We start from the raw sequence: 60,948 nt of genomic DNA, 5'->3' as shown, positions 1-60,948 counted from the left end.
TATAGCACAGGCACACAGCTGTTTACGGGAGGCAGTGCACTTATCAATAACACCATAAAACCTGAAATACCCCTGAATGCACAGTGACCTCCCTCATACATTTCTGGAAAGATGCATCTGAAGTGAAATTAAATCACTTTTATGAGGGGATCAAAGGGATTACTCCCAAGGGTCTTCTATTCTCGGATACAGTAAATGCAAAAGTTGGATCACTTTTCAGTGCTCATATACTTTTTGTCCCCCCTCCCCCGTTTCTCGTGCAGGTTTTTAGTCGCCAATACTCCTCCTTCCTGATTCGCCAGCCTAAATAAACACTGAGAAATTATATATTAAAGGCTCGTACATTTAAGAGAAAATTTGTATTTTAATTAATTTGTTTAGCTTTATATTTGTAATCGCCTAGAAAATAAGCGTGTATTTTATGTCATTGTGTTTTTCTATATTACAAAGTAGCATTTAGTGGCCGTGTAATGTGTAAGAAAGTTGTGTGATACAGGTGCAGGAGGGCAGACCAGCTGACTGAGGAGCAGGAGGAGGGGCAGGCAGGCTGGCCGAGGTCCTGCTGCACGCCGACACTGAGCACACTTGAACGGAGGGAAGCTGCGACGCGCGCCGCTGCTGCTGGTTCTGAGCCCCCGGCAGCCATCAGACATTCACCTGTCTAGGAGTTTAGCTAGCAAGCTAAATAGTTGAAAGTCTGAAAAAAAAAAGTCTCTACAGTAATAAGTTAAAGATAGGAGCTGTAACTAGTTGTTGCAGTTGCAGGTTAAAAATGTCTATCTTACCGTTCACCCCTCCAGTTGTGAAGAGGCTTCTTGGCTGGAAGAAAGGAGAGCAGAACGGACAGGAGGAAAAATGGTGTGAAAAGGCTGTCAAAAGTCTGGTGAAGAAGTTAAAACGGACGGGACAGCTGGACGAGCTGGAGAAGGCCATCACAACACAGAATGTCAATACGAAATGCCTAACTATACCCAGGTAAAGACAAAGACAGAGCTCTGACTGACTGCCTCTGAGTAAGTGAGCTAGCAAGCTAATGCTGGTGACAGCTAGCGTTAGCCCAAGCAGCTAGGTAGTTAGCTTGAGTTGATATTAGCAGATGTTTGTATTTAAAGCAGCTTTATTTTATATAGAGCAAAGTCAAACTGGCGAATTGCCACATCAAAGACAACATAAAGCGTTTGATGTTATGGCATGGGTTTTGATTGGACCTGCCGCCAGAACAAAAACAATCGTGCATTGTATTTAGAGCTAACATTAGCTCTATCATCTTATCATCTTAACCCGTTTTAAATAAATACAGTTTTGTTCTGCAGATAGGGAGCACACAATTGGCACCCATTGGTCTTAAATATATATTTAATTGCCTGGTAGCGTTAAAGGAATACGATGGTGTGTTTCAACCCATATATTAGAGTCTGTTATGTTATTTTCCAGCATTAGATTGCGCAACGATATGATCTGTAGTAAGACCAGCTGTGCAGCATGTAATTGTGAGGCAATGCTGTAGTAGTGAGTGTTTGTCACATCTCCGAGCTAGCTTCACCTGCTGACATGGTAACTAGTGCTGCATAAATATGTCCACAGTTCACACATGTGATAAACAGGAGAGGGAGTGGTTTGGCTAAGCTGGAGCCTGACTCATAGAGGATGTTTAGACTGTGTGTGTCTGTGCTCTGGGAAAGTTATAATAAGAGTCCAGTTTGGGATTCCCCATATGGGATACCCATCTGTATTAGACCTGCACAATTTGTCAGACATGAGGTGGACTCACTGGGTGTGACACATCACATTGAAGCCACACAGTTGTATTGTCGGTGCTTTGAATGAGTGCGCAGAAATAGACTGATTAGGCACAACATTAAAATCCTTAGTGAAATACGTAACTTTGATCATTTTGTCAGACCGCAGTGTTTTGGTGGTTGCTGGGATTCATGCGGACAGCACTTTGACATGTAACACCATCTTAAATGATTAAATGAGTACCTACCTCACACATCTGGTGGCGGTGGAATCCCTAAGCAGGGACACACTCCACAACATAAAAAAGCAGTTCACAAATGTCTCAACCTGGCATCCACACTCCCTGGATTCTTTCCAATCTAATCAAGCATCAGCGGGCAAGAACAGGCCTGATCAAGGAAGACATTATTCCAGCCTAAAGGGTCTCCTGTCAGTGTCCTGGTGCCAGACAGTCCTGGACATCCCCAGAGGTTTCCCAAAACTGTTTTGTCTGTTTGCTGGGTCCTACCCAATGTTGGGAAGGTGTTTTTAAGTGTTTAGGGAGCTTAGTGCATGTGTGCAGTTAAATATGTTTACTCATAAGCAAATATGTTTACTTATTGTATACAGTCTTCAATCAGAGGACACATAAGTAGCCCCTTTCCTTATAACCTTTAAGTCCTTATCCACTAATTTCTGATGCACACCCAATCATTTTGTTCTATAAGCAGGCCTGAAACATGACAGAAACCACTCAGTTCAGAAAGGGTTACTCCTTGTCAGCTCTCCAAGGGTAAGGAGTTAACACAATGAATGTTGTTACCATGACCTTGAGACCTGTGACAGTGACAGGAAAAATTTGGACCTTTAGCCCCTACTTATTTTATGATGGCATTGTGCTGGCATACTTTGGGTCACCTTATCCCTTTAAAGAGAAAAGTTACTACAACTCAATACAAAGTTAGTTTAAATGGTCACTTTATCTTATGATAAAACATTTAGAAATGGCAGTACTCAATTCCAGAATGAGTGTTTCCCTGTTGGCATGAGTGATCAGTAAATGGTTTGATGAATGCCAAGAAGCTATGTCCTTCAAATCAATTCAGGTCTCCAGTGCCACAATCAAAACACCAAAACAAGATGTGTCCCCTCCCTCCAGTAGAGGCCCAGAGACTTAAAGGGTGTCCCCACAGGAAGAGACTAGCAGCGATTTAGTGGGGGTCTCTGTGGAATGTCAGTAAAATTCAGACAAATTTAGGAGTGAAAGTTGATCTAAACGTTAGCAGTGCAAAGTGGTTGGTCAGAGTTGAACCTTTCTCAAGTTAGAGGCGAGCCCATTGGAGCAGCTACAGTAAGAACAAAGGATAATGCTGACTGACAAATTGGGGAGTTGGTAAATACATAAGCGTGTTGCCTAACTGGAACATGGAATGTCTCTATTTACCAACCATAAGCTATGGAGTGATGAACACTGAGTGAAAAACTGCTATATTATGCCAGGTTGTTGCTACAGGTATAGCAATGACAGTAGAGACATTGGTATAACACGAAGCCTGCTATTTAAAAAGATTCTTTGTTTCTTTAGCTTTTGTTCCCACATAAAACAAATAGGGCTGTTCCACGCCTTTTTTTCCTCTTAATAATTAGTATAGAAGGAGCTTCAGTGACCTTCTTTTGAGTGTTAAAAAGCCTCCAGAAATTTTTTCCAAGCCCTAAAAGGCAGCTTGTAGGCCTGATTGCTAACAAAACTGGGAGTCTCCCATCACAGTAAGTGTGGAAGTCAAAGCATGGGTGGTAACCTACATTAAAACCTTTTTCTCAGTTGTTGGGAATGTGCTCTGGGCTCTAGGGAGGGCGTGGGCCACTGTTTGGATTGTGGTTCAAGTTGTCAGTGGGTTCATAGACAGTAGACTTTACAGAATAACAGCTGTGTTGCTATCTGTTGGGGATAGAGTGACTCAGTGATTCTGTATTGCAGCCAACCTGCATTGTGCTGTACTTTCATCACCTCCTCTAATGTGGCGTGGAGAGAAAGGGGTTGTGAGCATTTAGAGTGGTCAAGTGCTTGCCTGAGGTGCTTGCACCTAGAATGAACTTAACCAGCAGGAAATTATTATGTACCAAAATGTCAAAACTGTGAAACTAAGGGCACCACAATTTTCTGGCATCCATGACTGATTTTACACCACCCACAGTAAGTAGAGTAAAAAGTATGAGCTTACTGCAAAGGTTTGCCTTTTGGTTTGCCTTTTATTGGTGCATCATTATATAAAACTGCATAAATGCAATGAAGGGACTTCATTTTAGCATTTTGGCTAAAATGAACAGATGTAAATAAAAACTGAGCAGCTGGTGATACTGAAATCCTAGGTCCATATAGTGTGTGTCTTAACTAGTAGGCCACCAGATGTCCTTTAACAAAGACAAACGTTAACATTTTTTTAATGCGCTTCTGCAGATGCAGGCACTTTGCGCTGCACTTGCATTTATTTATGTAGTATAATCAGCTGGTTGTGGTTGCTTCTGGAGTTGGAGTGTTTGACAAAAAGTGGTTTGTCTTCCACTCAGGGGTTTTGATTTGGTAAGAGGTGTGATTTGGTTGGTAGTGTGATGCTCTTACTTCCTGGCTGGTGGATGTACTGTTGTTGTATATTCAGCTGAACAGGAAGGTTGCCTCAACTGGCTGTGTGACAGTGGTCATCATGTCAGAGTGGCAAACCAGGGAGACAGAAACTAGCCCAGGCCAGCCTCTCAGCTGAGGCATGCAAATGCTGACCTAGGCTGACCCAGCAAATAATGCTGGAGGTCATCATAAGGAGGACTGGAGTTCTTCCTATTTTTAAATACCTGATTGTATTAGGTAACAATACTGGCAACTGGACCTTGTTTTCACTCATCTTAAAATGAGATTTTGTCACTCATTGCTTTATTTGCAATCTTTAACAATGGGGCCCTTTTTTCATTTTAGCCTTTCCACAGTTCTTCCAATCATTCCACCATTTGTCATTTTAGCTACTGGCAAAACCAGAAGTGCCGTCCTCTGTTCTGGTTGCACATTTTCCTTGAAGATTTTGCCCCCATTGTGAGACAAAATTGCATAGTGAAAACATGGCTTATAGAGAACAAATTTAAATGCAGATATTATCATTATACTAAACCATTAAAATTCTGTAGTCTGTTTTGTATGGCTGAAATATAAAACCACCCTTTTAGGTATTGCATTGCTAACTGGGCCTCACTGGGTCCTTGTGTGTCAGTCTCACTCAGCGTCTCTACATGAAGCTACAAAAATGACAAGAATCTACAGTCCTCATTAAAATAGAGGACATTTTTGAGACTCTTGTATAGCTGTTACAAAACAGTCTTGCAGAATGTGTCCTGCAGATGGTATTGCTTTCAAGGAGCTCTGGTCTTAACATGGAGTCGGTCTGGAATTACATGAACAGACTGAAGACATTGTGGCAGTTTTTCGAAGATGCCTGTCTCTCACCAGGTGGCTTTAAAGAAAAAAAAAAAAGAAAAAGAAAAAAAACCTTGTCAGGATTGGAGCTGTTATTTATTAGTGTTATGTCTTAGTTCAGCTAGGGTGGAGAGAATCTGGATAGAACCAGACATTGTTGGTTTTGGGAAGGATATTTATTGTTCAAAATAAGATGTATGAACCACATTGCGTTGTGATTCAAGAGGGACAGTAGGTCATGTGAGTGTTGAAAATGAAAAAGAAAATACCACCTTTTTCCATAATTTGAATAACAAAAGAACAAGTAATGTGTGCACAATGTGAGCAGAGTGTCTGTTATTACATCTCTAAAACAGTGTTATTAGTGTCTGTTATCCCAGGTAGTAAAGAGTACCTTAAAGACACATACGTCTTCTAAGTGTCTTGCAACATCAACAACTAAATCAATGTTCAAGAAACCCAGAAAGTTGGTGGGTTACATTAAATCACAGTGCAAAGGAACATACATGCTGGACTTAAAAAGGGCAACGCCTAAGTAGATTCACTGATCAACTTTGTGTGCTGGATTGGGAATCACTCCAATCAGCAGTGAGTGCAGACAGGAAGCAGAGTGATTGGCACTTAGGTCATTAGGCCATTCACAGTTGAGGGAGGGACAGCACAGCAGAATCTACGTTGGATCAAAAAACTCATAAATTAAGCATTAAAAAAAAAGTTTTTCCTGTTCATTTTAAGAAGTTAATGCATAAATAATTTATTTGTGTACCTAAAAGTTGGCCAAAGAATGAAAACCACTCATCATGTTGCACAGCTCCACAATAAACTGAAATGTTGTTAAGTCATCAAAAAGTTACCCCACACTGAGATTCCAATACAATCCTTCCTTTACATTTTTTTAAATTTCAGTTACACGAAGGGTATACATAGGTTTACACTACAAAGGTACCTTAAGTACTTAAATATTAATATTAGTTTTAAAGAAAACTGCTTCATGGTTGGCCTTTTCCACTTCAAATGTAAAAATAGACATTTACATTCTGATATTATCAACCCAGGTGTCAGTAGAATTAGTGCCGTGTTTTGTTCTTGGACATATTTTGTGAGCTGTATTGAAGATGAAAAATATTTTAGAGTAACAATTGAGGGTAAAGCAGCACAGAGTGACTAAATTTAATCTGAATGTTTTATATTTCGACCGTGATGTCTTTCAGGTCTTTGGATGGACGTCTGCAGGTTTCCCACAGAAAAGGTCTTCCTCATGTGATCTACTGCCGCTTGTGGCGCTGGCCAGATCTGCAGTCCCACCATGAACTCAGAGCTGCCGACCACTGTGAATTTGCCTTTCACACCAAGAAGGATGAAGTATGTGTCAACCCCTATCACTACCAGAGGGTGGAGACACCAAGTGAGTGTTCTTAATTGCTACGTGTTTCACATGATTGTAGTTAAATTAAAGCTTTCTCCAAACTGGGTACAGAACTGATCTGATCCACTGTCTCCAGTTTTGCCTCCCGTTCTAGTGCCACGACATACAGACATCCCTGCCGAGTTCCCACCACTGGATGACTACAGCCCATCCATCCCTGAAAACACCAATTTTCCCGCTGGCATTGAGCCCCAGAACAACTATATTCCTGGTGAGGGAAAAAAAACCAAAAAACGCATCCCAGTCATTCTTGACTCGGTCTCTAAATTATTTTTCTCAGGGATGATTTAGTTTGTGGCTCATGCCCCAAAAATGTTGTTCCTGAGTGCAGTTTTTATATTATATTAAAATATGTTGCATCATAGAAGCAGTTTAAACACGCAAAAGAACAACGGTGTGTGCTTAACCCATGTGTTACAGAAACTCCCCCACCAGGGTACCTGAGTGAGGATGGTGAGACAAATGATCACCAGCTTAACCACAGCATGGACACAAGTGAGTCACCTGACTGTACACACACCTGAAGCTTATACTACTCTAATTACAGCTTATAATGGTCATGAACCCACCTTCTATTACCACTGTTTCAGGTTCACCCAGCCTGTCACCCAATCCTGTATCCCCTGCAAACAATAATCCTGGTAAGTGACATCAGTCAGTCAAGTTTACTCAGCTTTAGCTCCTGGACATATTTTAAGTTATGTGCACCAATAGAAATATCAGCCATTCGTTTAAAATCCAGTGTTTAATCTGGATTTGAAGTTTTTGCTTGTTAGGAAAAAGCTTATTACACCCTCGAAGATATATGTATGTATAACAAAGCTGAGCAGTAAAAGAACTGCCAAATAGTGACTGGGGAAAAAAATTGATAATAACATATTTATAAAGAAACTTTATAAATGGTTCTCCAGTTATGACCAAAGTCAAACCTGTAGGTAATGATATCATTAAAAGTACAAGTGCTGTAATAGAATATTTGCACGTAATTCATGTGCTAGAGCCTGTCATCACTAAAGTGTGTGTCAAGTGTGTCATGCAAGAGAGCCTATAAAACAAATTGAATGGTCAAAGCTATCATAATGATTTTGAGGTGTGTTGCTTGATTCAAATTTGAGTAGCACAAGGGATTTAACTGTTTTTTTCCTCCATATGTTTGTCCGTATTTGGAATAGTAGAGATGAGAAGTTGGCAAAAGAGCCATTTAGTTTTCAAACCCTTAAAATGGTCAAAGTTCCTTAACTAGCATGGATGACAATAATTTAATTCGTCTTGCTTTTTTCACTTGAATTCACATGAAAACTGAATTTTTTCAAACACTAAGTGGTCTTTATTTATTTCTACAAGGTAACTACCCTTTTCTGATTTTCTTCTTTTGGTTAGTGTAATTGGTGATATTTCAATAATTTTAGTCTGATCCCAACCTCTAAATGTAAAATGAACACTTATTGTATTTATTTCAAGAGGGCAATCACTCCACATGAAAAAAAAAAGAAAAGAAAAGAGGACATGGATGTATAATGACTTTATATAGTCTGAAATGGCCGGTTATAGTTCGCTATTGTATGAAAACTTGCCACAACTCTACTGTACACATGCTTGTGCTCAGTCTTTAATACCTAAATAAACGCTGAAAGACACTGGCTGGTAGTCACTATCATCATGTACACCTGAACTGCAGATTATTAATTTATAATGGTAAAGGAGCATTTGCATCAGCGGTATGTAGTTATGCTCTATTGGCTGCTCTGTTAATGGATGTAAATGGACACTGGGGTTGGGATCCTGGTGGCTCAGTTGGCTAACACACACAACAATTTGTTTGGTTTTTTTTGGTCACAAGTGACCATATTTAGATAGCAACACAAAACAACAGGATGCTTCAATAAACTGTGCAATACAATTCCAGTCACCATAACTGAAGCACAAACTTCGTGGACAGTCTGTACTACCGTGCAAGCCACTTTATCTGTCAGACAGTTCCATTGTCATCTTTCAAAAACTGCACACACCACAAATACAGTCAAAATGTAGATTTCAGTAACTTAAATTAGAAGAGGTGAAGCCTAGCAGTCAGCTAGTGGCTGTAATTGCTTTTATTGCCCTAGCTCTCACTCAAAGTGGCTAAACACCTAACTTTAAAGTCTCCAAAAAAATTCACTATATAAGATATATTAAGAAAAAAACATGTATACAGAATTTCGTCATTAGTACAGTTGTTAAGAAGGTGCAAATTAGCTGTTAAGTGAAACATTTTCACATGGGAGTCCATCTCTCTTGTTGCAGCCATTGAAGCAACTGTATTTTATGACACTTCTGCATTGGATCAATGCATCACTTGCATTACTATCCTTGATTTTTGTTGTTGTTTTGTTTATTTATTTGTGGAGAACATTATGTTATTTATTTATTTTGGGGGGTTAGTGTGTTTGAATGTCTGTTTATGAGACTGATGAGCAATGTACGCACACACTTGAGTGAGTGGATCGTGTCTGGCTTAGCTTCAGGGCAGTAAGTATGGTATGAATGGAGTCTTTGTGTTTGGTCTGTGCTTATGTGTGGAAAAACCAGCTACACGCAGCTTTAAGATAATGCAGTAAATGTCTGCTTGGCGGGTTATTCTATGTGGAGACAAACTAGGAGGTCCTTGTTTTGTTTTGCTTTTTAAGAAAGGTATTTCATGGCTGGCTGAGGTTATGAAGGTCATGGGAAAGAGCTTTTGGAGAGGAACCAAAGGAAACCTTGTCAGGACTTGGTCATGATGCTGCACCTTCAGCATCAATTTGATGACAAAGCTGTTCAACAATTTAATTCTTTCATCATGGAACTAGATTAAACCTGTAAATGTCTCTTTGTCTTACCAGACTTTCAACCTGTGACATATTGTGAATCTGCCTTCTGGTGCTCCATCTCCTATTATGAGTTGAACCAGCGTGTTGGAGAGACCTTCCACGCTTCCCAGCCCTCCCTTACAGTAGATGGATTCACAGACCCCTCCAACTCCGAACGCTTCTGTCTGGGCTTGCTGTCAAACGTCAACCGCAACTCAGGAGTAGAGCTCACACGCAGACACATAGGTATTAACTGTATTTCGAAGGGACGGCATAAATTTCTTCTGATTATATGTGAAGGTTGTTTTATGCTGAGTTAGCTTCTTTTTTTCTCTCCTCTTTTTCCAGGTCGGGGTGTGAGGTTATACTACATTGGGGGTGAGGTGTTTGCAGAATGTCTCAGTGATAGCGCCATCTTTGTCCAAAGTCCTAACTGCAACCAGCGCTATGGGTGGCATCCTGCCACTGTGTGCAAAATACCTCCAGGTCAGCACAACGTGCATACAAACACAAACTCATTAAAGGCAATATGACCAGAGTATGACTGTGTATAACTGTGTTCTTCTGCCCCTGACATTTCTTTTATTCTCTGTGCTAGTAAACCTGATAATAAAAATTTGTTGCTAGGCTGCAACCTGAAGATCTTTAACAACCAGGAGTTTGCTGCACTGCTCTCTCAGTCAGTCAACCAGGGATTTGAGGCAGTCTACCAACTCACCAGGATGTGTACTATTCGGATGAGTTTTGTTAAGGGTTGGGGAGCTGAGTACAGGTAAATATTTTACTATTTTTCTTATATTACTTACAAAGTATAAGAGATTGTTACATCTGCTTATTATTTGACTGACAGTAAAGTAATACGTGAGAAGGACCGATGTCATGTTGTAGTGGTGTAAATGTGTAATATGGTGTTCGGAAATGGTAGAGGTTGTGTAGTGATTAAAATAAATGTCATTTTCTGGTTAGGTCATTTACAGGTAGTTAATAAATGTCAGTGTACTAAATATTTTGGCTGGTAGATGGCCTGCTTAGAGGTCAGAAGACAAGTTAACATTTAACTGACCCAGCTAGTGAGTGGCTCGTATTACTCATGTTTTTCAAGTCTCTGCAGTGCATTTTTTTTCCTAAACGTGATGTGGAAACTTAAATTGTACACTGCATATACAATCAAATTGAGGCACAGTGAGTCAACATTTTGTTTATTAGGCAGTAAAATGCTGGAAGAAAAGAATTTGTAAGTTTCCTTCTGTTTGGGAAACATGCAGACAATTGAATCCATTGTAGAACTTATTACACAAATGAATGCACAATATTCCAAAGAGGTTGTTAAACATATCTTCAATCATAATTGGAGAAGTGAGGAATAAGAGAAGAAAAAACATGACTTTGGGTTGTTGACTGAGGCCGACTTTTAACAGGAAAAGAAGGTGATGGGGGATGGTGTAACTGTGACTCTGTAAGAGAGGAGGAAGAATGCAGCAGGCATGCAGTAGTGAGGGGGGTATGAAGTGGGGTGTGGACATATTTCTGACTGCCTCTGGAAGGGGGATTCCCACTGGACTATGAATGGTGCTTGTTGTATTTCTGGCACCAAACACCTTGGAGAAAAACATCCTTGGAGATACTTGAATGGCTTCAGAAATAGCCCAGCGCTGGCATCACTGTTCGGGAAATTCTTCCAAAAATATGGACTGTATAAGCTATAAGACAGCGACTGTTATAATATAGTATAGAAGAAAATCTTCAGCAATGATAGAAATGTGTGCTTTCCTTCTTTGTGTTCTGCAGACGTCAGACAGTGACCAGCACCCCCTGCTGGATAGAGCTACATCTTAACGGTCCCCTTCAGTGGTTGGACAAGGTCCTCACACAGATGGGCTCCCCCAGCATCCACTGCTCTAGTGTGTCCTAGGAGCAGCCCTCCTTCCCATCCACACCCAAAACCCCCATAGGAATCAATCCACAGAAACAGCATTTCCCCTGCTGTATTTGACATTTCTCATCACATGTACAGCACTGTCTTTAGTGTCTCAATTTCATGATCATTGTAGGACATTTTTATGGTTTTTATTATTTTCAGAAGACAGAAATGCATCTTCATGATTATTCTTTTACATATTATGTCCATCCTTCCGGTTAATTAACTTTACATTTCACAAAGGAGACTGAAATGTTTGTTTTCCAAGTTGGAAGATATGCAGTTTCAACTTGGCCATCGACATGTTTTAAAACATTTTTGATTCTATGAATTAATCAATATTATGAATAAGCCTTTAGTGTCCCAGCAATCACTGAATTGGGAAGCTTATTTATTAAACAAACCATAAATTAACATGAGAAATGTTATTTATAGTGACAGAATATATTTCATTAATATTTTAAGTAGAAGGTACTATCCTTTATTGATTTATGATCAATAAAGAAACCAATTATCTGATCAGTGAATTGGTATTTTGTCTAGTTAAAAAAACAGCATCAGTGTTTCTGATATAGAGCCCTTGTATTAAAAGTATTTTGCTCAATGAAAGAGACATTTTCTAAGTTATTTTTGCATATTGTCCTGCATGAGAATCTATTTTTCTTATTGCCTAAATATGATTGTACATAAATATTTATAGCTTGTGTAATCTGCTAGTCATCCATTGCTTGAAAGGGTGGGTCAAAGTGAACTCTGGCATGGGTGGATTCACAGTAAGACTACTTGGATGAACTTTTCAGGTGAGTTGGTTCTGAAGTGTGGCACAGGAATACTGTACCAACCATTAGTGTTATTTGATAACGGGCTCGATGAGTCATTATAGTAGACTGACTGAATCTGGACACCATGTGACTTGAAATATGAAGTGTACAGTGACCAAGGTTGTGTTCATCTGTTGTTGGCAGTGTGGAGTGAAAAAAAACAATGCAGGTCCTCTTATGTATTATCAATTGTTAACCAATGGTACACTATGCTCCTTATGGGTAAATGATGCATTTCAAGTTTATTGTGTCACTTTAACGGTTGTGGTAATTTGCTTGTCCACTAAATACTGTATATTACATGTACATTACAATATAAGCCATGTGTAATATGCTCACTGTCCTTGGTCGTTGTCTAAGACATCACCATGTTAATCCTGCACTCACTCACAGTACATAAGACTGAGTCACCAAGTAATCTATTTAAAGGAGTTACATGGTGCTGAACGGAAACACTGTACTACACAGTGCATTAGGTATGTGGTAGGTCTGTATCAGTACTTCAGTTCCTTGATATTCTTTTAGTGGTTTTATGATCCAAGTCTTATGTTTTTGTTTTGTTTTTTAATGTAGACTAATATTTGTTCTCAAATGTCTAGAATTATCTGTGAAATTTTAATAAATTGCAAAACAGTAAAAAGAGGGCTGCTTCTCTGTAAAAGGAATTATATATGAAATATAAATGTAAAAAGAACAGTGTTGCTGGTGCATTCATTGTACCACTAAATTGACCCTTTCTGTGTTAGGGTGGCGACCTGTCTGGGGTACACTCCGCCTCTCATACGTCACCCTGCACCAATGAGTAAAGTTGCTTGTTGAAACATTATACACCGTGACAAAAATTTTAAATTGCTATACATAAAGCTGATAACTGTCCTGTAATAAATGATATCATCAGAAAACCTTTAGAGGTGACGCGATACTTTTGCTAAACGGCATAGTTTGTGATGGTATGAATGTATGTATGGTATAGCGTATTTTTAAATGTGCTTCTCTACTCATTAAGGCTTGATAAAATATTAGAAACACCCCCAAATTACTTATTTACTGCAGAGTTAATCGCAAAGCACAATACACATATATCCTTTTATTTAAGCTGAATAGAGATTGTGAACCCATGTGAGTGTTCACAACAAATAAAACATACTCACTAAATATTAAAATCACAAGATTTTGTGTTAATTTATTCCAGTGTGCATTATATGTGTTTTTAGGATAAGGCACATCATTTACCTTTAAAATATACGTATCAATGTACCTAATAACAAATACACAAACCACATACATTTCATGTTTTTCCCCACCATCAACACCATCGCGTGCTGAGGTTCACTTAGGGCTAAAGCATAGTGAGGAACCCAGGGGAGTAGATTGAGGATCAGGGCCACTCATTTGCTTTTCTTGCAATCAGGAAATCCCATCTGTTTTTTCAATACATCATTTCATATTAAGAATCCACAGTTTCTAAATATACCAATGCCTACAGTGCCATCTGTAAGCATCTCCACTTTCCAAGTGCAAGCAGGATGTCACGGGATGCTGAATCTTGTGGAAGCCCCAAGAAAAACAGGAGGATCAGGTGAAAGGAGTCCAAGTTACAGCCAGCTACTTTTAGCTTTCCTCTCCTGATGATAACCCATCTATCTCATCTTCATCACCACCGATGGCCATCCAAAATGCTTTTGCCACCTAGAAAGCAGATTGTGTGTCAACAGTTCATGTATTGAGCTAATTGAGGGTTAAATTAAAACACTCTAAAGAAAAAAAAAGTTACCTTTTCTGCGTGAACTTTTCTCTGCTCGTGGGGTAACGAAGAAGCTTTGTCTGTAGGTTTAAAATAAGAGAAGACCAAAATCATCAGTCAGCCACAATGACATCAGGTGCACTGGCATCCAAATATTTGAGCACTCCTGATGAAATGTTGATTTGTTGTTTTTTTTTGGTTTGTTTGTTTGTTTCTGAAACCTTGAAAGCAAGACTAGAGTTTTTGTGCAATGTAAGTATTCCAAAATCTTTGTGCTCTCAGAAATCCTGAAGGTAACTAGCTTGTCTGTGCTTTGGCTTGTTCATAGTTATTGTTCTGGAAACTCGGGAAATGCACATTTCAAGACTTGATACATATTCTGACTCCTAAAATATTATTCCTGCAATAATCAGTCATTGGGTCCTCTACTAAGTAAGAGCCTTTTCTTTTGAAGATTAAAAAATTGTGGGCCCACAATTCAGGATATGGCTTTAAGAAGGCCTTTACTCAGCTGGAAGTGGAATTAATGGAACTGATTTACTGTAATTAACAAGAAAGGAGGGATATCAAAGTGATGTCTGGAAAACAAAAAACAAAAAAGTTTTTAAGGAGATCTACTCATTAGATTGCTAGAATCAAAACCCTATGATGAAAACAAAGGAACTTCAGGAAAATTGAGCAGACTGTGCTTTAATCTACTTGTACAACCATGACCTTCGTGGAAGAGATAATTAAAAGCATCAGAAGTTTTCAAATGATCATCTAAATAAACCTAATGATCTCTTTAACTGTTAAGCATATGGGTGGATGGCTTGTGTTACAGCCATTGGCACAAGATAGAGGGAAGAATAGATTTAATTATACACCACAAATTCTGCACTGCAGTGTCTGCAAAAAAAAGTCCAAGATAAAAAAAGATGATGTGTTTAACAACATTTTAACAATCCGAAAAACACCTCAACCCAACAATGGCTACTGACAGACAAACACTGAAGATTTGTCAGTGGTTCTTGAAATTTTCTGAGCTAAACATCTTCAACAGTTGATGGAGTTAAAAGAAGCTGTGCAGGACGGAAGAAAGATCTGACAAAACTGAAAGAAGTTTGCAAAGAAAGGGTGAAAATCCAGCAAACAAGAATGGTAAGATGTGTTGCTTACAAAGTACTGACCATGGGGGCTTAAACTTTTTATCATAATCACTTTCTTTTTATTAGTTAGGGTAATCATCTGAAATGCATCAAACTCTTTTGAAAATATAATGGAAAAAAAAAGCTAAATACATTAAAGATGCTCACTTAGCTATTCAAAGTGAGACAAATGTCTCTACTCTATAGAAAATATTTAACCTCCACAGGGACAACATACCTTTAAATAAAAAAAAGAAAGAAAGAAAAAACAAGATTTGCATATCTTTTTTTAAAATTCCCCCATTTACCTTTCATCTCCTTTAATTTGGTAAAAAGGCGTTCAAAGTTATCAACATCTACATCTCCAGTTGTGAGGTTAGCGAGCTCCTGAATGTCCAAATCAGTCATTGCATCTGAGGGAGATCAAAAAAATGTGCTGTATGTTTATACACATAACTAACAGTGGCAGCAGTAGTATTTTGAGAAATCTGAGAAAAATTGATTCACAACTTAGTAAAAAATATTCTATCACAAGGCATTCGCTTACCAACTACTGCCTCTTCCTGTGTGTCTGTGTTTGTAGTACTTTCTGTATGGTTAGGCTCCTCATTGTTAACGGTGCCCTCTACTGGTAAGCTGGAAGACTACCAAAGAAACAAAACAGCTTGGATCAGCATGCCTCCACAAAAACAACTTTAAAAACAACATAAATTGAAATTGTATTGATTCAAGCAAGCCAGCAAGAAAACGCATTAAAAACACTATTAAAACCTAAATAAATCGATCAATATCAAAAAAGGAAAATGCACTGACTGGTGGATCTTGGCAGGTGCGTGGGTTGTTATGTCTGGAAGCCACCAAACTGCTCATCAGACCAAAGCCCTGATTGTGCCCTGTTACGAGATGTAAACTGTCACATGCCATACATGCATACACAGAGTATGTAGTAGTTAAATAAAAGGTTATGTCATCTTACCATCCTTCATTTCCACACTGGACCACACATTTGCATTGAGAGCCTGAACAATTCTCTTTACTCCTGTGGATTCTGGAAAGTCGTCTGATAGGGGAAACAGAATAGTGTGAATGCGGGTGAAAAAATTATCAAAACACAAAGAATTGAGATATAAATCTGGGTGGTGTCACTGCTCATTTCTTCCATTTGAGAAACTCACCATCCTCATCTGGGAGCTCCTGAGGATTGAGTTCTACAAGCTCAAACGCATGAGCCAAACACCACTGCTGCGCTTCATGTCTGGTGACTCCTACAACATAAATTAGAAGTTGTATCCCCCACAACTTGTATGTAAGACAGTGTTTTCTGCAAGCCACATGCAGAGCAGAAAAAACTGACCATTTTCACAGACTCTGTCACAGACCAGGATGAGCACCTCTGGCGCAAGATCTTCCACTACCGGTATCCAAGGTTGTAGCTTTTGCAGCCCATCTTTCTGCAAACATAATGGATGATATAAAGGCATGAAGAAACGTGCTGTTTAGACTTATAAATATAACTTCTTATGTCACATACCGCTTTGCTGTCAAAATAAGCGATGAAAGCTTGCATGGACTGGGCAATCTCTGACGACATGTGAAACGTGCTTGAGACAACACACAGATTTACATCTGCCGTATAATACTTGTTGTTGATGGTCCAAGGGTACCAGACCACTGTTTCCTCTCGCTTTGTCGGCTCGGGTAAAGTCTTCGTACTGAGGATTTCTGAGACAAAAACAAATCTGTTGATCTACATGAACAAAGACGTCAAGCTAAGCTTCTCACGGTGAAAGCTCAAGCTACAGGAATTGCATTACCCTTAATTAGCATTACCATATCGGTTGTATATCAGCTTGGCGAAAGTAAAGAACATAAAATGGCTTAAACGCATAAAACGCTATTAACCCGACAAAAATACATAAAAGGGCTTCCAGATGCTATCGCTTAGTTAGCTCTGTTTAACGTTAGCTTCCTTACTATTATGTTATTTTCACCTTAACTTACGTTTGATTAGTTCTTCTTCTTTAAACTCGCTGTCACAGCTAGTGACAAGCACACACGGGGTGGCCATTTCTGTATTTTCTTCTGAAGCTGACATTTTAATTATAAATGAAAGAGAAAGCTTCTTCAGCTATTAGCTTAGCGTTACGATGGAAAACTTGGGAGACCTTTCAACTCTGACCAGCCTCTTCCGGTGCACGTTAAACAGTCTGGTGACGTTTAATTGTAAAAATGTTTTTCTATCCATCTATTGTAATTGAAACTAAGTAATAATAATGATGATGATAATAATAATAATAATAATTATTATTATTATTATTATTATTATTATTATTTAAAAAGCAAAAACAAAAAATTGCAGTCTGCGTTTATGAAACTTTTATGTGAAGTGAGGGACACAGAATTTTAACCCTGTTTTGTCCCTTTCAGACAAAGCAACCACTCCTCCAAACAAATCTAACATCAGCTGATATGTTTTAGAAGGTGATTAAAGTAAAGGCCATGGTTATGTGGCAATGGGATGGTAGTATTGGGATAAACAATTATGTACTTAGACGTGACCCTTATATGCCTGACTGTCAAACTCCGGAAAGAAATGAGCTGCATGGTGTCTCGTCGTCAAGGTTACGTGTACCGAATCAGAAACTTTCACTGGTGACAAGCCAATTGTTTCGCTAACAGTGGGTAACTAGTACAGTTCGCCATTATGCTGTATATATTTCAGTTACAAACCCATAAATAATGATGAAAAAAAATGTCCGACGTGGTTAAGAAGGAAGACAAGTCGGGAGCTGTTTCGGTTCGGGTAAAGTTTCCTTGACTTATCTTGCCTTTAGCTAAATCATCAAACTCGTGTGTGCTGTTTTTAGGTCATTTTCTGGAGTATTTACATTTTATGACTGTATTGCAGGTTGAAGACGATTTAAGACAACTCAAACCTAGTCTTGAGAAAGTGATTGTCAGTGAGGGGAGGACAACACTGAACATTCAGGCCCTGAACATCAGGGTGAGAAATCTTCACGCACAGTAGCATTTATATTAAATAAAGAGACTTAAGTCAAACATAGTACACGTAAAAACCGACAGTTAATAAGTTCTTGACTGTCTGTAGAAACATGCAGAGGATTGTTTGAAAACAGTGAATAAGCAGCAGCTGATTCTTCCACCCATTGGCGATTTACAACAAAAGACTCTTTCTAAATGGTAAGTAGTATTTTTAGTGGGAATATTTTGCTCAACCATTACCTTTTTGCAAATTTGATTAAATATGTTTAGAATTGTTATGAATTCTAGTTAATTGGGATTGTGAGTCTGAAAGAAAGTCTTTACACAGGACTCCTTGTCTGGAGAAAATCTCAGATGTGAAGAAACAGAGAGAAACCCTTCCAGGAGCTCCAGCAGGGGAACAGGTAGATTATTATGCGTATTCAGAAACTTTAAAGGGTAATAAATGACCTTTTTTCAATTAAAGAGGGTGTGTACAAGCTAAAACACGTGCAGTACGATAGGCAAGGTAAAAGTGGGCAAGAATTGATACCTTTTTTGTTTAGCAAAAATCCTAACTATTTACACGCTCATTGGAAAAATTATTAGGTACACCTGTTTGCATTAACAGCATGTAATGCAAATATCAATAGGCCAATCACATGGCAGTAACTTGGTGCATTCAGGAATGTACAAAAATCACCTGCTGAAGTTCAAACTGGGCGTCAGAATGGGCAAGATGATTTTAGTAACTCTGGACGTAGCATTGTTGGTGCCAGGCGGTCTGTTCTGAGTATTTCACAAATTGCTAGTTTACTGGGATTTTCCTGCACAACCATCTCTATAAGGTATACAGAGGATTGTCTGAAGGAGAGAAAATATACAGTGAGCGACAGTTCTCTGGATCAGAGAATAGCCAGACTCCTTTGAGTTGATCCATCCCTTTATGGCTACAGTGTAACCATCTTCAGATGGCTGCTTCCAGCAGGATTATGCACCATGTCACAAAGATCGTTTATTTCAAAGTGGTTTCTTGAACATGACAATGAGTTCACCGTACTCGAATGGCCTCAACAGTCACACGATCTTAAACAGAGCACCTCTGGGATGCAACAGATCTGTATCAGTAGCATGATACTGTCATGTCAATATGTACCAAAGTCTCTCAGGAATGTTTACAGCCCCTCGATGAAACTTGTGCCATTAAGAATTAAGGCAGCTATGATTCAAAAGGGGGTTCAACCTGGTACTGATGAGGTATACCCAATGAATAGACTAATGAGAGTGCATCTTCTATTACAATTTCTGAATTTTTTCCTTTCTCTGTTTCAGGACAAGTTAGCATTGAACATGTGTTTGCCAAACAAAAGATCCATTAGGCATCAGAAATCTGTGAAATCACTTACTGATACTCACAGGAAGAGAGCAAATGAGGTAAGTAATATTCCATAAATGTAGAATAACCTAATGTTTGCTGTACTTTGCTATCACGCATGATTTCTGTAGAAACTACACCTTACAGAAAGTCATAGTTTCTTTCAAATGAAGTATAAACGTGGTATTACATTTACTGATCATATACATTATGTTATAACATAAACAACTCTTAATGCAGTTATTCTTATTGTGATGTATTATTTACCACAGGTGGGTCTAAAATAAACCCTGTGAACTTGCCACTTTAGTCAGCTTTTCTCTGGAGCCTTTGACTCTCTTTATGATGTCGACAGTTGTTTTTTTCTCCAAAAATTATGTGCTACAGTTTGTCGGATTGAATACTCTACACAAAGTAGGTGACAGATAATTTGCAGTGGCTTTGTAAAACGGTACCACAAAAGAGAATTTAGACTTTTCATTTGTTGCAGAAATAAGGCTGCATGTTTTCTAATTATATTTTATATGTTTTCATGGGGCATTTCAGTCTTACCGCTGGAAAGGACACCAATCACTGCATGAAGTCTTGGCTATAATCATAGATTTGTCAGAGTTTAATCATGAAATAATAATTATTTCCTCCGGGTATTTACTTTGTACAGTGAGAAAAGTTTCTGCTGCACCTGTGGTGAATTAGATATCATTGTTCTTTTCCCTGATACTTACTCTCTAATCCTTCCAATAGACAGTGTGTGCTGGAGTGAAGAGTGATGGTAGTGTTCTGTATTAATAGATGCCTCAAGTCTCATGTTCAGACAGTCTGTGACGTAAAGGTCACTTGGCTTAGGGATGACATCCAGCACTTGTCACAGCAAACAAATTAATCTTTGCAAAGGTCGGCATTAGTTTTAGATCTATTTTACACACTTTTCTGATATGTTTTTGGGAATCTCTACCTGACACGAGAAACATAGGCCAAGACTGTCACTCTGATATAGGAGAGATGGAATTGCTGGCTGCAGAAAGCGGAAAGCAGCAGATTGCAGCACATCAGCATTCTTCTAAAGAAACAGGCGCCTGATTGCTGTGCTATGGGCTACTGGTTTACAGCTGTCTCAAGACAGAAGTGGATACCTGGTCCAGCATGCCAATAAGACAGCCGTAGCTTCCCCAACTGCTAACCACTGGCTCTCTGCCTGCTACCATCTCCTGCAACTCAGGCCAGCTCTTTTTCTCTCCATACCCATGCCAGGCAATGAGCGTTTGCATTTTAGCAATTTTACAAAGGGTGCCACCTTTTTCCCAGCCTCATCTGAAACAGATGTGTGCCTTTGAGGGGAGAATCTCACTGCACCTGGCTGCTACCTGTGGTCTGTCAAAGAGCTCAGTGGTCTGAGAAGAACAAAAGAAAGGACATTAGGTGACAAATCGGGAGGAGCACAAACTTTCTGTTTCTGTTTTCTGAGTTGTGAAATGTTTAAATGTAGTCACAAGAAATTCATACTGAAATTAGGCCAATAAATCTTGTTTTATTGTTATTGTGATCCAGTGTTATGAATTAAAATGTTTAAGGTTAGCAGATTTGAATAGCTATGATTGATAGTGAGTTACAGCGAAGGTCCTATTGCCAGTGGCACTTTTCTAAATTCTTAATGAATGCAGAAAACCTGTTGTTTCTGATAAAGCATGCTATCCTGAACCGCTTGTTTATACTTATTCCCCTAGAAAATGTTTTCATGTCTAATGGGACAAATGAGTTTTAGTGTGGATAGCAGCAGGTAATGTCAGGCAGCGTTTTGTTGGTTGTGTTTACATCTGATGTACAGTCACTGATGTTACGAAAATCTTCTGTTCAGGCAAAAGGTGACAGGATAATCTCTGGCTCTGTGGTGAATCTTCAAGCAGCTGAATCAAAGGGCCATCACATCCTGGTAGTCCCCAAAGAAGACTTTGGGACAGGTTAGCAGCATTTCACCACCCCTACACCATCACCTCATCTGTTATACTCCAGACAAACATCCGTTGACATTCTGTGTTTGCTTAATGTTTGTGGGAACTTTGATCAAGTCAGTAATTCCACAATACTTTATAGTGTCAAACTCCAAATCATATAAATTGTTATATTAAGTTAGTAGTATTAAGTTTCCATACTATTATATATTTTTTTAATCCTGGGAGGGGATGAACGAGGACAAGCACAATGTCATTATCTTCTTTTAATTCGGTGATGTATTTTCTCAGTGCCACATCCAAATTTGTGTTCTGTGTCGATCGAGTACAAGGCTGCTTCTCTTTATCCCAGAGAAGATTGATATTTTTCCAAGATGGGACAGCCCTCTACAGAGTCTGTAGCAGTTTTCCTGTTTCTGTCTGCTTTTTACATTAACCTTGAATTTATTTAGGGAATATTAAAAAATGTCTTTTATGGAAAATGTCATTTATCTTTGCTAAAAGTTTTACTTTTTAGAATACCAAACTTTTAAGAATCTGGATAAAAGTCCATCAGCTTTGCCAAAGCTATTATGTTTTTTGTCTCATCCATCTAGCTCTTTAGTTTTAGTTTTCATGGTTTTAGGTTAAATATCTCAATGACTCTGTTCTTGAAGAGATAGCTGATGCTTGATTTGACTTCTGATCACTTTTAAAATATATCTGGGTCTTTCTGTGAATTTTGCACTGATAGATTCAAAGTCCAGGTGCCACGAACAGCCAGTACGTAAAACAAAAGCTCACTCCACTTATTTAAGAGCAGACAGAGACTGCACACCCACTGAGACACCAGCTTTCACCACAACTTCCAAGAGCATGGTTCCTAGAAGTCCTCAGGTACACTAATTCAAAAATAGTAGGTGCTAAAAAACCAACATTTTCATGAATTGTAACACTGTTATTATTACTAAGCTGGGTGTCTCTCATTTGTTTCCTCTTTAGAGCCTGCCTGTAGATATCCCCAGGTACCTTTTTACAATCAGAAGTGGACAGGTCGACCCAATGGCTGCAGACTTCTGTCATTTCAAGCAGTGTTTTGTCTTGTGCTGGAGCAGTGTGGTTGATGTTCTAGAGGCCCTGCAAAAACTGCTCAGGGAGTTTGCTGTGCCTTTAGCCAAAGTGAGTGGAGAGCGCCTGGTGGAGCTGAGCCATGTTTGGGATAGCGGTTGGAGTAAGGCTCCTTCAGCAATGCCTGTCCTCTCAGTGCTAGAAAACTGGGAGGAGGTTTCAGAACTCATCTCACACCCAGGTCAGCGCTACAAGGGAGAGGGAGGCATCGAGGCCGCTGCCATCCACATCCAGTCCTCCTGGAGGCGCTACTTAGCCCGGACAGCCTACTTGTGCCACTGTCGCCGCAAGTGGGCGGCGGGCACCATTGCCATCTCATGGTTGATGCACGCTCAGCTGTGCCGTGTCAGGAAGGCCCTGCAGGCTCGGCGTTTTAGTCAGCTGGAAAACAGTCGCAGCAGAGCACAGGTGATGCTACTTTCTCGCTTCCATCTCTCTTTTACCTAATAATGCTCTGGTACCTGTTTTTTTGACTTTTCTCTCAATTTCTCCAAATCCAATGAATGATATTTGTCCTTTGGCTGTAAATGGATTCCTTTTCATTAAAATAAGGTTGCATATTGTGATTCTGTTTAGTATAAATGTTCTGTCTTTTACAAGGTCCAATTTGGTTTAAGGCACATGGTCATTTCTAGAACACCAAGACAATTTTAGAAATTAGGACAAGAGCCATGCAATGCTATGCCAAGATGCAGTGTTATAGACAATTGTTTACAGTAGTAACAAATGCATTTCTCTAGTACTCAGTGTGAGATTTAAAAAAACAAACACAGATATACACATTTTAGTAAAGTTTAAGGAGAAAACAAAAAGACAATGGAAAAGTGGACGAGATGAAGACAATAAGTATAAGTATAGCCACACTGTAAAAGAAGACAGAAGCAGAAACAGTGGTAATAAAGGCTACAAAGTCTAGGGACAATCAGCTGATTGTCTGTTACAGTTCAAGTAATAATTACTTCACATATGATGAAATGCTATAAAAATGAAATATGTGTTTTGGCATTTGTTAGTTATTTGATCTCAAAAAGGGAAAGGTTTCCCCTCTCTCTCTTCTGATACTCAAGATCTGATTTAATGAAAAAAATGGATTATGTATTTTCTCAGTGCAACATCATAATTTGTGTTCTTTGTCGATCAAGCACAAGGCTACTTCTCTTTATCCCAGAGAGCGCTGTCCTGTCTTATAAGGATTGATATTCCCCTAAGATAGGACAGCGCTCTACAGTGTCTGTAGCACTTTTACCTGTTTCCCAGTTTTTTACAACCTTAGATTAATTTAGGAAATATTAAAAAATATATCTTTCTGCTTTTAAAAATGCCACACTTTTTAGCAAGTGAGCATGATTTGTGCTTATAAGTATCAATCCTGATCTAATGAACAACTAGAGAATCTTATTCCACTAGTATGAAATAAAATATATTTACATAGTCATGGCTTCTGCGTTTTTCAGTAAGCTGCAGGGCAGATTTAGGTGAAGAAAAACAAATATCGTTCAGAGAAAGTATTTTATATATTGCCCACATACTGGAAAGGGATTTTTTTTCTTCATTCAAAAATAATATGTTACTTTATGTTATGTTATGTTAGATGTAAAAGAGTGAGGGTACATATAATCTACACCAGAACTGCAGTTAAAAACAAGTTAGGTTTTTGATTTGTTAGGCTGAAAAAACTGATTTTCTACATTGTAGACTTCCAGGCTTCCCAAAGTTCATGCTCAGAATCTCCAAATATTTTAACATCTCCTTATCATGGCAGAATGCACAACGTATACTTAACTACGTTAACTTCTAATCTTAGACATGGGAAATAAAACAGTGTTTCTATTTAAAAGACTGCTGTGACAGTTCAATTGCTCTACATACGTAATATTCTGTAATCCTTTTCCCTTTTCTTGTAGATGTCATGTCTGTGTGTCATCTGGCTGAACATCTTCTAGAGTGCTGACATAATATTAATTAGTGCCTACAACTTCATTTAGTTTTACCATTACTGTGTGTGTGTATACATGCACTAAATGTATGTTCTCACTCTTAAAGCATTCATACCCTGGTAATTAAGCCTGCTAATCTTCCCCTGGCAGTAGCATCATGTACCTTGCTGATTGAATTAATTGTGAGAAGATGTTCCTAAAGTAAACGCTTAATTTAATTATGGTGGTATTTTATGCTTGGTTTGCTTCTGTGAGCCCAGAGAGAGATTGGCTTGATGTGTTTTAGCTATGCAGTGATGTGATGATTTGTGTGTGTGTATGTGTGTGTGCATACGCTCTGGCGGTCCCATCTCTGATCGCTCCTTTTTTCCGTCCCCAGCATCTGGCAGCCAACTGGAAACGCATCCAGTCCTTCAAGAGGACCATTATCCACATCCCTTCATTAGGTAGCTTTCTTTGCCTGCTGCACACACACACACAAGCACATCTGATCTAGCAGCAGTCACCCCCGGTCTCACCACTCTGCTGCCCCAGTCTGTGGCCCTGGTGCAGGCACTCTGTCTCGTTCAAATGACTCTCTGCAGGAAAGCACTCGCAGGATGATGACAGTCCCCATGCCAGGGAACTGAACAATTTAGTCTCAATCGCCATTTAATTTGTAGATTAAGCAAATGAAAAGCCATTATGGTGAATATTTACAAGCGGCACAAAGGTCTTATTTTATTGCTGCGCAAAAAAAAGGCAGAAAAAAAAGACACAAAAGAGGAATCGCTGCTGTGTTTTTACGCTAAACACAGAGTGCAATCTAGGATCGGTTCTTGTTCTAATTTCACCACAGCATCCACATTTAGACTGTAATCAGGCATGTGCATTGTAAATCATTGAGCGATTGTCTAAAATTATTAAGCCTAATTACTAGCAGATGGAATGCTTTATTTGCACTTGGGGTGACTACAGAGAGTGCCGTGTGAGCAAGGATAATTAGAAAGTTGAACCCCATTGTTGTTAATTAGCATGAATCCAATCATTTAATTACCTTGATTCAGTTGAGGATTCTCTCTCAGGCAGAAATCCAGACATACATGGGCTAAAATCCTGGCGGTATCACTGAATGTAGTTCAGTGGTGGCTGGACATGGTGCAGCAGGACTCCCAGCACGCGACAGGCACAGCACCTGCTAGTTATTAAGCTAAATTAATCATCGGATTGCACTACAGTGTGATTAGACTTAAGTCCCTCATCCCCAAGTCTAGTAACACAAACATTATCAGTAGTTGTACAGAGCTACAGTTTTTTAAACTGTTAGATAACATCTAACATTTTTCTGACAGGATACTCTCAGAGGAAACGACTGAACTTGAGAGGCTTTGACATCCTACAGAACACCCAAATGAGCAGGTTGTGTGATATTAGAGGTAAGCTGCACAGCTTATGTTTTTTTATTGTTCATATCTGTAAACATGCCATTTGTAAAACACTCTTTGTGTAATTGTAGATGAAAATGTGGAGGTGATCTACATATGTCCCCAGCATCTGGGAAACGACATCTTGGACTATTACACCAGCCTCCTGAAGTGTGATGGAGCCACAGATGGGGCTAATACCACGACCGCTCGAGCCTCATCCTCCGTGAGACGCTACATCATCCTCACACCTGAGGCTGTAGATTATTTCCCAGTAAGGATGACAGTATTCACTAATTTATTTGCAACTTTTAAGTATTAACAAGATAACAATGTGCCTTTTGAGCACAGAAATCTGCTTACTATATATTTATAGATGCCACAAGCGTTTGTAGTTTATAAATTATCCTCTAGAGGGTACCAAAGGAGGCTGTTGTTATAGCGCTACACTCTGTCAAACATTTTTTCATCTTTCTTTCTACTTGTCAAACCAAAACTCTACATATTTTCCAAGTTTCACTGAATTTAACTGAGGGTCTTTTCAGATGGTGTTCAGCAGATGATTAAATTCCATAGTGGGTGGTTTAATTAACTCATCATTACATTTAAAGGCTGCATTTTTAATAGTTGTGAGTATCTCACTGCTATAAAAGTGAAGCTGTTGCTATATTTATCTTTGCACATCCAGCCATTCTATCCATCTTATTCCATCGTTTTGCGCTAGATTGAATGTGCAACATGACATGGTCTTCTTCATTCTTTTTATTGATTTTCCTGCTGTTTTGTTGTTAAACTGTGCCAGACGTGTTGCTGAGATGAATCACTGCTACCCATGGCTGGCAGCGCATTCTGCCAGTGACAGAAGGGATAATTCCATGTGGATCAAATAAATACAGATGTGAAGTAATTAGTTGTATTCCCAAGGAGCTCATTGGGAGCACACATTAAAGATGTGAAGGATAGGGGAGGCCTCCCACAGGCAGCTTTTATCAATTCAACCTGCTAGAATACAGGAGAGGTCAAAACCCTGCTGGCTATTTCAATAATAGATCTGTTGTGTGTACACAGTGATAAATCAGGTCAAGAAACAACCCTTGGAAGAGACAGTGAAAACGCTCCGCTTCAGGAATAATCTTCCTCCCCTCTTCTCTTCCAGACCCATAACATGTGCCTGTCTACACTTCTGAAGTACAGTCCACAAACCCTGAAGCACATCAGAAACCTGATCCAGGGGAAGCAGGCCTATATTGTGGGTGGAGTTGCCCACATGGATGACCTGGCGGTAGCTGATGAGTTAGGGCTGGCAATCCTGGGTCCAGAACCTGCTATTGCTCAACACTACAGCACCAAATCTGGAGGGAGGAGACTTTTTGTGGGGGCAGAGATCGATGTGCCACCTGGTCAAGGAGACATCTACTCGCTAAACCAGGTCAGACACCAAATACTGCATTACACAAAGTCCTTCATCACTGCTCAGTAACAGATGAAAACATAATACATTTTCCCTCCTAATGTTTGTGTTAATTTAGTTTGCACTTCACATTTTTCAATCTTGGTCAAGCTTCATGAAACACTGGCAGAGCTTATGACTCAAAACACTGATGTGCAGCGCTGGCTCTTCAAGATTGACTCAGAGGATGGCGGCCGCGGTACAGCATATTGTGATACATGCCATCTTAGTTGCTATAAGTGGGCTCTGCAGGAGTATCATCGTTACGGTCCGGAGCTGTGGAACCCAAAATGCATTCAGGTAAAGATGTGACTCAGAGCATTATGTCAATCTTCCTGTGACTTAAAATTTTTTAACATAATTTTACACTCAATTTTATGCAATGTTTTATTAAATGAGTTTGAATTTGGAGTTTCTGCTTTTCTTTTTTGATTAGTTTTCCTTATTACATCTCACCAAATTGATGTTTTTTTACTATTATATCCTATTTTTATGTCTCTCTCCAAAGCAGTGGTTTTGCAAAAACACAATACAAATAAAGTTTATTGCGATTATTATTACAGCACCCATGAGGAATCTCCCACTTTAAGTTAACATGGTAACAACTAAATAATAGTTAACAGATAACACTACAGTAGCGACTGGATATTAAAGTCCAGACTGTGCCCAGGTGTTCAGAAGCGAGAGCTCCAAAAAAGGGTTAGATTCACTTCTGTCACTGAAGGAACAAACGTGTATGTCACATTAGGGTCGAAGAGATGTCATTTTTCACCTTGGGGTCAGTGGCAATGCTGATTCCCTTAGTACAGTATTTTAAACGTCATCCCAGGAGCCTCAGAACAGTAAATCAATAGATGACATTTTCTAATTTTATGCATATTTTATACATATAGATATTTCCTGAAACACACACATAACATAGAGTGCTTTAAGTCATCCAACAGTAACAAATCACAGTACACAGTGTATTTAACATACTGTTGCCTATCCGTATAGAACTGTGCAAAACTCTTGAGTCACCCCTCATTTTTATATTTTGCTAAGAAAACAAGTGCAGTGACTTATTGAAATGTCTACATACATACAAATAAATACAGTATATAAGGCATAAACAGAGTTTGTACCATTTTAACAACATTGAAAGTCAACATTTGGTATCACCACCTTTAGGCAGACTTTGTTGCAAAAGGCTTCTTGAAGTTCTTCTTTGGATGTTGCAAATCAGCATTTACAGATGGTGGATCCTGACCTCCTCCGTCCATACTAACAACAATTTAAACCAAAATCTTCAAATTTGGTTCACCGCTTTTTAAGACCTGTTGCCAGTGATTTTCAGTCTAGTACTTGTGTAATTTGGTATTTGCCTGTTTCCCTTTCTTAAGAATGGCTTCTTGGCAGCCACCTTTCCACTGGGACCATTTCTGATGGGACTTCAGTAAACAGCAAATAGATCAACTAAAGTGTCAAATGTGTCTCTCAGTCCCTGGCTCAGGTCTTTATTGGATTTTCTCATATTTCTTAAGGACATTACTTTCATCTGCTGTTCATGTGCTGCAGATTTTTTTTATGTCATTTTTTGTAGATTTAGTTAAAGAATTGGAAACAAATTGTGTTTATGTGACAGCAGCTAGTAACAAAGTTCCTAAAGATACAATTTACAATTGGTTCTTTGCTGAGTTGCTTGTTATGTGGCTCAACAAAAAAAGAAAGAAAAAAATATTCTTCTGAAGATGGCCAGTTGCAAGGACTGGACTGAAAATAAGGGAAGAAGCAACCAAAGAAAAACTTCAAAAACTCTAGAGAAATATTGCTCAAGATCACTTTGGAAATTAGGAGAAAATACATCCTTTAAAACTAAATTAAAACAAATATGGGGAGATTCAAGACTTTCCCAAAGTAATGTGTATTTTGATACTTTTACTTTGCAACTTGAGTGAGGTTTTCGCCTTAGTGTTCAGAGGGAATTGTTACCTTAGCATGTAAAGTTCTTTGTGATGGCTGCTGTGAATTGTTACTGTATCAGTAACTTTGTATAGAACAGAACTGAATAGTTTAAATACAAATTACATTAATAGTAGCTAATGTTTGCTGTACTGAGCTTTTTACATCTGTTACACTCATTAGATGGATCCGAGTTCTCTGTAAAATAAAGTCTAAATTGCAAATACGATGTTGCAAGAATCAATTTGTTTTTCCTGAAAATATAATCCTGGTTTCATCTTGGATCTATTTAGAACAAATAAAATGTATTTAATCAATGGTAAACCATTCATTTACAACAAATGCAATCTGTACACAGCGTCTGAGCCCCTGGCTCTTATTTCTCATATGCTTACAAAGTAGCCTTTGATTTTCTGTCATGTGTTAATTACCGTATTTTGCCATTTAACTGGGAGCACTGTGTAAACTAATTACAGGCTAATGATTGTGGGCTTGGAGCACAACAATTTTACTTTTTATTCCATTCGGAAGAATAGCAGTCATCTCAAGGTTCTTGTGGCTCCCTCTGTTTTTGTTCCTATTAGCTCATTCTTTAATTCAGAGTGTATGCGTGGTGCGGGGCTGTAATTGTTGTGGCTTTGGTGCTGTTAATTATGGCAGAGAGTGGCTGAGCCACAGCCAAGGTCCATAATGGTGGCTGAAGCAGCACAGGGAAGTAAATGGGGTTTCTTTCACCAGCTGGGGTCCCATGGAGAGGGAAGAGTGCCGAGGCCCCCAGTGTAGGCCGACAGCCTCGGGGCTTCTGGGCCATATGGACACAACACTTTAACTGGCCTTTATTCTACACCTTGCTCTTTTAATCAAAGCAAAGCCCACATCCTGTGCTCTTCATTGCATGATGTTTTTGTTACGATATTGTTTTCTCCTAAAATCTGTTAGCCACTTGGATGTGAATCATACTGACCTTCTGTTGAAATACTTTATACAGAAGAGTGCAATCTGGCTCTTTGTGCTGAAATATCTTAAAACAGTATTGTTAAGTAGATCCGAGCATATTAATATGTTATATTAATGTATCTTATCGTTATCTTCTTCTCACAGCAAAAACTATCATGAATGTTTAACCTTCTTCGTACATTTTGAGAAATGACGCTCATTAATAGAGCACTTTGCTGAAAAACAATAGATCTAACTGCACTCGTAATGACAGCTAGTGAATACACTCCAGAATATTTTGCAAGCTTTACGAAAACAGTAGTTTTAATAAATTATTAATCAAATACAAATGATCAAATTAAGCATTATAATACTAATCCATAATTTATCAGCTTTCACCAATAATTGTTTACCAATAAATATCAAAGGGATTATTAAAGTGTATATTATCATATGTGTCATAGTTTAGTTAAAGTCCCATTATAATCACTATAAAAGTAGATGGGGGATAAATGAGTGTGACTGGCCCTTTTTTCTTAATTATTGCTTGCTCTGACGGGCGCCATATGAGAAAGCTTGAGTCAGACAATACCATGTGCTCGTTCAAAATAATATTAACATTTAGAACCCTTCTGGCTATGCAAAAGGACAGCCTAAAAGGATACAAAAAGGAGAATGGATGGGTGGTGGGGGGGTTCATCCTTACTATAGGAGCTTTTGCACAGGTCTTAGAAAACGTGTGTTTCTCTAAATATTGTGAGGCCCACAGCTTCCAGCACAATGTTTCAGCCTGCAGAAAGCCCCCAGGCCTCTTTTAGCATTTACACAGAGAGAGGTTAAAGACATGTAGATCTGCAGCCTTGCAATGCCCGAAGGGGGCCATACACACACTTAAGCGCTCACACAGCTTGCATATGGATCATTAGGCACAAGAGGGTAAAAATTACACCTAATAGCGTCAACAGATGGAGTATTTCTTTTTGTCATGCTGTGTACAAACAGATCTTGAGCAACACCTTATTTAGGTTAAGTTTGTCAGCGAAATGGGTCATTTGATAATCACTACCACTGAAGAGGTAGAGGGACATTTAATACAGATGTTCTATGTCTAAATATTGTGCAGTCTGTGCTTGCATGGAGGAGTTTAAATATGTAATGTTCTGCCTTAATATAATTAACCTGAATTTAGGAATTTAAAATCTTTCCTTTAGTCCATATATATATATACATATATATATATATATTGTTTTGTTTTGTTTTTTTCATTGCAGAGATGATCATAAGTATTTGTTTGCAACGTTTATGCAAAGAAATTTTGCCTCAGTTTGTACAAAAAATTCAAGGATGATTTTGAAGTAAAGCAAATATTCATGCGAAATATATGAGTAGCCTGATTATATCTTCCTGTTCCCGAGACCTGTTCACTGTAGTATCTCAGTTGTTGTGCTATGTAGTGGAGAGATGAAATGGCAATCAAAGAGCCAGGGCAACATCTATTTTATTTATGACCAGATTGCTTGGCTTTATGTGGACACCAAGCAAAGGCTGAATCCTATCACGGGGTACTATACGCAGTTTAAGTCCAAATAATTTATTGCAAAATACCTCTCTTTCTTTTCTTACTGTCCTGCTGTTTCTGTGAACTGCATAGGCAAAGTCCCGGGGTGAGTTTGCTCTTCCGTTGAGAATGACAACCGTTCCCTTACACTTTTTGCCGCACCATTGTGTGCTTTATGGTTTGTATAGGGGGAATCACTGTGTAGCATTTGACCTCGCCTCTTACAGTACTTGAATATGATGATGGCTGTTACATGACTGGAATATCAACAGTATAATCTCTGGTCCTGTCTCCAGTGAAGCCCAACAGCGTGCACTCAAAACAAAGTAATGATCTTGATAGTATGAGGACAGAAGAAAGATATTATTTCTACTTATAATTTAGTCATCTCTTAAAAAGATTTTTCATATTTTATTGTGTATGAAAAAAAAAAATTCTTCTCTGTTGGCGCCACACGTACAGCATTGTTGTTGTTGTCATACTGCGTATTGTATAAATGGCTACAGAGGGTTTAGTCGGGGCATTGTTAGTTTAAATATAGCCATAATAGCCTTATAAAAAGAGAGTTGTACTTGTTGTCAAACTGTTTCAGAGAAACCTAAAACAAAAGTTAGAAATTAACAGCATAATTAAGTGGTGTAACCATTATGGCATTTCCTAGTTACAGAAACAAGAGTGATATCGATCTCAGTCAAGCCCTGATTGATCCCCAGATAGATGGGGTTAGCTTACGTATTCATCAACTGCCCAGTGGAGAGAATTGTTATTGAGGGCAGCTGCTTGGAGGCTGTGAGTTAAAGCCATTAGACTCCTGAGGCCTTCTGATAATAGGCTGTCACTCACAGATGGACCCTCCCGCAGTATCCATCAGACACTTGCACAGAAATTGAAGCAGCCACCCAAGGTCTGGGGGACAACAAGCAGTCACTGGAGTCATCCGGATAACACAACGTGCTTCCAATAATATGGTCAACACATACAAAGCTTTAATAATAATGAAGTAACTGAAACTTATTATTTTGCATTGAATTGATACAAAAAACCCTAAAATTTGCATAATATTCAGTAGATCCTTAATGTATGCACTTTCTTTCTGTAGGAGACTGTGCTGCTCAGATATTTAGATGAGATCCCAGAATGGCTGACCCATTATGCCCAGCCTGCTAAAACCTCCTGCTATCCCAACTGGGCCTGCTTCCTGAAGACCTTCCTCAGGCAAGGTTAGATATCTATTGTCAGGCACTGAATGCTTTTCACTTGCAAATATAGCAGCATGTAATATGGATTTCCTATGTCGTTCCTGTTTCACAGGTGTTGCCTTTGTGAAATGCGAAATTCAATAATTTTCATGTAACTTTCTGTGATTGCTAAACAGCTGCTAGGAGAGTCTAGAGCCATTTATCTGCTCTGCTATTTTACCAGGAGGTGTGGTGGAGGCCTACCCCCCTTCAAACAGTGTCACCTGTCTGACAGTAGATCTGCTGCTGGAGCCAGGTGGTGAAGTCACCATGTTGTCTTGTGGAGACCAACTCCATGGTGGTTGTAAACTTGAAGCTATAGGTTCCATTGTTCCTCAGAGCTCTGTACACCCAGAAACTTTGAACTCCATCTGCACCCGCGTAGGCCGGGCCTGCCTGCAGCGATGTATCGTAGGTTATGTCTCTGTGGATCTCGTTACCTTTCTGGACCATAACACCATGGAGAAGAAGGTGAGACACAAACAGAGAAGATCTTAGCTTATCTATCATAATAGATATGATCTAAGGTGTTACAACACATTCTGCAAATGCTTTCTATTTCAACATATTGGTGGAAAAGATCAATTTTTAGGCTGGATCCATAGGAGCAGTTAGGTGCCTCCCATATTAGTCCCCTGGGATCTAGAAAAAAGATAAGGCAAACTGTGGGCACAGGGAGCAAATGTGTCACAAGGCCATCTAATAAACTGTCAAGTCTTATTGTGTCGATACACTGATTCCACCATTTAAGGCTTGCCCTTTAACCTTACAATACTGAGAAATTCAGAGGCACCTATCTTTCAGACAATAGGTCATTCCAAAGTGATTTGGCAGCTTCGGGGGGGGGGGGTACCCTGTCAGTGTTTAACCCCTACCTGCAGCAGTCGGCTGAAATGTATCTCGCTATTATAGCCAGGCAGCATGGAAGTCTTATTTCATTTGTCAGGATTAAGTTTTGTTGAAAGCACTTTGATTTATGATATTTGAAATGGACTGGTTTATGATGCTTTAACCTCTGCTCCTAACATGTGGCTCGACTGACTGCCTATTGATTTGGAGCTGTATGATGAAATGCTTTGTATGTAATGTAGTCTATAAAATACTGTGGAATTTTACAGGTTTTACAAAAGCACAAAGAACAAAGAAGGACACTATCTTCTTTCCTCGTTTCATTAAAAAACGTGAAAGAACACCAGTAGCAGAATACAATTTGTCCTCTAGTTATTTATGATGGATTTTTATTCAGAACAGTTCAAAAAATATCGTTCCTGCACTTTTCCGACTTTCCTTCTTCTGTTTATATTCATAATAGACATGCCGGAGTTGGAGAAAGAGCACACTTGCCACTAGAGGGTAGTATCTTCTGGATTAGATGTAATACACAATGTAAGCAAAGCAGTGTTGCAATTTGCATCCTATAACTTCAAATGTCACATTTTGTTTTAGATTATCAGCGTTTTTTTTTCTTTGAAGATTTAGAAATCCAGCCAGGAATGTTTTTGTCAGTAGTCTTCGCACAGACTGTGGACTCTACCATGCTGTATTTATTTTAGGGTAAAAAAAACCCCAACTTGGAGTACTTTCTTACATCCTGTGATTTTATTTAGTCAAATTAAACTGTCATTTCAGTGACAAAATTGTGACACTAAAAGCAGAAATTTCTTAAATGTATTCGGGACAGAATCAGGCCCTTTTTCCTTTACCTGTTTAGAATGAAATAATGACAGGCTTAAAATTAATTTTCTTCTTCAATGTTGACCTGAAATTGAAAGGGACTCACTGACAGCATAATTAAGAATAGACTATAAAACAGCATGTGCTTCAATAGAGGCAGGAACATTAATGACAGATTCTTAACCATCTCCCCACACACACAAAGCTTAGATGGAAGAGAGCCACATGGGCAAACCTGTCTGGGTTTAAACATCAATTTAGATTCAAACCTGTTGCTAAAAGCTGCCTACTTTATTTGATGGGAAGAAGTGGGTCACATATGTTTGCCCTTGCAGTCTTTCCTCACATTGTGGAGCGGTGGGGCCCCAGCTGCAGCATCGGGGCTTTTAATGAAAATGCAAGGCAATAGAAAACAGGTACAATCCAGGCTTACATTTCCCACAGCTTTGTTAAGAGCAACAATGGGACAGGGGTGTATGAGTTTTAGTGAGTTGAGTGAATGGCTTGGTGAAGTGTGTCCATCACTCAGGCCCAGGTATCAACCTGATATATAGAGACGTGAATCTGCCCAGAGGTAGCTACAGTACCACCTACAGAAAAGGTCACTCAGTTCTGCTAAAGTGTTACCCACCTTGAATTTTTTTTTAACTTTGTATCCACATACTGTACTTTTTCTTTTTGACGTTTTTTATGTACCTCGTGAAATTTTCATACCTATTCTTGCAGTTTAGAAATCATAAGTTTGGGCTTTTTCTTATTGGGAAGAAAAGGTTACTAACCAAAACTGCGTAACTTCTGCCCTAAAACTCAGATTATGTCAAATCAGGGAAAAGCTATTTTTATCACTATGACGTTTAAAAAAAAAAAAATTTCAGATAAACATGTCACACATTTTCCAGTTGTCCCGCTTGTGCCAATCTCTTCAAGTTTTCCAAACACAACATCTCACATTTTCAGGCATTTCTCCGAAAAAGTTTTTTACACGCTGTCGCACTAATCGGTCCCAAAACCAATTGTTATAGAAGCAGAATGTGCAAGATGCCTTACAATATATTCAAATTTCATATAAAACAAAGTGAAACATTTAAGATAATTACTGTGTATGGTCAGATGTCCATGTGCTGGTGGAGATAAAGTACTCGGGTTACCGAGACTGCGGGTTCAGACAGGCAGCAATTTGCATTCGGTGGCAGGAGCGTTTACTTTGACAAATAGGAACGGCTAAAGGAGGCAGCCGACTGCCACTTAGTTATTAACAACTCCTTCACTGGTGATTTATTTGTCACTTTTGAAGAAAGGGCAGAGCTATTAGGTTATTATTGGGAAAATTAGCCCTGTTTAAGCGGAGGGCTACGACCATACCTGACCCCTTAATATACTTATAATGATGCCATTTACCATACATAACTGAACTTTACTTCTCATCAGACCTGAGCCAAACATACTAGCCCAGGGCTGCCTGAATTCAAATACACAGGGAAGGATCTACTTTGTGCACATGTCAGAACTGAATTACCTAAATCAGTCAAACACACACCGTGCCTGTGTTTTCCTTATGTCTGTCTCTTAACATGGGTAACACTGTAAGGATTAAGAGGCGCTGACTCTTAGCTTTGTAAGGTCCGTGGGGTGAAATACTTTGATCCATTTTTTTGTGATTAAATTGAAATTATTAAGTCTATAGAGTCTGGTCTTCTCTCCGTGACACAGAGTTCGCGACGTCTTGTTTGCAGGTGTGGGCTGTTGATCTGGACATCACATACAGTAACCAGCTGGCCATGACCCAGATGCTTCTGATGATGACTGGAGGAACGCTGAATTGCCGCACAGGCTGTTTAGAAGCACCAATACCAATCAGAGAGAAATGCTATGAACACCAGATCGTACCCAAAGTACCGTCTTATATTTGCTTATATTTGCAGTTTAAGTTATGTCTTTACTCACCTATCAATGTATTGAATTTAGATGCTATAATTTAAATTCACACTTTTTTTCTTTTTCTTTTTAACTCAAATGATGCCGTCACGTTGTTTCTGCAACAAAAAAGCAGCCTGAGACTGTGGAGGCTATTCGTAGCCTTTCAGTAATCACAAAGATAGATCAACGTTTTTGCTCTTCATTATTGTTAAATACAACTAAATACTGTAATTATGCACCGAGCTCAATTGGTGTTTAGGTGCTGAATTCATTATCATTTTGATAGATGAGCCTAAATAATCAACACATTAATAATTCATACCATTTTCATTATGCATGTGTATGCATGCTTGAACACCTCATCAACCTGGTGCCAGGCCTTAAACAATAGAGTTCTTTTATTAGCAGTATGCCTGAGTTTACGCTTGTTGATCTGCGACTTGTATTATTTTATCAAACATTCATTTAGTTGGTGGCCTGGTGCTTCAGTACAGCAGTTGAGCCACTGCAGTGGTTAATGGCTTCGGCGCTGGCCGTCATTAAGGCCCTGCATATTACAAACACAATTAAATCCCAGTTGGACGCTTTTATTGTTGCGTGAGGGCCCTGCATCTGACAACTGCAAACACACAGCCTTCACAGCAAGTTATGGGCTATCTCCTGAGCTCGCGGGGGCTTAGGCCTACTCTTTAAGTCTCCCAAAGGTGGCTGAGAAGCAGGAACATTTTTATCCTCCTAAGCCCTGCCACTTTTAAGTAATCAACCTCTCTGGTGTTACTTATGACACATATGCAAACAGAATCCCTCTATTACGGTGATACAGAATGTTGTGTGCAGTGAGTAGTCCTTTTGTGGATTCACTAATGCTTTGATCTTAGATTGAATGAAAAAAATCTGCAGTCCCCAACCTGTAGTTTCTTTGATTGGTGTCGTACAATTAAGCTCATCTTGTGTTTGGCATGTCTTCTAAGCATTAATTGTTACTCCCTGCAGTTAATTAAGAAAGGCCCAACAGTTTAGCACATGTGCCCCGTACTCATCACGTTCACTAATCACACACACAAACTCAGCAGTGACCCTAAGGACATGTCTGGGGTTTAGCCATTTCTGCTCTATCTATTTCACACACCACCACCATACTTAGCTGCCAAATATAATCAAACTTTAAATTATTGGATTCAATGAATTAATTGACAAACAGTCATCACTCACATCTAATGCTGTTTTTTTTTTTTTTTTTCGTTTTTTTTTCCAGGTTCCAGTTGAAAATCTTTGTGCAGTTATTGGGAACCACTTAGTTCACTCTGACCTTTCCATGTTATACAATAAGGTGTTCCTAATGATGTGCAATGCCCATGGCATAAGATTTAACAAAAAGGTAACAATTCAAAATTGATCTGCATGCTTTTCTATCATCATTTCCACTGTTCCTGTTATATGGTTGATATAAAGGGAAACTGCACAGATTTTACACATCAGAGTCTGTTTTCTGGTTTTAATGAGTACAACAGCAAATGGAGGAACATACAGAAAAGGTGTGAATTTAAAGAGCTTAGATTTAAAGCAGGGTTGAAATGCAATCTTAGTTAGTACCCTTTGCTATACAATGATGAAGCTTTATTTTTCTCTGTTTTTTGTTGCTTGCGTTTCAGACAAAGCAAGGCACGGTTTTCGCTTTTTTTGACAGCAGTGAGCGAAGCAGTATTGGAATGATGTAAGTATGTCTTACTACACCAGATCCATACAAGAAAACATGAGTTATGACCTTTCTTTCTTTATAGACAAACTCGTAAGCCGATCTGTTATTAATATTATTATTATTGTTAAGTCAGAAATATAGACAAACACAATGTGGAAGAGAATAAGATTTTTGTTTTGTTTTTTGCTGCAGATATGTATATAAAATTTAAGGCTCATCCCCAGGAGATGGAGCTTTACTCTCCTCTGTTCAAATAGGCAATCACTTTCCAAAGAAGACAATAGGCGATTAGGTGAAAGACTTCACATGACTAAGAGTAAAATCAATTCTTTCAGAGGATTAAGATGCCACCTCTAGCTTTGGTAATGCTACAAACTCTAAAAGTTGTTAAGCAGAGGGTTATTTAACATATTTATCACACAAATCCTTTCGCTTCCACAGTGCTGTAACAGTTAAATCAAGCTGTGCTCATCCCCCTAAAGAGCGAAGATGTTGTCTGCTGAAAGTTTCATTTAACCACCACTATCAGATGAACAAGGTGATTGTTTCTTAGCTGGCGACTTGGGGATCATTAGTAAACTCGTTTGTTTGTGGTGTCGTTAATAGAACAGTCTCAGAGGATCTCCAGAGAGCTCTTGCGACCTTTGCTCGGCATCTGTCAGTCATTCATCAGGAAATATCAGTCCCTAAAAGCCAAGGAGAAACCAATTTCATGGTACCATGTTAATGAGTTAATGATCTCTCCTCATCTATTTGTCATGAAACTTGTGTATCAGTGAAGCTGAAAGCATGTTCATTACTCATAAATATCCTAATAAGAATATATTTTCAAGTTAATGTTGATGATTGTATGGAATAATAATGGATAATACTCTAAGTTTGCTTCCTTTTCTGTCTGCTTTACTTGAAGGAGGTGATTAAGGAAATAGAAGATATACTGCAGATGACTGCTCAGAACAAGCTTCAAGGGGAGGCTAAACCTGCATCTTAGATAGTTCCATTATCAGTGTTGCTGACCTGCTTTTCCAAAATCACTAAATATGTCTACTCTGAACATGACTGAAGGACTTTCCAAATAAATATCTGAAAAAAGCCTAAATATGTCACAAATCTGTAAAATCACTGGCTTTGTAAACAGCTTCAAAAGTCTGAATATACTTTATTATAAACAAAGATTACGCCGCCAGAAATCTATGCAGAAGGAATTTACACATGTAAATCAAAAGGTGTGTGCATAAAAAGAAGTCAAAGGTGTGTATATAGCAATGTATGCTTCCTTTGTCAAGTCAAATGCTTCTGGCACATCTCTCTCTCTCTCTCTCTTTCTCCATATGTATTTTTATATATATATATATATATATATATATATATAGATAGATAGATAGATAGATAGATAGATAGATAGATAGAGATATAGATATATATATATACATATATTCTGTTACAGAAGTCTATTTGTGTTTGGTGTCACAATACACACTAAGATCTCCCACAATACCTTTCTCCTGTACAAATTGGGCCATGCACTACTGTGGTTGATTTTTTTATTAAGTTAGATTGGAGTCAACTACAGTTTGATTTTCAAAGTCCTCCTTCTGGAAGCTGACAATTTCAAACTACTTGCCATATATGGTGACATGACAGTGTTTCAGTCTGGTCCTCACTGGACTGTGAATGTTGACTTTCTAAGCTTTCTAAGTAGACACGATGCATGTGTTCTTGGATTTGAGATTGCAAATAAATCATTTTAATCTTACTTAATTTTTATTTTGTAATTTGTAGCAAAGATTCATATATTTTATCCAAGAGCCTTACTTGATGTACATTTTTTAAGCACATAAAATTTTATATTTCCAGGAAAAAGCACTCATAGTCATGCTTTACCCCCCTCTGTTCAAATAGACAGTTGTATTGCAAAAAAGACAACATATGATAATGGAGAAACTTCACAGGACTAATTTTTATGGAGGATTGAGCACCCCAGTGGCTCTGTTACACCTTTAAATCCAGAGACTAGAATTACATTTGAATGTGTGCATTATTTTCACATATATTTGACTTCAGAAATAATATTTTAAGACATTGAAAACATCTGGGACAAATAAATCTGTAATTTATTTTCACATCACTTAATTATTATCTATTTGCATTTCACACAGAATTGGACCTAAATTATTTAGCAAATCATTTATAAATCATGCAGATGGGATTTCGGTTGGTTTGTGCAGTTGTTAAGGCATTACCAATCACGCTGACAAATTACAGTCAATCAATGAATCAATCAAGCTTTATTATATGGCCCCTTTCCTGCAGGTAAGTGTTGCACGAACGACTGAAATGCTAAAAGGAAGACAGGCAAAGATATATTCAAATAACATGAACTAGAATGCAAATTTAAAAAAAAAACATGTTTAAATTTTTAGGGGTTTTTTTGTATTTTATTACATGTAACAAAAACCACATCACATACAACAAAATTTATAGCCAAAGATAAATTGAAATGCCTATTCTTAAGGAGGTTTTTAAAAACATTTTCAAAATATAAGTAAATAATAAAAGAAACAAAAATGATGAGAGCATGTATTAAATATAGCATATGTATATATGTATATATTATGGCTTATTTGCGGTGTTTAATTACCACGTAGTTTATAGACTGCTGTCCATGGTCCTGATCCACAGCAGCCCACTGAGCCGTGGAAATGCTTTAGCAGTTGCTGTGGTGGTTTTAAGTGGATTTTAAAGGAGTAGGTGGTGTGGTCATGGAACCAACAAAAACACGTATTAGCCTATTGGCACTGGGGTCAGTGGTGGTTAATTTTGAAGAGGTCTGTTGGTAGCTACAACATACATTTCATTTCATTTTCATTTTATTTATTTTTTTTGTAAATAACGGTAGAAGTATAAAGAACAAAAAACTTTACGTTTAGTCGTTTTACAGGGTTGTTGAACACGTGGCAGTCTATAAATTCTTATAAAGGATATAAGTCCTGTATTGAATGAACCGGCGAGTACATGATATAAATAAATACCAGACTGAAGTTAATTCTGTTAAAGAGGAACAAGTTCGGAGCGACGCGTTTCCAGCCGGATGAGTTAAGCCGCGGTACGAGGACAGACGCAAGAAGCACAACAGAAACAGAAAACCAACCAGAGGAAAGCTGCTCTTCTTCTCACAGGTGGTTTAGATACATGTGTGCGAAATGCATTTGTACAGAGACACGTCAGATTGTATAGGTCAGTGTTGGAACATCTCAAACATGGTCTGAGGATTTAAGCTCGCAAATCGTACGTGAGTTTGTTTGCTAGCTTTAGCATAGCTCATGTCAGCTGCTGCTTCGATGTGTTACAACTTGGTATTTTCACTCTTAAAACGTTGGCATATTCCAAGTGTGGCTAGTTATAGGTGTGTCCTTCTGCAGTCCGGATGCTAAAATACGAATCTTTAAAACCATGAAGGAGTTTTTGAAGAAGACCCACAGCCTCTTTCTGAAGATCGCCCTGTTTCCTAGCACTTTAGGCAGGACAGGTCCGCGGCCAGCTGCTTCGGAGGTGTTAACCTGCCACCTGCAGCAGCGCAGACTTCCTCCGTGGACCTCATACTGTGTCCGCTACAGCTCCGTCCACAATGACCAGTTTGGACTGTCAAACTTTAATTGGAGAGTTCAGGGATCCAACTACCACATTCTGAGAACGGGATGCTTCCCCTTTATTAAATATCACTGCACTAAAGCGCCTCCTCAGAATCTGGATTTTGAAGACAGGTTTTTCACCACGTTAAAAGTTATTAATCTGGGTCAGTATTTCTTCTACGTTGCTGTCATTGTTACATTCTTGTATTTTATTTCCAATACAAGAGACTCCATATATTCAGTGTCCCTTTAAACTGCAGGTATCCCTTGTTTGGCCTATGGCATTGGCTGCTGGATGGTGGTGGGAGCATCAGAAACAGTACAGACGAGTGTCGGACCTGTCACTGTCTATTTTGCCTACAAAGAGGAGGAAGGTGCACAGTACTGAAGTGAAGAGGAAACAAAGTAACTTGAATGTGTTTTCAGGAGGATATTATCTACCAAGCTGCTGTATTTTTGAAACTATTAAAGAGGAGCCTTTGTCTTTTTTCTTGACTTTTGTTCCTATATGCTATTTTAATGATGGATGCTCCTGTTATACAGAGTTTCATTAGTGAGGTCATCTTACATTCAAGCAATCCCTGTGAATGAATGCTTGGAAGTCGGACTGCCCTGAACACTCATTTGCATTTTTGCTACTGTTGGCTTAGTTTGATCTCAGGCACATACCTGTGAGTGTGAGCAAAGAAGCCTTACCCACTAATCAGATCTGAGCAGCGAATCAGAAGGGGAAGAGAGAAAACTGCTTATTTCAGACAGTAAATAAACTGTCCCAAGGCAGAGCATAAGAAAAATATGGATTTTTTTTAAATCAATTTTTTAAAATCCTGTCCTGTCAGGGAGCTTTGCAATCAGATTGTGATATGGATTATTTTTAAGCATGAGTCAACTGCTGCTGCTTAAGTAGAGTCCAAGAATAAAAACATGGAGCTGGAAGTGAGCATAATAGGTCCCCTTTACCGTCATGTCAGTAGTGCTCTAGCTGAGTGGCACATCATATTAACTGGACGAGCAACCAACTTTGACATGGGGTCATTCTGCTCAAGTTTGCTTTTTTTTTTTTTCAAGGAAAAAAAGCTATGCACAATTATAACCAGACAAACATGGTACACTCACAGAGAAATGTAGCTGCAGTTATAAATGTGCAAAAATATCTGTCAAAGATTGCAGAAGCAAAACAGGAGATCAGTTACAGAAGTGGATCAGCAATCTCACCACGGTCTAGAACAGTTGAATGTGGCAACACAAGATCTTCAACATTTTCCCATTTGTTTTGTGATTCCCAAGTAGACTCATGCTTTAAAACTATCTGCTTTGGGTACTTCCCAAAGTCTGACCTACATAGGCTCACCTGCTCAGTGTTGTCCTCAGTCATGCTGGTTACCACAAATGCTGCAGAAAGACTAAACTACCATGAACGAATGATTATACTGAGTTTGCACTGCTATAACTTATCAATGAGGGACAGGTGTTTACCAAATTGTATCACCTAGTTCAACTTATGGTTGAAGAGTAAGTGTATCACTAGAATTCAACTTAAGGGACACAGTGAGTTTCCTGGGTAGGCCTGGACCCCTGAGATGCTCTTCTTGGACTGCATAGATTCAGTTGTGTTTAAATACTATTAAATATTTAAAGTTAAAGTTCAGTTCTTGTGCTATATTATTCTTTAGCAGAAAGCTTAAGAATACCTCAAGAATAGACTGAAGTATGGAATGATGGAGGTTTTTCATCTTGGTTTGATTGTGAAAGGAGAGGAGACATTTTTGAATTAAATTATTGAGAATGGCAGAAAGGAGATGATATAATGTTTGGTTTTTATGGCACTTGTACTTACACGCGTTGGCAATGATAAGCTTCTCAGTGTCGCCTGTTGAAAAAACAGCTTAGGTTTGGCAGATGTTTCCTTCAAGACTTGATGTAAGTGATATGAAGTGACATAATTTATTTGATGTCTTTTGCTTAATTTTGTGTGACAGGTACAGGAATCTAAATGACCACAGCTCATTTATTTAAAGTTAAATTAGTGATCACCCTCCACTCAACAGATAGTCAATAGTGTTAGAGAAAAACCAGTGACACAACAGGTCTGATAAAATAGGTTTTAATTACCAAAGTGTGGCCTTTGTAGAGAGACATCTACATCCCTTCCTTCGGGCCTTCTCTGGCCTTTGATTTCTGGTAATGTGCTTTGCTGACAGGGCACACTTACCCCAGCTGCAGAGTTCTCCTCCCTCTGAGAGGCAGGTTGACAAACTGCCATATTGATTTCTCCTCTCAGCATCTCCTACTAATAGCGTTTATCAGCGACCTCAATTTTCAGGCCTTGGCCTCTTCAATTTTTAGCAACAATGAAACTCTAGGAATAATTTCTTGTCGTACACGGGAATCAATGCACCTTGTGACCTTCGCTGGAGTTGAAGGCTACGATTACTTGCCTGCGTGTTGTTACAAATGTTCTGCATCCTCATGATCATCCTATGCGAGAATATTTAACTAGATATTTACATGCCGCCTGACCCACGTCACAAAAAAAGTAATAAATGATCATTTCTGTTGCCGAATCTGTCTCGAAATGTACAGCAATTTAGACGGCGCCTCGGCAACACTTTAAAGATACGACTAGCTTAAAGGTTTTTATTGTAAGCAATGCAGCATTTGCTTTGTTGAAAACCTCATGCAGAATTCATGTGCAAAATCCTCTTAAACAGCGTGATGACCCCTCGCTATTGCTTTAATCATACTAATTGCCTCGAACAAGGAACATTTAGACACACTTATGGAAATCTGATCCTTCGTATCAGGCTGCACTTAAATCCCCCTCCTTTCATTGCCAACCTTTCATCAGAACTGAAAGTGTGCATGGGGAATGCTCAGGCAACCATGTCTTAATTACTCATTGACCCTTTGACCCACGAGCTGCATTGATACTGCCGTACAGCCAGACACAATTGCACGGGGTTGGAAGTGACTGCAGCTTTGTGCGCTGCTAATGCGGGCCGATGTGCGTCAGTGAAATGTAAACTGTGGAGCATCTGAGTACGATGTATTTGTTTTCAGGGCTTCACCTTTGAGTCACTCTAAACTGCGGGGGAGGGACCCCTTCCAGCTCGGGCTGAGGATTAGCATTACATATCAAACTTTAGTCACCACCACAGTGGGTGCAGGATGCCGGGACTGCGGATGGACTTGTGTAAATTAACAAAATGCGCCTGCCTTTGCTACGAAAGTGATGCCTTTTAATAGCCGTAATCGTGCAGTCTTGTATTGAAGTGTCAAATTACCCTACATGCATTTAATGCGGTAATGAACAAAGAATTAATGCCTGTTCGGCAAGTTTAATTGCACGCTGGAGCTGGTAATAAGTTTTGCCAAGGTGAAATCTTTAAATACTTATACTATTTAGAATTTAGGTAAGTAAGGCAAAACAAGTGCTGAAATTGAGTGCGGTCTTTCTGTAAGTTGTTAATGTTCAGCAGTGAAATTGCTAATCAACTTGCAGAGACTTGTAATTATCTTCTAATTAGCTAATAAGTTCACAGTTTCTTCAGAGGAAAAAGGAAAAAAAGAACAAACTATCTCTGAAATAGTTGATGCAGCCGCTCCGTAAATCAGTTATTTAGCAGGAGAGTCACACCAGCTTTTCCTCTGTCATATAGATATATGGCTTGGCAGAAACAATTATTGTGTGAACAACCCCTGCAGCTAATACTGGCGAGGTTATCATTATTAAGCCTCCGGATCGGCCACCAGCACCGTCTCCATGCTTGCTCCATGAACAGCGGGGTACCTGAGCCATCACTCAGATCACTTTAAGGATCATGCTGGAATTACATGTTTATGCAGCAGAGTCAAGACAACATTGTCACAGTGTTTACTGTCAAACGGCACTTTCTGAATTATAATGTGACACGAGAATCATTGCATTTCATCTCGAGACATCTCATGTTGTAAACATGCGCACGCTTTGATCAACTTTGAAAAAGAAATGCTACGGAAAAGTTTGCTTCGTTTTTTACCTGCACTTTGTAATTGCTGACCTCCTGTCACTGACATTCAAAACACAACCTTTCCTTTTTCTTTCGGTGAACAGATAGCCATTAAAAATCTATTATGGTGTTTTTCTTACCCAGGGGATGATAAGGGGCACCATAATTCTTTTTTTTTTTCTTCACTTCCCCCACTTGTGTATCTGTGCGTGCGCGTGTGTTTGTGTGCGTGTGTGTAGGGGGGAGGAAGAGGAGCCACTGAAAGAGTATGCCTGCTGTGCCAGTGTTGCCAAAGCTACTGTCAGTGGGTGGCTGAAACGTCAGTCATCTATTCTGGCTTTTCTGCTTCCAGCTGACATTAAGACTAAGCTGCAACTTATAAATAAATAAGACAATTTCATCAAGATCAATTGCACTTCACATTTAAAACACAATAAAAAAGAAAAAACGGCGATGCTTTGTCTTCATAGAGTGAATCTGAATTTCTAGTTATAGTTGAATACATCATTGTCTTTGCGTGCACTGTGTTTAGCTGATGCCCTTAAGCTCGTGCACTTATCTTCGTGCCCAAACCTCTTGTTTCTTCCAGTTCAAGTTGATTATTATTTTGCGTTTTCTTTCTTGTCGATGACAGTGGTATCACATTCACTTCATTCATACTTAATGCTTACTCTGTTGACATTAAGAGAGAAATGGTTTTTAATAGTTTTTTCCGCGACTTATCGGGAGAGTGAAATGAACTATCCATTTTTAGGAGTATTATATATTATGCAGTATTTAAAGTTTCAGCTCATTAAAAAACAGACGCCCTCCACACCCCCCCCAGGCTGTCTTTTACCCCCCACCAGCATGCAGTCAGGCTCCTCTAGCCACAGGCTCTGCTTGATCTGTTTTTCCTAAGTCAAAATTGAAATACTCGGAAATATTTATTTATTTGTTTATGCGTTTTTATCTCGCTAAGGAATAGCGTAATGTCTTTGTAGCTTAAACAAGCAGCATCAGTGGATTGGAAAAAGGAAACGATGAATGAATGCTTTTTGTTTGATTGATATAATCTGCTACATCGCATATGTGCTTTTATCATTTACTCCCAGACAAAATCATATACTGTGTAAAGACATCCCGCGTGCACCTTTATCTTACAGCAGAACAGGTGTCCGTGTGTTGTATGATCACCCTGCTTCTTACTTGCACAATAAGCAGCAACCTGCACAGCAACTCGGTGCTAGATTGGGGGATTTACATTAAATACATTGATACAGATGCTGCATACAAACACAGAAATGGAATAAATCAATTTTGCTCCCAGAAATGTTTCACATACTTTTCGAGGCAGCGTGATCTCCAATCTTTCTGCAAATGAGCTGCAGTGCCTTGTAATGGTTTCTGCTCCTCGTGGGAGGCCGGCGTCTCAGAAAAAATGCTGATTGAGGGAGAAATGTAATACAGGTGTAAAGCAGACTTGATAGGGGTCTTACACGAGGGTTATGCATTTTAACAGTGATATACATACTGTTACATATTTATCAAAGAATATGGATTTTGCTGGGTTGACTCTTTCTGGCCTGCAGAGATTTGAAGGTTTCTGCTGGAGTGTTGTTAATTCCTGTTGGAGAGGGTGGCTATTATGTTGAATTAATAGGAATTAAGGGTTTAAATTGGTTAAGTAAGCACTTCATTAATCGTGAGTGGATTGCTGAGTGTGAGAGGTTTATAGGTGGTGTAGACTGCTAGCGCATAGATGAGAGAAAATGAGGCCGTTCTGTCTTTAAAAAGCAGGTTTGTGCTCAATATATGTAGATAAGGAGGCACAATAAACAGCATAATGTAGAACTGAAATTATTAGTACTGTTTTTAGTTGTGTTGATTATAGAACAATAACATCAGGTATTTTATTTTTATTTTTTTACAAAAGAAAAAGTATAAATAAGCACAAAGACTCTCAGGTTGCAGCTTCTGCTTTGTACCTGAGAGTTTTTGTGCACTTAAACTGTCTTAGATCAAGACTTTATTGAATTTAGGGATTTATTTTATTCAAAGTCTCCCTTTCAGTATGTGTAACTGTTTGATAATGTAATCTTTGGCCTTTACTTTCGACATGATGTGAGCTGCTGTAATCAATGCACGGGTCAGTTGGAGCAGCCCGCCTTACTAGACGTGCCTCCCGCAGCAGAGGTGGACTAATTGTTGAGGTGTGTTTTTATCTGAGCTTGCTAATAATGATGAGGGTGCAGGAGAAGTAGTCTGTCCCCCAAGGCTGAAGAATAGCTTGACTTAGCCAACCTTCTGTACTTATTGTCCAACAAAGGGGGAATTCACTTAATGCAGTGCTTCAGAAAAGTGGATAATTGTGGCCACGATCAATAAAGTAACAGAGCAGAAAATGAACGTTTGGGTGCAGTGTAGATGTGTGGATGTTTGAAGGAATCCAAAAGAAACTAGATTCTTGCTTTTGCGTTTGTTTCGGAGAAGTCATCGAACACGGAGGCAATTTTTGGTATACAAGCAGGTATTTACTTTGCGTATGAGAGGCTGTGACCATCAGCGGGTGTGTGTTTGCATGCGTTTGTGTGTGTGATAGAGGGGGTAGGCTTGGTTGGATGAGCCACATTGTTCCTGTGCGGCCCACTGACATGGCTGGAGGGCAGAGAGGGATGGAACCTGAGAGGGGTGACAGTGATAAATAGCCCTTTTAATAACAGCTGCCCCACTTGGCCAGCTAGTCCCAGTCAGTGTCCTCTGTGTATTTATGCCTATGTTTATTTATGCATCCATAGCATGCAGGAAATCACCACCGCAGGGGTACAATTATTCTTTTTTTGTGTGGTGGGGGGGATTGCATTGGTTTTTACTTTGGGAGGAGGTAAGCAAGCTGATCTTAAACCAGGCATATATTCATTTAAACCTGATTCGGGTCTGTAGCTGTGTCTGTGCTGGAATATAACTACACGTGCATCACAGAGAGGTCTGGCTTTGATACACAAGAACAAACAAAAGTTGTTAAAAAACCAAAAAACAAAGCCAAGATTTCATTATTGGAAATGTCAGCTTCACAGGGACCTCACATATAGTTAGCAATGACATTGAATGCCACAGCGAAGAAGATAAAACTGCACATTAGCAAATACTGAAAAGATTTTTGTTTCTGAGGACAGATTCAATACTCTAAACGGCACATTTTCCCCAAGAAAACTAGCTTAACAATGGCTCCGCTGATGCTTCACGAACCCTTCAATCTGCATGGCTTTTAATTTTTTGGTTCATTGTTGCTTTATGACTGAAGTCAAAAACCTTTTGTCTGCTGAAATATGACCTCAGGCCCAGGTCTGTGAGCAGGGAGAGGGGAGGCTGTAGATCAGAGGTGTCAAAGCTTCTCCCCGCAGGGTGATGCCGGCTCTGTTCTCACTCAAACCAGTTCCCTCCCTTTAATTGGTTCAATTAGTTAAGTATCCGTATACATTATCGCGTATGCATTTTTCATGACTCCTCTTAACGCTCTGTTTAAACAGAACAACTTCCGGCTATGATTTGCCATTTGGATGAATGTCAAGGAGACTAAATGATTGCGCTAATTGAGTAATTAAAAGCAGATGTTGGAGCAAGAGCCAACAACATACACTTTAAACACTTTGCCCTCCAGAAAACCTACAGTGTTTTTGACACCCCAGTTATGTATGGTTATCCCAGAGGTGCCTCTGTAATAGTTACAGTTTCACCCTTGTGATTATTCAGTTGAAGTCTTTGCTATTGAACCAAAATAGTGTTTTTATGCTATTTTGACCATGGGAAATGGCCTGGAAAAGAAAAGCCCATCACGCTGCCTAATGGCCAGACTCAGTGATGCACAGATTCAACGTGAGCTCTAGACAGCCAAAGCACGATATCTCTGCGCTCACCCAATCAGTCTCACCCCCCACTGTCCTCTGGTGGGACACTAGTGGCCTGTACAAGACTCTTTTCAGGGAGATGATGTTATGTTGAAGGTAATTAACATTGGAAATGTGCCAGTAATGGGAATCAGTGTGCCATCAAATCACAAAGGAGCAGAGTGTATTTCCATGGTTTTGACAGCTGTGGTGATTGGAGCATTGCTGGAAGGCTTTACAGAGTGCAGATCAATAAGTAACAATTTTCCTATTAAAGAAAAATTACTTGTACATTGTACTAAGATAGCTTGTGGCTCTTTCACTTCAGAGCAGTTATGGAGGAAAGGTGTAGTTGAATGAAGGTTTGTGTAATTTTAGCCTTGATGATATTTGCTTTCTTTCTTTCATTCTAGTTTTCAGCACTTGCTCATTCTTTTTGTAGATGTGTTTGAAAAGAAGTCAGACTTAATTCTCACTGCACTCTGGCCCTAACATGAGAATCATACTGGGTATATTTTTATTTAAAGATGATGTTTTTCCTTAACGTTCTGAAAATCTGCAGCTTTTACAAAACATTTTACGACATTTTAAGCTAAATGTTATTTGAATTACTTTGTAGACCCATCCTACAATAGTTTTTAAGGGGCTTTATTCACTGACAAGAAAAGTAAATTCAAACTGTTGATTTTATCACTCATCTCTTCCAACTCTTCTGTGTTTCATGTCATTATAAGATGAAAGCCAATGACTGTAGGACTGCTGGTCAGATACAGTTTGAAGGCTTCACTTTGGGCCCTCAGAACTTAGAGGCTCAAATTTTCAATACTTACGTGAATAATCGAAAAGATACCAATTAGTTACAGTACTGCTGTATGTTTATTATTATATCATTACTGTTACAACAGGAGTGAACATTACACAAAACAGTGTGCTAACATATCAAGTTTAAATCAGAGCTTGAGGAGCTAGCTCATGGTTCAGTCAGACTGCTTATTAAGGTTAAAATCTATTTTTTTATGTTGATGTATATATTGTTTTATAGGGAAGTTTTTTTTAGGAAACCTTACATTTTACTTCTTGTATGACAAGAAATAAATTCATGCAACATTTTTTCCCTAAACGGCACTGAGGATCATCCCAAACCCCTCCTAGTAAACACTGTATTACATAATGTTTGTTAGCTTATGCCTTTTTTCTCCAATTGGCTATCTACGAGTCCCACCTGTAAAGCAATTTGCACACAGTGATAACCCTCTTAAGCCTGCATTAAGATGTTCAAAAGCAGTGGCAAGATTTGATGACAAATTTTGTTTTAATAAATCTCTAGGCCACTACCGTGGCTAATGAACTTAGTAATTACTCATCACTGGTTGGAAGAGTTTAGCCCGGGTGAGATGAAAGCATTGGCTGCTGGGAGCCACAGGAATGGCACAACAGGCAACAATCAACACAGTGTCTGCACAACAATCAATCAAATCTGTCAGGCCCTCAACAGTCAGAGTAATTTGCTGGTGTTTCTCAGAAATGAGTACACCTTGTAAAATGTAGCTAAGATCACTTTCACAAACACCTTGCAGCACAATATGTTTAAACCAATGAGATTTGTGTTGTATGATTTATCACACAGCTCTAAGAAAAATTATTATTTTTAGCTAAGAAAGTGTTTTATGGGCTCCACTCAACCCTGAAGTCACTTCCTCCTACAATGTACTGCTCAGTGTTACAGCTCAGGGGTTTTTATTATTTGTTTTGCTTTGTTTTTCACTTTAATGTCTAGTCAGTCACACATTTGATGTCAGCATAAGGCTACATTACAAGGAGCTAGAGAAAATATAATGAACATAGCATGAGAATCTATCTATCTATCTATCTATCTCTCTATCTATCTATCTATCTATCTATCTATCTATCTATCTATCTATCTATCTATCTATCTATCTATCTATCTATCTATCTATCATTTAGAGATCAAATTTTACTGAACATCTGTTAAAGTACAGTAATATTTAAATACGAGTCAGAGCAGGGTGGTGAGTAACACTGGACTATTCACAGATGCTTCTTTCTGCAGAGCTCTAAATCATGTTCCTTAATTCCCAGAGCCACATCTCAATCATACTCCTTGCTAATTTGAGAGTCACCCTCATTTCGTTTTAAACGATTCATTTTTGGCAAATTTGTAAATGGCCCCGATGTGTTCCACAATTTAGTCAATTACTGTTTCAGCCAGCAGGACTCCAGGGACCAGGAGCATACATCGCCTGGAGGTACCATCTCAATAATTGTTTCAGAAAAGTTGGGAATGGATTGCTAACGCTCTGTTCCACTTATTGAAATGTCAATTGGAGCCAAAACCCTTTTTCTGTTCTCTTTTCTCATTCTTTCTCAGTACAGTATGACTGCTTTGCCTTTCCTGAGTCCGAATCATTGCTGAGTGATGAACCGAGTTTGATATGTCCTAATATTTAATGCAAAACCAACTGTGTTCTTGGGATGACTCTTCCAACACTGATTGTATCACAAATTGCTTCTCTGAATTAATCCATGGCCTGCACTTTTCCTGTCATGTGTCAAATAAAATGTAGCACATAATTTGAACTATACTGTAAACTGAAATTGTAATTAATTATTAATTAGATGGATAAAATTAAGAGATGATAATAATCCAAATTAGGTCTTAATGGATACTAATTAAGAGGAGAATCCTTCTTTATGGAATCAAACAGCATGACCTAAAGACCCCAATTAATTAAGCTATTATTAGCCTTTTCCTGTCTAGATCTCATTCAACTGAAGGCAAAATAGATTACAGAACCCTGGAAAATGTGTTTTTGGTTTGTTTTGCCACAAGGTCCCTAACCCATCCTTCAAGCCAATTAACCTGTGATCAAATGTTGGCAAATGCTTTTTAATCGGAGCCCAAAGAGATCTACACACGATGCAGTGATATACATTAGCATTTAGCTGTTTTTCTTTGTCCCGGCATATGTGCAAGAACCCACGCAGGAAATTGTCTGTGTAGAGTCGTCTGTGCCATTCAGACACAAGAAGGTCAAAAGCGTTTGTTGCCATACTCATTCACTGTACACTAAATTTTAACAATAATGCACCACAAACACAAATTAAGTACTAAGTCTATTTCTGCAGCACATTTAAAACAACTTCAGATGGCAAATGTGCTTTAGCAATTACACAAAATATACACTATACACAACAGTCCCTAAATTAAAAAAAAAAAAATCAAATTACACCTTTTTTTAAGACTTTAGGTTGTTGTAAATGTGTGATGTAATTTCCATCAACATTTTTGATGTGGCAGTAGTCCCATACTGTCATCTGTTTGGTTGCCCTGATACTGTAACTTCAGTATTTCTGCTGTAACATCACAAAAGGGTTATTACTGTAAATTATAGCTACGTCTTTCGCCATGTGGACTGAATTAAGTTTATTTTCTTACCTGAACCATGACAAGATACCAGCTCTGCTGTAATACCCCGTTTCTTTAACACACACGGCTACAGGTACCAAGACACTTTTACAGTAAGAAACCGTTGTTGCAGATCACTATAGGAACACTTTTAAGCTGACAAATCTAGTTGCCAGTTATACTGTACTATAATTGACTGGAAAAAATCTTATACTGTCTGTATGTGTCATTAGGTCATTTTTAACGGGCGACTAGGGCACAATGAGTCCTAGGATGTCACTAGGCTTCATTGTAAGCTAAAATACCCTCAGGAGATGGATCCATGGTTTGACTGTCTAACCGTTGCTGCATATCATTTTCCTGTTCTCTTCCCTATTTTTCCCATCTACATCTGTCTCAATGAAAGCAAAACGCCAAACAAAAACATTGAAAAAGACCTGTGTGTGTGTGTGTGTATCAGCTTTAGTTTCCATTTTTGATTTTGAAGCAAATTAAAGTTGTGTTAGAATTTTTAAAACTCAGTAATAAGTTAAAATCATGTCAAATCTTTTCTGTATTTTAACGTGAAGTAAAAAAGTACGTTTGCTTAGGAAAATGCTTTAAATTGCTGTCTTCAGTTAATTATTCATGTTGTAAGAAGATTTTTCTAAAACTATAAAATAACTGCTTAGTAGCATCTCTCAGTCCAGCAACTGTTTAACAAACTTTCCTCCACGGTGTGTATTACAGTGTATTACAGTCATGGTTAATAATGAGTAAATGTGTGTGGTGTGTTCGTCTGTACCGCGGGTCAGCTGCATCTGTCTGTTCTGATTACTGGATGGGTAATTTTGTAGTTCTGTGTGTAAGACCTTCAGCTCTATTCTATAATTAACTTTTGCCTGCGCCCATCAGGTTCCATTCCACACTTGATGTGTCCATAGTGACTGTTACATGCAGCCAGCTTGCCATTCAGTATGTATTAAGCTGTCAGAGTGGGCTGCTCTCCCAAGCCGCCTGTCTTCACTGAACAACCCAGCCTATTAACTCCTATTGACTGTGACACACATGTCCCTCCAAAATGAGCGGTTCCGTATTGATTTTTCCTGAGCGCTGCTCACTTCCCCCTTTCATGCCGCCAAGGGTGAGATCTTTATCCTGACTGATTGTATATGTTCATCGTATCAGAGTACTGTTGTGCAATTGCCATTTCAGGCCCGTGAACCCTCTTCTGCTGTCCCCCTCCTGTGTATCATGGCTACTTGTGTGCAGCCAGGTCTCAGTGAGACAATTAAAAGGCTTGAATCCCCTGTGTCCTCAGTAACAATGCGGTCAAATGGAGCTGCAGACCTTCCACACAGCCCATAGTCTCCCCGCAGCTTAATGCAACACGCAGCATAAGACATAAGACATGACAGCCGGCTCCTCTCCCCCCGTTAACATGCAGTCGCGAATCGATGGAGCTGAATAGAAGGGTGCCATATCCTCTCATTGATGCTCTTTCTAACTGCTACAGCCAAAATGAACCCTGACAGCATGTATCGATGTCATATCAAGCTCCACCATTGAGAGAAAAATGATTATCTGCTGCTGAAATCAGTTATCGACATACTGTGGAATAGCTTCCCCTGCCCAGAGGATTTATTGATACAGTTTATTGCATATAAATATTTATCTAATATGTGTCTGAAATAGATTTGTCTGGTGTTTGTGCGTGGTCTAGTCCACAGAGGGCTATCACTGCCTCGCTCGCGCTCCCCGCCACTCAACCATGACTCTGCCTTTCCCTCTTGTTGGATACTGTTTTTACAGACAGCATGAAATTGCTTTGGCTGTTGTGACTCGGTCTTGAAGTTAATAGTAAAACATGTTGTAATTACATTTTATTGCCTCTCACTCTAGAAAATCAAAATGCCTTTACTGCGGCCATCATATTGTAAATGCATGTAGAAGTGCTACATGCCACACCATCAGTGGGAAAGGTGCTCAAACCCTCTAATGGGAGAAAAACTACAACCAGCCCTTTATTACTACTTTTTACTCAAAGCTGGCTAATTTTTTATAGCAAAATACTGGTTATGAATTTCTACAGTCAGTGTAGTTTATTTCTACAGGATATCAAAAAAAGTTGTTGCTTTTTTATAATAATAATATGCAAACTACCCTATTAATTTTTTTTTTTAAAACAATCCTAAATGGGTAAGTTGATGGCTAAATTAAATGGCTGTGACGGGTCTAGTTCTCTTTTTCACTCTTACGCAATCTGTTTTTCAGGGTACTTGGTCGGCAGGTTCTTCTAGCATCTTGGAAATCTTGCTGCAGTTCTGTGAATTTAGCCTCTTTCCGTCTTCTGTTTCACGTAATCGGACCTGGCAGGGCCCTGTGAGCGGCCAGCATGCCGCAGAACTCAAGCCTTAGTTCATCTTGTCTCTAAGGATATGTCTCTAGATGTATGTGTGGGGAAATAGGTAGGATTCCCCCACACATCTTCGTAGTATTGTGTGGGATTCTAATATCTGAAGTGTCTAAAACTTTTAAAGGATTGCAGATAACTATTGCCTTCATGGTTAGCAGTGAGATAATTGTGCCTCTATGTCCTGGAAGAGAGACACACCCCTGTTACTCCTCTTAAAGTTTCTTAAATTTTACGTTTCCTGATCCAAATCACTTTACATAGAGATATTATGTACTGAACTAACACACCACTTCAAGCAAATGTGTAATTTGTGATATCTGGATATATACTGCACACACAATCAGCTTGACTTTAGCATCATAAATGAGCAGCTTAGAAATCTAGGAGATTTTCTGCCAGATTTCTGTATCTCCTCAGGGCGTTGCAGTAAAGTCCCCAAAAATAACTAAAATAGTTTCATTAATATTTCTTTAAATGTGACAGCGTTTAAGGAGATGTATTTGTCTAAGTGACTGACAACTAACCACAGTCACATTCTTGTGACAGCGTCTAATGATGTAAACTAAAATTAGGAAGATGTAACTATATTTACTAACCGTTCCTGTTCTGTAGTGTTTAGACGCCGTTTTCCAGAGTCTGTTCTTATAAATTTGTAAAAATGACGAAGCAGTTCAAACCAAACAAATCTGACATTACAGTGTCCATCGGCTTCATTTCACTTGCAGCAAGTCCTGTATCGATCTTCCTCCTCACACAGCACCTGAACTTGACGTGACCTGCTTCGCTGCTCAAATGTTTGGAGGAGGGAAAATGCATTTGTGGCATTTGACTTTTGCAGTTTTTTTCTCACCCACCGACATGCAGTTGTCTTGCCAAGAGGTCTTTTTCTGATCGTGATATTGCAGGAAATTCACAGAGTGCAGTCATATTGCATGATATTGATTTTTACAGACAAGCATGTGGCACACTGACTTTTTCTCCTGGATGATGCACAACCGCAGCTTCATGAACACGACAGGCACTCTCAGGTCAAATACATCTGTTTCCCATCCTCCGCTGTGTCTCTATTACAGTCTTTTGACTCTCTGGCTGACTTATTGACCACCTCTCATGCTCGTTACTCAACAGAGGGGTAGTTTGCTGTGATTGATACCAAGACTGCGCTAAGAGTCTCTCTTAGCCCCCACCTCGTCTTTACTCTCCAAATCCTATCTGCGGTTTTAAAGCCATGAGTGGTTTTCATTAATGGTCTCTCCTGTTTATGACACCATAATTAGAGTTGAGGAAAGGCACCTAACTACCACGGTTCCACCATACTGAGAAAGTCAATAATGCAAGCCCAACAACTTCTCACACAATTGAGCCCTGTGGAAAATCTATATGCTCTGCTGCTCTATGTCTTTATGGTGCCGTTTTAGAAAGAGGCCACCTGATTTGTTAGAGTTTTGTCCTCCACTTTTAACTAATCCCACAGAATTGATTATTAGCACCGACAGCATCGTTTAGCTTCCAGCAGCAGCCTCCACAGAGTAGATGTAGCGTGGGATGTTTCCTGTGTGTTCAGTATAGGAACTAAGTGCAAGCCTCGTGGCCATTTACCTGCTTTATAATTTGTTTTGTGCTCCACCTCATGAACATGCAGCGACTCCTGTAAGAGCCCAACCAGGCTGACCGCTACGCATGGGCTGTTTGTGTGGTGCAGGTCATGTGGGATATTATACTAGATTGCCTTCCCAGAAAATAATTCTGCCAGGTGGTCTATTGGGCTTTTTTTCTTCTTCTGTGTATCTGTCAGACAGGATCGTGTAGAGTTACACAGAGAAAGAGAGCAGTTTGAATACGCACTCGCCCATCTCTCTTTTTAATTAAAGTAACAACAAAAAATAGCACAGGTACTCCCTTTGCTGTTATTTGTTGCACTTCCAGAAAACATGCACTGTTGCCGGCTTCATCTTTGATAACCAAATATATATGTTACTTTATTTTGCAAGCTATTTTCAAAAGAACACTTTTTTTTCTGAGTGTTAGCATAAATGTCATCATATACTGCTACTTAAAAATTGTTTCTCTGCTTGACACAATGGGGACATGTTGAACAGAACAGTTTTCCTTTTGAGTAAAGAGGAGTGCGATTTTATTTTTTAACAGTCGAGTATCGCAGAGGAGACCTCAAAGGGCTAAAAAGATTTTTTTCCAAAAGAGTCCACATAAAGTTCAAATTAGAATTAGCTTCGTTTTTTTAGAGCCGTTCACCTAGGGAGCCGGTATTTGTAACAGAACTCCTTGTTTCAGCTGAGGCTTTATAAAACACCATGAATTGTTGATGTCGGAGTGTTTGCTGCAGCCCAGCCTGGAATGTAAATAAGAAGCTGGTGGCTGGGGCAGTGTTTCAAGGGTCAGGCTCACTTCAGTCTCACATGGCTGCACTGTTTGCACATCTCCTGTACACCTTAGAGAGAAGGCTAAGGTTTTAAATTCTGACCAAAGAAGAAGAAAGACACAGTACAGCCATTTATTTGAAAGGGGGCAGCGTGGGTGCCAATACAGAGAGCTTTGGCTAAACAAACAGGGTCATCTGTTAAAGTTCAGTCTGGCTAACCTCCAACACAAAGCAAAACAAAGTGTTCCAGAAGAATACTGTGCTGCTAATCGTACTGTATTATTCTGGCTTGTATTATAAACCAGTGTGCAGTGCTTTGGTTTCCTGAGGAGACTTCTGTATTTGTTACTCAGAGTGACTTGGTCTGAGTTTTAAATTCTCAATACTACAGTGAGGGTGGTGACAATTAGCGTGTAAAATTGACCATCAAAGGTTAACATGGCATCAAATAAAAATGCAGCTCAGTTTCATTCATTTTTTCAAGGCAGTAACTTTAAAAAATAATAATAATTTAAATTCTTTAGTTTAAAATTCACCACAAACTAAACTCACCATCACTGACAAATTCAGCTGTTGTCAAGAAATAGCAATCTCAACATTGATTAATAACCACCATCATAAACAGTGCTTAACAAATTTATTAGACCACCTGTCATAAAAAAACGAAAATACAAATATTTTAGAGATCTTTGAGATTAGAAATGATTTAAATGTATTTAAAACAAAGAAATTGTATTTTTATTTCCAGGCAAATAGCAGCGGAATTAACAATTAATCACACATAACATTCACTAAAACTAATTTTTCCAGTCAGGATTCCAAGTAAATGGCTAAAAAATATTGAGCTTTACTATTTTTTTCCTGCAATTTTGTAAAACAGTCCATTTGAAAATTCACAGATAACAGCAATAATCATATTTTAGCATTGAAAATATCATTTTGATTAAAGAGCTTGCACATACTGGTGGATTAAAAATGACAGAAACATAAAATAATTATTTTTGTAATTATAATGTAATTATTGGTAGCTGTGGCATAAACCTGACAAATTCAGGATATTGCCTCCGTCAACAACATCTGGACACGATGAATGTGCACACTGAACAATGTTTCTATTGCAATTCTTCTAATAGTTGTTCAATTATTATATTGTGTAAATTTTCAGTTTTAAGTAAATTTTGTAGTTCATACGTAGCAGTGTGAACACTGCCGTATGAAAGCAGTGTTAATGAGGCCGGGAAAACATGTTGAGATGACAGCAGTTTAATGACTTCCATGACAATATACAGGCACTGGTGTAATCACAACTAAATGTCAGACAACATAAGGCCTGGTGCATAATGGCTTCAAATTGATATCTCTCTCTTGCTTTAATTATGAAATGCAAATTTTGCTTAAAAGGTATTGATTGTAGTTTAAAGGAAGAGCAAGCCGTCAGCCTGAAAAGTGAAGAGAGGACCCTGGAGTCACAGCAGACTGAACATGTGCGTGGGGAGGGGTTTGCTTTGTGAAATAAAAGCCAGGGAGGATCTTTCTGGTTAGCTGCCTTACTTTGCCTTACATAAAATGAGATTAGGGGTTAAGTAACTACAAGGTTGGGATGATTATCAGTTATGATTGCTACTATTTAGACGCAGACTTTGGTCATTAATCAAAGCAGTTAGTCAGGGACCTGTGAAGCAGATTTTCAAGTAACTGAATCCCCAGAGTCAGGTGCATCACTCAGTTTGGGAAGCAGGAGTTGAACCGGTGCAGGGAGCCGGACAGTGGATAGCTATCTATCATGAATAAACTAGGCTTCCGAGAGCAGAGTGACAGGTCTTGCTACACAGAGCTAAGCGGGATGCCAGGCTGGGACGTTTTAACCCTGGAGACACTGCACCCTCTGGCTGGCCTTCCCAGGAGAATGAATGTTATTGCTTGGGATCCAACATGTGCTCCCGTAAACATAAACCAAACCTAGCTCATATCGCTTCACCCTCGACTGGAAACCTAACCTCAGTGACTGAATGAACCAGTATCATAATTAAATCATCAGTGCTTCGCTTTTACTGTGCCTGCAACCCTAACCACAGCAGGAGATGGGTAAAAGGAACACGGCTCTGCCAGCCGGTGATCATAGTGTAACCAAAAGCTGAATAGTGGAGCATGGTAGGAGCCAGTAGGGCAACAGACACCCACCTAACACCCACTTAGACCTTATCTGGATATCTGTGCTATCATTCTTTTAGTTACTCCTACATTATCCTTACTTACCGCAGTCCTTTTGAACATTGTTTATTACAATTGAGAAGGAAGGTGCAGATTTACTTATTAGCCTGCACATTTTTAAACCTTTTCCGTGTTTTTTCCCCAGTTGTTTCTAGTTTTATGTTTGAATTTGACCATCCTCAAGCTCTTGTCAAAGGAGCTTGAGGATGGGAAGAGGATATCTAGATTTATGTGAAGATCGTATGGTGTGATTTGTTTTGTTAAAGTGACAAAGTGAGATGTGGCATAAAGTTATGATTAAAACTTTGCAGTTGACAACTTTCCCCTCACCTGTAACCCAGATGGCAGCTGAATATCATCAAGAACTCCCACTATGTGGACTTCTGGTTTCACGGTAGCTGCTTACAAGATAGTCTAATATGAATGGGGCCCTATGGAGCTGTAGCCAAAAATGCTCATTATTCTTTCAATAGGAGTCAATACAATGGATATAGTTCCATTTTTAGGTTTGAAATAAATGTGCCTTTCTGTTAGTATTATGCGTGCCACAGCACCTCAACCACTTCACAGCATGCAGCATTTTGATTTTATACACAAAGCAGCAGTCGCTGTTGCATTATGTTGTGATTTAACTCTGCTCCTAACATTTCCTGTAGCTGCTGTTTGCAAACAGGTACCATCAAAGAATTATGTCATCTCAAATCCTTAACATAACTGCTAGTCAGCATGCATTTGGAGAATGCTAAAGTTTGGGCAGTACTGGCATGTTAGAGAAAGAAAGTTAACTTTTTTTTTTCAACTGTGTGCTGCAGCAGCACATTAGCTCATTCTTTATGTGG

The 60,948-nt window shown here is 38.9% G+C and overlaps 4 protein-coding genes across 12 annotated transcripts; 3 read left to right on the top strand and 1 right to left on the bottom strand.

The window, feature by feature from the left end:
* Nucleotides 1-391: 391 nt before the first annotated feature.
* On the top strand, nt 392-12,431 carry smad3b (SMAD family member 3b). 2 transcript variants are annotated; one of them, XM_003440450.5, is made up of 9 exons: nt 400-975; nt 6,391-6,584; nt 6,682-6,816; nt 7,026-7,100; nt 7,196-7,246; nt 9,467-9,679; nt 9,782-9,919; nt 10,061-10,205; nt 11,222-12,431. In XM_003440450.5, exons 1-9 carry the CDS (start codon nt 773-775, stop codon nt 11,343-11,345), a joined length of 1,278 nt encoding a protein of 425 aa, XP_003440498.1. In that variant the 5' UTR covers nt 400-772; the 3' UTR covers nt 11,346-12,431. The 2 variants fall into 2 exon arrangements, with proteins under 2 accessions (XP_013124196.1, XP_003440498.1); XM_013268742.3 differs by lacking the exon at nt 11,222-12,431 and having other exon boundaries at nt 392-975; nt 10,032-10,172.
* An 813-nt stretch (nt 12,432-13,244) lies between these two features.
* aagab (alpha and gamma adaptin binding protein) lies at nt 13,245-17,245 on the bottom strand. The gene is made up of 10 exons (XM_003440452.5): nt 17,045-17,245; nt 16,575-16,765; nt 16,398-16,494; nt 16,219-16,308; nt 16,020-16,103; nt 15,857-15,936; nt 15,591-15,687; nt 15,352-15,456; nt 13,947-13,996; nt 13,245-13,861 (listed from the first exon to the last, which is right to left on the bottom strand). The coding sequence occupies exons 1-10, from the start codon at nt 17,136-17,138 to the stop codon at nt 13,784-13,786; spliced, it is 966 nt and encodes a 321-aa protein (XP_003440500.1). The 5' UTR covers nt 17,139-17,245; the 3' UTR covers nt 13,245-13,783.
* A 168-nt stretch (nt 17,246-17,413) lies between these two features.
* iqch (IQ motif containing H) lies at nt 17,414-39,569 on the top strand. Of its 6 annotated transcripts, none has more exons than XM_005470663.4 (20): nt 17,415-17,846; nt 17,952-18,047; nt 18,153-18,244; nt 18,375-18,450; nt 19,358-19,459; nt 21,256-21,358; nt 22,083-22,225; nt 22,331-22,864; nt 24,773-24,839; nt 25,725-25,808; nt 25,889-26,070; nt 26,953-27,225; nt 27,406-27,546; nt 32,781-32,901; nt 33,104-33,390; nt 36,327-36,485; nt 37,766-37,888; nt 38,163-38,224; nt 38,816-38,924; nt 39,120-39,568. In XM_005470663.4, exons 1-20 carry the CDS (start codon nt 17,796-17,798, stop codon nt 39,198-39,200), a joined length of 2,886 nt encoding a protein of 961 aa, XP_005470720.1. In that variant the 5' UTR covers nt 17,415-17,795; the 3' UTR covers nt 39,201-39,568. The 6 variants fall into 6 exon arrangements, 5 of the variants coding, with proteins under 5 accessions (XP_005470723.1, XP_005470720.1, XP_005470721.1 ...); XM_005470662.4 differs by having other exon boundaries at nt 17,416-17,846; nt 27,358-27,546; nt 39,120-39,565; XM_005470666.4 differs by lacking the exon at nt 27,406-27,546 and having other exon boundaries at nt 17,414-17,846; nt 39,120-39,569.
* A 1,379-nt stretch (nt 39,570-40,948) lies between these two features.
* Nucleotides 40,949-43,835, top strand: lg7h15orf61 (linkage group 7 C15orf61 homolog). 3 transcript variants are annotated; one of them, XM_025909390.1, is made up of 4 exons: nt 40,949-41,037; nt 41,267-41,388; nt 41,722-42,005; nt 42,102-43,835. In XM_025909390.1, exons 1-4 carry the CDS (start codon nt 40,972-40,974, stop codon nt 42,227-42,229), a joined length of 600 nt encoding a protein of 199 aa, XP_025765175.1. In that variant the 5' UTR covers nt 40,949-40,971; the 3' UTR covers nt 42,230-43,835. The 3 variants fall into 3 exon arrangements, with proteins under 3 accessions (XP_025765175.1, XP_003440501.2, XP_005470717.1); XM_003440453.5 differs by having other exon boundaries at nt 41,632-42,005; XM_005470660.4 differs by lacking the exon at nt 40,949-41,037 and having other exon boundaries at nt 41,281-41,497; nt 41,632-42,005.
* The last annotated feature ends 17,113 nt before the right edge of the window (nt 43,836-60,948 follow it).

This window comes from Oreochromis niloticus, linkage group LG7 (assembly GCF_001858045.2).
Source record: "Oreochromis niloticus isolate F11D_XX linkage group LG7, O_niloticus_UMD_NMBU, whole genome shotgun sequence".
In the NCBI taxonomy this organism is placed as follows: Eukaryota; Metazoa; Chordata; class Actinopteri; order Cichliformes; family Cichlidae; genus Oreochromis; species Oreochromis niloticus.
The sequence above is the reverse complement of the archived record's forward strand: the minus strand, read 5'-3'. Positions and strand labels throughout refer to the sequence as shown.

Coding starts and splice junctions, on each gene's coding strand:
- smad3b (XM_003440450.5), top strand. CDS start 773: ATGTCTATCTTACCGTTCACCCCTCCAGTTGTGAAGAGGCTTCTTGGC. Junction 6,817..7,025: donor CCAGAACAACTATATTCCTG/GTGAGGGAAAAA, acceptor CATGTGTTACAG/AAACTCCCCCACCAGGGTAC. Junction 9,680..9,781: donor GCTCACACGCAGACACATAG/GTATTAACTGTA, acceptor CTCTTTTTCCAG/GTCGGGGTGTGAGGTTATAC.
- aagab (XM_003440452.5), bottom strand. CDS start 17,138: ATGTCAGCTTCAGAAGAAAATACAGAAATGGCCACCCCGTGTGTGCTT. Junction 16,495..16,574: donor CTTATTTTGACAGCAAAGCG/GTATGTGACATA, acceptor TTATGTTTGCAG/AAAGATGGGCTGCAAAAGCT. Junction 15,688..15,856: donor GCACCTGCCAAGATCCACCA/GTCAGTGCATTT, acceptor TTTCTTTGGTAG/TCTTCCAGCTTACCAGTAGA.
- iqch (XM_005470662.4), top strand. CDS start 17,796: ATGTCCGACGTGGTTAAGAAGGAAGACAAGTCGGGAGCTGTTTCGGTT. Junction 21,359..22,082: donor CAAAGAAGACTTTGGGACAG/GTTAGCAGCATT, acceptor TTGCACTGATAG/ATTCAAAGTCCAGGTGCCAC. Junction 36,486..37,765: donor AACACCAGATCGTACCCAAA/GTACCGTCTTAT, acceptor TTTTTTTTCCAG/GTTCCAGTTGAAAATCTTTG.
- lg7h15orf61 (XM_003440453.5), top strand. CDS start 40,972: ATGGAACCAACAAAAACACGTATTAGCCTATTGGCACTGGGGTCAGTG. Junction 41,038..41,266: donor TGGTGGTTAATTTTGAAGAG/GTCTGTTGGTAG, acceptor ATTCTGTTAAAG/AGGAACAAGTTCGGAGCGAC. Junction 42,006..42,101: donor GTTAAAAGTTATTAATCTGG/GTCAGTATTTCT, acceptor TTTAAACTGCAG/GTATCCCTTGTTTGGCCTAT.